Source organism: Pinus tabuliformis, chromosome 9 (assembly GCF_031772625.1).
Source record: "Pinus tabuliformis cultivar Carrire ecotype Pingquan chromosome 9, CPIR1, whole genome shotgun sequence".
Taxonomy (NCBI): Eukaryota; Viridiplantae; Streptophyta; class Pinopsida; order Pinales; family Pinaceae; genus Pinus; species Pinus tabuliformis.
The window spans coordinates 2,000,911,349-2,000,983,437 of NC_142307.1; positions in this window are offsets into that span (position 1 = coordinate 2,000,911,349).

The window sequence follows — 72,089 nt, forward strand, 5'->3', positions numbered from 1 at the left end:
TGTCCAAAGCTACTTTATGAGAATAGAGGTCTTGAGTTCAAGTCTTTCTTTTTGTTGAGCTAATTAGATTAAGTTTGGAAAGGGGGCAGATTTTTTTTTTTTAAATATAACATTATCATTCATTTCTGCACATTCCCACACTTATTTGGCATCTTCAACAACTTTTCTTCAAAAAGCCATAACTTCTTCATCTAGAAGTTGTTTTTAGAGCCATTTTTTTTTAATCAGCCTAATTTTTCGAGATCTTTCCATTGGGACACTTAGTTTCAACATATATAGCTTGAGTTTCTATTAAAATGGAAAGTCCATGCCAAGTTATTCTTGACAACACCAACTACTTCAAATGGTGTTCCTACATTGTGGATTTACTTAGAAGTAAAGGTCTTTACAGAATAGACTCAAGCCAAGAAACCAAACCAAAAGATGAAGATAAGGTAGCCAAATGGGAAAATAGGCAAGATCAAGCACGTGGGTTGATAGTGATGTCTATTTCTCCAGACCTTAGATTCCATATCGCAGAACTTGATACTCCTAATGAAGCAATGAAACAGATCACTAAAGTTTTTGGAATTAAAAATGAACTTAGAGCCCATCAACTTGAAAAGAGTTTCTTGCATTGGACCCCAATAATTTTTCTTCCATTGAAGATTTTTTGTCCAAGTTCAAGACCCTTAGACTTCCCTTGGAATGTGTTAAGGTTAAGAAAGAAGATGGTAACCTTATCTATTCAATTCTTACTAAGTTGGGACCAGCCTACTCTGTGTTTGTTTCCACCTTCCATTCTACAAGAGAAGCCTTCATTTCTCAAGGACAGGACTACAAGTCCCCTTCCTTTGATGCCTTTTGTGATTCTTTAATAAGAGAAAAAGAAAAACTCTTACACCTTGGTCTTCTTAATCTTGGAAACTCTTCTAAGAAAGCCTTAGCCACCCAAAATCAACCAAATTCAAAGAATCCTAAGAACTTGTATCCTAAAAAGAATGGTCCTAAACCAAACAAGGGTCCTAAGCCATTTCAATCTCAAAATGAAAAATCATTTCAAAAAAATGATAAGGCAAATAAAAACAAAGGGAATATGACTGATAGACATTGCCACTTTTGTAATAGAGACGACCACTTAGAATCCAAATGCTTTAAGAATATGGAAGCCTTGGAAGCAACAATGAAGAAGCATAACATCCATTTGGAGCACTCAACAACTTCAACTTCATCTTCAAGAATAACACTTTCTGCATGTGGTTGTCAAGCATCTCGGTCTAGATATGCACTAAATGTATCTTCTTCTTCTCATTATCATGAGTGGCTCATTGATTCTAGAGCTTCTTATCACATGCCAAAAACAAGGCCATGTTTTCTTCTTTAAATGATTGTAACACCTGTTGTGTCCACAACCACCACCCTATTAAAAAATGCTCTGGTAGCAAATTTGAATGAGTCCCATAGAAGTTTGATCTTTCACTTCTCTGAATGATCTATTTTTATCTCAAGGGTTTTAACTCTGTGCCGAGTCAAAGTTTCGATTCTTAATGGTCATGATCCCCCTTTAATAAATCTCTGTTGCATGATTCATTCACAACCTAGTCTAGCCCTTCATTCATATCCTTCATCAAGACTCTTTCAATCCTCGTAAACGATCATGGTGCCCTATGCCCACACATATAATCGCCCCACTTTTCACCCCTCAAAAGCTTCCATCACATCTTTATTCCCATTATAACTCTTCTCGCTTTGTAAAACATCCTTAATTTACCCTTTCAAGCTTTTTCATTCTTTACACACTTCACTATGCTTTCCTTATCGCAATATCACAATTTCCGCACTTACACTACGCATTCCCCTCTTGCATCCGATATGCGATGACTTTCTAGACTCCAAATACAATTAATCACATCCATATATATATCAGGTCCAATGTTACATCACTTATCGCAATCAGCGGAGTCCATAGCATATACATAAAGCACAATGTGATATGGCAGACCTGCTGATGTTATTAATCACAACACATATATTTTCCGGTCTGCTCCCCAATCGCAAATCGCAATCGGCAGAACCAAAGGCCCATACACAAGGCGTACCGTGATATGGCAGACCCGCTGGTATTATTAAGCGCATCATATATATTTTTGGATCTGGTGCCTATCGCTAATCCCAATTGGTTGTTGGCGAAAGTGAAGCCCATGCAATATGTAAAGGGGCGATGAGCGGACCTGTCGATAATTATATGCCCGAGTGCATAATTTTTTAAGTCCGGCCCTATGGCCCAGTGTTTTCCTGTGTATTCGATAAAATGCTGTGGTCGTGGTTTTCAATGGAAAATCTCATATGGAGGACCCGCCGGCATTATTGATCAGAACACACATATATATATATATATATATATATATATATATATATATATATATATATATATGTTAGGTTTGGCCTATCACAAAGCGCAATCAGTAGATCCCAAAGCTTAAAAATAAGGCGTGATGTGATTAGCGGACCCGATAGGGTATGGGTTCCCATCTATAATATTTCAAGTCCAGATTTCGGATCCGATTATGTGTTATGCAATGATTTTCAATGTAAATTGGATTTATGCTTGCAGGAATTAATCAATGCATGACTTTAAAAATAGGGGCCGATTCTTTCACACTTGTTCCTTTTGACGTTATAAATGTTTAATGAATGCAAGATTTGTGTTTTTTTAAGAATTTCTATCATATTTGCATAAGTATAGTTGATGTTGGTTATCTCTGTAGGTGAGGACCGAGAGAAGCCAAGCGAGGTCAAAGAACGGATGCATAAGCATCAAGTATGGCTCTAGATAAAAGATGCATGAGCGGATCTGAAAAGTTTATATATGCAGATATGTTTTATTTAAAGATTTGGCTTTAGGCGTTGGTGGTCATGTTTCCATGTGATACTTGTGTGTTCCGAAGGTTATGCGGTCTCGGGCCTTATCATGAAGAAATGACACGCATACCTCCTCCTTTCAATCGACATCTATTCATTTCCCTAGGAAATGAAATGTTCCAGTAGATGTGGCCTTTACGTGTCAGAAGTTACACTAACTGTTTGACAATTGTATATTCTATTTTTTAAATTGAAAAGAGAAGGGAGGTGAAAGGTTAAGAGAAGACGGAGGGTCAATTCCTTTGGGATAAATATTACCTTTGGAGATGAAGGGAGGACTTTTTTTGGGCAGAACAACTTTTGATTTATTGTGCTAATAAAGAGAATTGTTTGGGTCTAAAAGGAGCCTTTTGTTTCAGATCTATTTTCTTCCTCTTTTATATGTTTGGAATCAGGATGTTGTTGCTGGCATAATATAAATGTGTTTTGTTTTGTGCATATTGATAAGCTACAGCTTATGATTAGCCTTGGTCATTTGAATATAATTCTTTATCATAGTAAACTCATGAGCAGTCCCTGATTTTTGAAACTATTTTAAACATCAGTTGTAATTTTATTTGTAGGAACATGAATGTGAATTTCTGTGTGAGCAATTAGATTGCAATAACGATTTAATATAGCCTAGTTCAATTGTGAGCCAATAATTGATTTATTTGGACTTGGAATCTTTATATGATGTTTGATCTCTTTTGTTATGCTCGTACAGGATATATTAGGATATTTAGGACTAACTTAAGTAGTGAGAAGTAGTGTAGATAGGATTTGATACATATAGGTTAGCTATTTCTTTTGTTGGTTTAATTGAAGGCTTCCTCTAGGAATCAATCTCTCAACACCTTTAACAGTTTACGGGATCCTTTAAAACCCGTTGGAGCTAGCCACCCCAAACGAAAGCATATCTAATTGGGGTCTGTGATCGGGTTATTTCCCCTTGTTGGTATAGTGAAAATTCGCTATTTCAACAAATTTGTGCTAGAAGGAGGGCCTGAACCGCCGTCCACATCTTTTCATGATCTCATCTATAAATGTCGCGCATGGGTTCGAAAAGATTAATGCATGGATCGTAAAGTTCTAAAAGACCCCTCCTCCCATTTGAAAAAGCCTCATTCCAAAGAAGCAGAGGAAGGAGATCTAAGTCTCGTGTTTGGGTCACCCAAGGAAGAGAGACTGTGGGAGTACCATGTTGCTCAAGAGCAACCAGTCAGAATACTTACTCATGCTTACACTCGTTCCCTATCATAGCTCCCTATATTTCAATCCTTACCCCCCACAGCTAAAGGAAAGCCAAGGATCTATCACATAAATGAAGAGACATCTGCAACCCCCTCTCTTGAAGATATTGTGCTAGAGTCTTTGCAAAGTATCGACTCTCCTTGGGAAGAAATTTCAAAAGATCCCCCTTCTGCAGGAAATCCCTGGCCTGATTTGGAAAATCCTAACAAAGAGCACCCGAGGGAAACCTTCAACCAGAACCTCCATATCCATAATATGGCTAACATTCCTCCTCCAGGTGGGAATTCACCTCTACTGCCTCCTCTGGGTGGGAATCAACCCCCACCTCCAGGAGCACTCCCTCCCTGGCTTGCACAGGATGCCATAACGGTACTTGGGAAACAACATCCCTTACCCAAGAACGCAGAAAGAGTATTGCCTAAATTTGACCCTGAGTGGGGAGACACTATTGATAACCATATTCACTCTTTCTTCATAGATGTGCGCATGTTGGGAGTAGCTGATGAGGATGTGGTATGTCGTTTGTTCCCTTTTACCCTGATTGGTGCAACTTCCACATGGTACTTTAGCTTGAGAATATGATCGATCACCTCATGGGGTGCCTTTTAGCAGGCCTTCTTAGACAAGTTTGGTGATGACAAAACACCTGCGGTCTTAGTTTTATAACTATCCATTTAAAAATGGAAGCCAAAGAATAGGTCAAGGATTTTAACATCTGGTTCAAAATTTTGTTCAATAGAATCCTGACTAACACCAAACCTACTGATGAAGTGCTCATGGAATTCTACATCATTGCTCTCCCTGTCCCTACTGCGATGTGGGTCAAGAGAAGTAATGCACAAACCTTACAAGGTGTTATCGATGAGGTAATAAAAGTCGAGAATGAAATGATCAGTCTCACAACATGTGATCATACGACCGAAGGAAAGAAAGCCTCTTAGTCATCCAAGAAGAATAATGGGAGTGATAACAAAGCGGCTGAGGGAAAAGAAAGGGACACCATAGATGTGGAAGGTTTGCATCGGATCATTAAGAAACTAACAAACACAGTCATCGATATGAAAGGAATTCTGGAGAGAGTACTAGTGGGAATGGAGGAGATTATAACAACATAAAACTTGTCAAACCTTTCTATCGTAAGAAGACAGAAGGTGGTCATGGTCAACTTGCGTTTCCTACTCCACCTAATGAAGGGAATCTAAATATGGAAGAGCTGGCTCTTATTGGATCGCTCCTTAACAAAGAAGAACCTATAGTGGAGCTGGAGCTAGAACAAGAAAATGAGGAAGAATACCAAGTAGAAGAGCCCTTGGACGAAGAATCTCAAGTCAATGTACTCTGGTATTTCTATACAAATGAGAATGATGAAGACAAAGAAGATAGTATGGTAGAAATCCACACTAATGAAATCCGAACTTGAAGTAAAGGGCCACTTGCAGGCGTGATGAAGCCTGTAGACCATACAAAGAAAGATATTCGCCCTTTGAAGGCATCCACTCTCAAAGTTCTTGTTGAAAAGGGCAGACCTAGTGGTGAGTCCAAGAATACTCCAGTTGCAAACTCTCCAGAGAAAGAGAATACATCTCCGACTGCAACGAAGTCGACTCAAAATGGAAAACTCCCACCTAAGAACGGAAAAACTGGTATGTTTACTCTTCGCTACCCTGTTTATAACACTGATTACAACATTGTGGATGATCTTAAGAAATCTAGGGCTAATATAACATACTTTGATTTGCTAAAATTAACGTAGAAAAGAGATCTGCTCTTGAAAGCTATGAATAAGCAGAATTGAAAAACTCTCACCATCCCGAGTAGCCAAACCAAGAAGTCGGTGTCCAGACCTGTTAGTACCCCCGGTATGGCCCAAATACCATCAGCAATGGAAGCCACTCTGTCTAAAATGAACTGAAACCCCCAAGATTTCAGTGCGGCCATGATAGGAAGGAAATCAAACTCCATGACTCCACCTTTCCTTATCACATCTGAAATCTTCAACATGAACGTACACAATTTCTTGGTAGATTCCAGTGCCTCGTCCACTGTTATTACTTACGTTGTTGCTAAAAGACTTCATGCGATACTCGAGAAAACTGGAACTCGAATTATGCAATTGGATAGAATGAATGTGAAGGTAATTGGGGAATTGAAAGATGTGTTGATTCATATGGCTACCAAACCACAGTACTCACAAGTCATTGACATAGTGGTAGTCGACATAGTTGAGGCTTATGGAATGCTGCTTAGTAGGGGCTGGTCAGCAAAACTATATTTCTCAACTGATTGGTACCATCTCTTGCTGCCTCAGAAGGGGAAGGGTGATATGCTGAGAGTTGATCGAGAAAGATACATGAAGTATGTGCTGATGGAATTAAATGGCCCCAATGAACCTGTAATGTTTAACAACTATATACTTGGTAATTATAGTTTCAATGTTTGTGCCACGGAAACCTGTTTTGGAGAATTCCATGCAGAAACAATTGAAGGAACTGTAATAAACACACAGTTGGAAGCTCTCCCCGGTAGTATAACTGATGAATCACCCTGTAATATAGTAGATGATAGAACTAATTTCGTAGGAAGAAATTCAATTGATGTAACATTAGACTCTATATTTTGGACACTCTATTTTGATGGCTCTAACTGCCTTGAAGGTGTAGGTGCTGGGAGCATTCTCATTGACCCGCAAGGGAACCAACATCTGATGGATAGCTAGTTGGAGTTCATGTGCACCAACAACACAGCGGAATATGAAGGCTTGCTGTAGGGCCTGAAAAAGGCCATTGATATGAAGGTAAAATTGTGGACCAGGTAAGGAAGAGGATACACTACAATTCACCACATCTGGTAAGATACCAACGTGAGGTATGGAAATTAATTGATAGTTTTGATTCTTTTAATATCACATACATACCTCGAGGGAAAAACCAAGATGCTGATCTGATGGCTGGTATGGCTGCAAAACTTTTGCCTAATTTTAGATTAAAGAAGAACAAATGTTATGTTGAATCGATTTTCAGACCTTCCATGCCTGATAACATCTCAAACTGGCAGGTGTTCGAAGATGATGAGAAAATCCTTGAGTTCTTGCACTGCGAGAAGACATTCAAGAATGCAGTCATTGATAAAAAAGAGCATGACAGGCTTATGAACGCGAGGGAAGATGAGGAAAAGGATCAATCCAATATAATTCCCAAGTCAATTGTCAAGATGGAGCACTTGTATGACTTGCATGATAAATTCAAGAAGCCGACTAATTGCAAAATGTATAGCTCATCCATGAAGTATGAATTGGTCAACCTTGGAACCAAAGAAGACACCAAAACGGTTAATTTGGGCTTGGGGTGCTCTCCACAAGAAAAGGCTACATTTGTTAAGCTATTCAGGATGTCTTTGCATGGGCATATGGAAACTTAAAAACCTTTGATGCGAATGTTATGTAGCATGTATTTCCTTTGGAAAAGGAGGCTAAGCCCTACCAACAAAATCTTCGTAAGATGAATTCAAGCCTAGAACCGTTGGTGAAGAAAGAATTGAACAAAATGATGGATGCTAAAATCATCTTTCTGGTCAAACACACTAGTTTGGTAGCCAATCTTATGCCAGTAAGAAAGAAAAATGGAGACATCAGGTTGTGTATTGATTTCAGAAACCTGAACAAAGCATCGCAAAACGATAACTATCATGTCCCCTCTATGGAACACATTCTTCAGTGCGTTTCTGGGTCTGAAATTGTGTCCCTATTAGATGGGTTTTTAGGATATAATCAAGTGTTGGTATCTAATGAAGATTAGCTTAAGACAACCTTCAACACTAAATGGGGCACTTACACATATCACAAAATGCCATTTGGACTTATTAATGCGGGAGCCACATTTCAGAGAGCTATGGACATAGCTTTCCGAGTGTTGATTAACAGATCAATAGTGGTTTACATGGATGACATCACTATGTATTCATATCACAAAATGGATCATATTTATCACCTGAAATAGATTTTCAAAAGATGCTGAAGATACAGAATATCGTTGAATCCCAAGAAGAGTGTCTTGGTAGTTACAAAAGGGAAACTATTGTGTCATATCCTCTCTAAATAAGAGATTGTTATTGATCTTGAAATAATAGAGACCATCATGAGAATACAACCCCCTACAAATAAAAGGGCAATGAAATGTTTCTTTGGGAAGATCAATTTTGTTACGAAATTTGTCTCAGGTTTCACAGAAATAGTGCGTCCCATGCAGCTAATGATGAAGAAAGACGTTGTGTATAAGTGGAGCGATGAAGCTAAGAAATAATTTCAGCGAATTAAGGAGGCCATCGCGGAAGCTCCTTCATTGGTCAATCCCAATCTCAACAAGGAATTCTTCTTATACACGTTTGCTTCTAATGTTTCATATGCTGCAATCCTCACTCAAAAAAATGATGTCTACAATGAGGTCCCTATTTCTTATATGAGCTCTAATCTTTAGGGAGTAGAACTGAACTAGCCAGACATGGAGAAATAAGTATTTGTGGTTTTTAACGTCGTAAAACACTTCCGCCATTATTTATTAAAGGCTAGGACTAAAGTAATCGTTCCCCATCCTACTGTAAGAACCCTCTTCGTGCAGAAAGAAATGGGTGAACGGAGAGGGAATTGGATAACCGCACTTCAAGAATTTGACGTCAAGATTAAGCTGGCAAAGATAGTTCGAGGGCAGGGATTGTGCAGGCTAGCAACAGAAGCCTTGGCGGATAAAGAAGGGGCATCCGAAGAACTAGAAGCGTAGAGAATGCAAAATGAACAAGTAGAACTCAGGGAGGAGCCCCTATGGATTAATGAGATGATGATGTATGAGCGCGAAACGTTGGAAGCCCTTTTGGATCCTGAGTCGTGGTATTACGACATACGCTTTTATCTCACACAGGGGTCATGTCCTGAACACTTGGATGCACCACAACGGAGAGAACTCAGATTGAAATCTAATCAGTATCACTTGGCAAATGACACATTATACAGAAAAAATTATGATGGAATCTGGCTGAGATGTTTGGAAAAGGATGATGCTGATCATGTATTGAAAGAAATGAACGACGGCCCAGCAGGTGGTCACTATGGCAGAGAGACCATTGCTAAAAAAATATTAGGAGCTGGATATTATTGGCCCACAGTGTTCAAAGTATCACATGCCTACGCTTGGAAATGCAAGGTATGTCAAACTGCCGTAGGACAAGAAAGAAAGCCAGCCATTCCCCTCAGGCCCGTTATGATTTATCGCCCATTCATAGGTGATATCACTCTGAACTCTTCACAAAAACATAAGAATATACTCACAACGATCGACTATTTCACTAGATGGAACGAAGCCATCCCGCTTCGGAAGGTAAACACAGACAAGGTAATATCATTTATTGAGAAATTCATTATCAACAGGTTTGGCATCCGTGACGCTCTCATATTTGACAATGCTTCTTACTTTTCATCATTGAAATTGACTGAATTTTCTATTGATAAATCAATTCACATAAGGTATGCATCAAACTATTATCCCCAGGGAAATGGAGTTGTAGAGTCCTCAAATAAAAACCTCATCCACATTATTCGTAAATCTGTCGCTGACAACTAGAGGAATTGGCACAACACCCTAACAAATGCCCTTTGGGCCAATAGGGTCACCCCAAAAGTAGCATTGGGAAACTCCCCATACTTCCTCATCTACGGACAGGAAGCCATCCTGCCTCCCAATGTTACTCTTCCCTCTTTACAGCTCTCCCAAGCCTCAAGAGGGACCCCTTCAGCCTTACTTCAAGAAAGGATCAACCAACTGGTGAGGTTGGAGGAATTGAGAGATAGAGCCAGAAATAAATTTAGAAATCACCAAATGATTGTAAAGAGGTGGTTTGACCGTCATCTGGCAGGAGATAAGGATTACCAAGTAGGAGAGCTAGTCTTGAAATGGGACAGGCTAAATGAGCCACAAGGTAAACACACAAAATTCCAACACTTATGGCTGGGCCCGTTCCAAATTGAGGAGAAAATTGGTCAGGGGACTTACAAATTGAAAACCTTATAGGGAGAAACTGAAAAACTCCCTGTTAATGGCCAACATCTTAAGAGATACTTCTAGTAAGCACCACATGGTGGTTACCTCCTGAATAGGTTAGGATTCATTTTATTTTGCTGTTAGCTTAGTTACATTTTCATCCTGTCCTTTCCTGTTTTACGCAAAGTTTATTTTCCTTTTGAATTTCAGTTCTTTTAAGCCAACGAATTTCAGTCCTCCACTCTCATTTTCACTTCTATTGTTATCACTAGAATCTATAGTTCATGTATATGTTAATTGTCCATAAGTTTTTATAAAGTCTTGAGATCTTGTAAATAGGTTTGTTAGCTTATGTCAATTTCAAAATTTGAAATTCAAGAGTTATGGATGAAATTCGTGTAAAGGCAAGGGTATTAGTCATCCTCCATCATTGTTAGTTATGTCATGTCATGTCATTGGTACTTGCGCAGTTTCGCAGCGCGGGTATGATTGGTCAGTTCTGCTGCGAAATAATGTTTGCGTGTTTTCGTAGCGCCCCGTTTGTCAGCGATTTCGTAGCGCATTCCCTTAAATTTGAACTGCCCGCGCTACGAAATCGGGGTTTCAGGCTTTTGTGCAGCGTTTTTCCCTGAATGTCTAATCCGAGAAGTAGTGAGTCACGAATCCGGTCATGATTGTTTCTTCACACCATTTCTATGTCATGATTAGCCATTACTTTGCCATCAGGTCCGAAGTCATAGAGTTAGGTGTCAGTTTGGAGGACGTTATAGAAGATGGTCATTCCATAATGTGTTCTTCATAACATATGAATGTTTTTGCTCTATGAAAAGCTTGAGCTTTATTCTAAACAGACTACTGCAAGCGAGCCTGATCTCTACAGCTAAAAAGTGTTTTATTGCTGCAAACCACCGTCATTCCCTTGTGTAGAATTGCGCAAAGAAGCATGGAAAGAAAGGAGCACCGTTCGGGTAAATGTGTGAGAACAGAGCCGGAGGGATTAGATGTAACCCTCGGGAATGAGGAGGTAGCCAAGGCGTTTAGAAGTGCTGGTTGTTGGCGGTTTTGTGAAAAACTAAAGGGTGGACATGCAGAAGTGACCAAGGCATTTGCATTGAACTTCACTGGGCTCAATTCGAAGGTGGCCATGTTGGAGTTTCCGGTATCCCCTGAAGTCATCTCTACTGTCACAGAAATCCCGAGGGGTGGCCAAGAGTGGTTCAAGAATTTCAAGTTTGACATGGGTCCGTGTAAGGAGTTCTTAAAGGCACCATTTGTAGACAAAGATCTCACTAAAGCTGTCCCAAGGAGCTATCTAAAGGAGAATTATGCTATGCTATTGACATGTATCCAGAAGTACTTGACATGTGAAGGTCGGTACAACAAAGTCTACTCATACCATTTCAAGCTGCTGCTACACTTCACTGGTAAGAGCTCAATAGACATACCTTTTTACTTATTCAGGAGTATTAGTAAGATGTGTGATAAGATTCAGTTGAAGAAGGAAGCTTATGAAACATCTCTTTTTCATCATGGTCTGGTTAAATTACTGGTGTTGGATAGCTTACATAAAGTTGGTAAGGACTGGGATTCGTTTGTGTTCATGGCCGGTTTCCCTAGTAAAACGGGCCTCACTCCATTACCTGTAAGAGAAAGAGAAGATAGGAGTGAGGAAACTACTTTGGCTGAGATTAGAAAGGAAATAACAGACCATAAGAAGCCCAAAGCTAAAACAAAGAAGCCAGAGAGGTCTGTAACAGTCAAAGAAACACCTGAGGCATCAATGAAGAAAACTCCTAAGTCAGCAGTTAAAGAAACACCTCAATCATCAAAACAGAAGACTCACAAAGGAAAAGATGAAATTAAGTCTAGTGAAGTTGAAAGGGTTTCAAGGGTGAGAACTAGAGGCCAGCTAAGCAAAGAAAAAAGAAAGTCAGCCCCTGTGGAAGAGAGTCCTGTTTCTAAGGGTAGTTTAAATGACTTGTTGGAAGCCATTGAATTAGAACAAGAGCATCCAATTCAAATTGAACCACTTGAAATTGAGCAAGATCAATTGGTATCACCAATGCATATTGATCTAACACAATCTTCACCTGAAAGTTCTAAGAAGTCAAAGGCTTCTAAAAAGTTAAAGTTTGAAGAACCAGGTGAAGAGTATGCCTTTAAACCTCGCAGGCCAATGACTAGAAGGCAAATGAAAGAAATAGAAAAGGCTCAAAAAGAGAAAGTACTTTCAGAGATGCCTAGGACAGATGCACTTGAAATTTTCTCTGAAATAGCCCAAGCAGCTAAAAACAAGAACAAGGACAATAAGGTGGTTATTAGTCAAAGTGGAAATGTGATTGCCATTAAGAAACAAGCTGGAACGAGTAAGGAAATACCTCAGGTTCAAAATGTTTTTAAAGAAAAGGCAGTAAGATACACAAGCTATAAGAAAGCTGTAATGAAAGGTAAAACAAGCTTGATCAGTCAAGCTAGTTCAGTATCAGATGCTTATGTATGGACAGTGCCTGCTCTGAAGCAGGCAAAGGTTATGAAACAAATGAATGCAGGTCTAAAAGCCGAGAACAAGAAGTTGAAGGAAGAAGTCATCAGCCTGAAAGAGAAGCTAGACAAGCTAGCTAAATGATTCAAAGAGGAATGTGTTTTTTCAAATTTTGATATATTTTGGGGCCACCGTCTTTTTAAAAGCTTTTTGAGACTTTTTGATGTCTTCACACCTGTATAGAATGACTGAAGAAATCACAGACTTGAGTTATTGTTGTTTCAAGGTTCATGTATTTAATTTTGATGACCTACAGCAGTTTCGTAGCGCGCTACGAAACTGCTGTAGATGACTGGTTATGTTGAAAACTTGAGTTGGAATGCTGAGGTCAGCAAATATTTAAAGAGATGATTTAATGCTAGCATGGAGGTTATGGGAGAATCAGTCAGATAGTTAAAAAGGAGGCCAGGTGTAAATATTCGAAGTAAAGGTAAAGTTTTGTCTTTTGTTGAAAGTCACTTTATCTCCGAATTTTTAGGGTTTTGATAGAGCTGCTGAGGTGTTAAGTGATACACTTGTCTAGTTATGGGATAGCCAGATCATGAGTTTTCTTCAGTCACACGGGACTATCCAAGGATTAAATGGCTTGAAGATGGATCATTAATATATGAACACCGATGGGAGGCAGCAACCGAGAATATAGGCTTCATTTTCTTATCGGTTGTTGAATCATCTATGCATCAGGTATCCGGAGCTGTTCATACATTGAATCTGCTTTCAGTTTGGGTGTGGTTATTATTGTAATGCTACAGGTGGCAAGCTCCAAGAATGCAGCAAAGTATACGAGGAGAAAGACTTAAAGTGCCAATATGATGGAATCCTCTGTTTTCGTAGCACCATATCTCTTGTAATCAATCAGTTTGTTTATGATATAGTTAAGGTCATTAATGTCAGAATTCCGAGCTCCCTTCATGCTTGTTGAGGAGTCTCGTGCAGTAGTGTTTTGATAAGCTATATATAGGAATAACTTTTATGTAAAAAAGGTTGGATACTTAATAGAAAAACAGTGTTGTTTTGGGCCATTGTAAGACCTTTTTTGACAGTAATAGTAAAACAGAGTTATTCTCTTCTCAAGATTCTCGAAGGATTGTCATGATCAAATGTAGTGATGATGTGTGGTACTTTATGTTATTTTATGGTTTTGTTGTATGCAATCACTCAGAATTCATAAATATATGCTCTGACTTCCTGTGTATACAGCAAGCTATGTTTTGGTGAAATATGTTTGACATGTAATGCTAAGAGCCTTGATTTCTATGAGGTCACTGTGTTTTTCCTTGTTTACTTGATATTATAGACTCCATAGCCCAATGAGAGCCAGTTTGATGTGTTTCCAACCAGTTATGCTTTCATAAGTAAATAAAGAGTTAGCCATCTAGTGTTTGAAGGATTTTGTCAAGAGTTGTGAGAGAGCCCTCTCTGATTAGGAAGGCTAATTCCTAATCTAAAGTATGGTCTGAAACAGTTACATGAGACCTTGCTTGGTTGCAGTCCCTAGTACTGGTTTTGTGATAACATCTATAACTCTCTTCAAATTGCCCTCATTCATCACCTTTAGCTTTGGCCTCCCTCGTTAACCTGCTTATGATTCTGCCAGTTGTAAATTCATTGTTGCATTTCAAATAAAACAAACTTTCAATGAGCCTACAAGAACTTGAAAATCAGCTGTGGAATTCAAATCGAAGCCACTCATTAGCATCTGTTGGGAACTAGGTAAGATTTGTTAATAACTTGGATACCTAGCGCATGTGGGGGAATCTTTATAAAACGAAAAGTGTGTAACCACAGTTGGACTGGCATGGCGAAATGCTGCATTTAAAAAAAAATCCCACTTAGACCTAGCCTATACTTGCCTGTAAAGTTTGCAGTTATTCTCCATTGGTCCCATCCACCACACTAAGTTTTCCAATACCTGTCATCTACAGGTAAACCTCCTTTCATGGGCTAAGCTCACTGTCATATACCCTGTGGAAAATCCAACTGTGCTCTAGTCCTTGTGCCTGAAACTAGGACTTATTTAAAAGAAAATGAAATGTCGAGTCCTTGTGCCAATCTGGAAGGACATGTTGTTTGGGAAGCTGGTTAGAGTAGGGATTGTTGCTGGACTCAGAGTACTGGATGACACAACAAACCCAAACTTGCTTAAGTGGTTTAAAAATATGGCATGATCCATGATTGCGCCCCATTCAATCACACGAAAGTATAGCACTAAAATTCTCACATAAAGTACAGATAACACATCTACATCAAGATTGATGAGAAATAAAGAGCTGAGGTACACACCTAAACAGGTATTGGCAGACCGGTGATGGCCCTGAAAGGATTTTGTAAGTAGAAAAAAGGTAAAGGAAGGGCAATAAATCCCCACAATACGACCATTGGAGAATGTCTGTCAAAACCTTATCAGTAAGTTGAAGCTATTTGTCTTTATCCCACATGAAGCAATTACTGTTGAAGTGGAAACCATACCTGTCCATCTATACAATTTGCATTTCAAGTTTATCTTAACACCTTGATGTTCTATTGATCCAAGTTTTATTTAGAAACAAATATAACTGGTTCACCCAGCGATTCGCCATTTGTTGTGGCCACAACCACCACCCTATTAAAACATGCTGTGGTAGAAAATTTGAATGGGTCCCCTAGAAGTTTGATCTTTCACTTTTCAGAATGATCTGTTTTTATCTCAAGGGTTTTAACTCTGTGCTGAGTCAAAGTTTCGATTCTTAATGGTCATGACCCCCTTTTAATAAATCTCTGTTGCATGATTCATTCACAACCTAGTCTAGCCCTTCATTCATATCCTTCATTGGGACTCTTTCAATCCTCGTAAACGATCATGGTGCCCTATGCCCACACATATAATCACCCCACTTTTCACCCCTCAAAACCTTCCATCGCATCTTAATTCCCATTATAAATCTTCTCTCTTTGCAAAACATCCTTAATTTACCCTTTCGCGCTTTTTCAATCTTTACACACTTCCCTATGCTTGCCTTATCACAATATCACAATTTCCGCAATTACACTACACATTCCCCTCTTGCATCTGATATGCGACGAATTTCCAGACTCCAAATACAATTAATCGCATCCATATATATATCGGGTCCGTCGTTACATTGCTTATCGCAATCAGCGGAGTCCATGGCATATACATAAAGCACGATGCGATATGGCAGACCCACCGATGTTATTAACCGCAACACATATATTTTCAGGTCCACTCCCTAATCGCAAATCACAATCGGTGGAACCCAAGGCCCATACACAAGGTGTTTCATGATATGGCAGACCCACTAGTATTATTAAGTGCATCATATATATTTTCAGGTCCGAAGCCTATCGCTAATCACAATCAGCAGTCAGCAAAAGTGAAGTCCATCGATATGTGAAGAGGCGATGAGTGAACCTGGCGATAATTATATGTCCGGGTGCATAATTTTTGAAGTCTGGCCCGATGGCCCGGTCGTGGGTTTTCCCATGTTTTCCTGTGTATTTGATAAAATTATATGGTCACAGTTTTCAATGGAAAATCCCATATGGTAGACCTACCAGTATTATTGATCATAACATATATATATATATGTCGGGTCCGGCCTATTGAAAAGCACAATTGGTAGAGCCCAAAGCTTAAAAATAAGGCACGATGCGATTAGCGGTCCTAATAGGGTATGGGTTCCCGTCTATAATATTTCAAGTCCGGATTTTGGATCTGGTTATGTGTTATGTGACGATTTTCAATGTAAATTGGATTTACGCTTGCGGGACTTAATCAATGCATGAAATAAAAAACAGGGGCTGATTCTTTCACACTTGTTCCTTTTGACGTTATAAATGTTTAATGAAGGCAAGATTTGTGTTTTTTTAAGTATTTCTATCATACTTGCATAAGTATAGCTGATGTTGGTTATCTCCGCAGGCGAGGACCGAGAGAAGGCAAGCGAGGTCAAAGAATGGATGCATAAGCATCAAGTATGGCTCCAGATAAAAGATGCATGAGCGGATCCGATGAGTTTATATATGCGGATATGTTTTATTTAAAGATTTGGCTTTAGGCGTTGGCGGTCATGTTTCCATGTGTTACCTGTGTGTTCCGAAGGTTATGCGGTCTCGGGCCTTATCATGAAGAAATGACATGCATACCTCCTCCTTTCAATCGGCATCTATTCATTTCCCCAGGAAATGAAACGCTCTAGCAGATGTGGCCTTTACATGTCAACAGTTACACCGACTGTTTAATGATTATATATTCTAATTTGTAAATTGAAAAGAGAAGGGAGGTGAAAGGTTAAGAGAAGACAGTGGGTCAGTTCCTTTGGCATAAATATTACCTCCGGAGATGAAGGGATGACCATTTTTGGGTAGAACAACTTTTGATTTATTGTGCTAATAAAGAGAACTGTTTGGGTCTAAAAGGAGCCTTTTGTTTCAGATCTATTTTCTTCCTCTTTTATATGTTTGGAATCAGGATGTTGTTGCTAGCATAATATAAATGTGTTTTGTTTTTTGCATATTGATAACGATACAACTTATGATTAGCCTTGGTCATTTGAATATAATTCTTTATCATAGTTATCTCATGAGCAGTCCTTGATTTTTGAAACTCTTTTAAACATCAGTTGCAAGTTTATTTGTAGGAATAGAAATGTGCATTCCTATGTGAGCAATTAGATTGCAATAATGATTTAATACAGCCTAGTTCAATTGTGAGCCAGTAATTGATTCATTTGGACTTGGAATCTTTATATGATATTTGATCTCTTTTGTTATGCTCCTACATGATAGATTAGAATAGTTAGGACTAACTTAAGTAGTGAGAAGTAGTGTAGATAGGATTTGATACATATATGTTAGCTGTTTCTTTTGTTGGTATAATTGAAGGCTTCCTCCAGGAAGCAATCTCTCAACACCTTTAATAGTTTACGGTATCCTTCAAAACCCGTTGGAGCTAGCCACCCGAAACGAAATCATATCTAATTGGGGTCTGTGATTGGGTTAATTCCCCTTGTTGGTATAGCGAAAATTCGCTATGTCAATAACACCAAAAATATATATGTTGGTGATGATAGATCTCTTAGTGTTGTAGGGACTAGAACTGTTCATATAGACAATGGTCAATTCAATGATGTATTATGTTTTCCAACCTTATCCTGCAACCTTCTATCTTTATATCAGATAACTCATTTAGGTGAAGGTAAAATCGTTGAATTTTCACCTCACGATGTTGTATTTAAGGACCTAGGAGATCCTAGACATATTTTAGCTACTGGCATTGCTGATGATTCTACAAGGTTGTATAAGTTTAACAAATTTGGGTCATCAAATATTCCCTCGTTATTTGTTGCTCATAATGATGAAGTCAGCAAACTTTGGCATGAGCGATTTGGTCACTTAAACTATCGCTCCCTTCAAAATATATGTAAATAAAATGTGGTGATAGGTATTCCAGTGGTATCTTGCGGAGATGGTGTTTGTTCTGGATGTGTACTCGGAAAACATCATCAGGATAGTTGTGAATATGTGCCTCTTGGCATGCCTCAGCCCCTTTACAACTTGTGCATAGTGATTTATGTGGTCCACTTCCAGTTGTTTCATTCTCTGGCTACAAGTATTTCTTAACTTTCATTGATGATTTCTCTAGATGCACTTGGGTATACTTCTTAAAACTCGAGAGTGAAGTATTTAACATGTTCTTGGCCTTTAAGGCCTTTGTTGAAAAACAATCTGGACATCAAATTCTTAAGCTAAGATCTGATAATGGCAGAGAATATGTTAACAACAAATTCATCAACTTTTGCACTAAGAATGGAATTCAAATGCAACATACTGTTCCATATACTCCACAACAAAATGGTGTAGCTAAAAGGAAGAATCGCACCTTAAAGGAAATGGCTAATTGTATGATTCAATCTAAAGGACTTAGTATTAATTTTTGGGCAGAAGCAGTTAACTGTGCAAATTACATAATAAATTGCACCCCTACTAAGGTTTTAAAGAATATCAATCTAGAAGAAGCATGGAGCTCAATTAAACCAGATGTACGTCACTTTCATGTTTCTGGAAGTGAACCATGGGCCCATATTCTAGATGAGAAACATAAAGCTTTAGAACCTAAGAGTGAAAATGTATTTTTGTTGGATATTCTGAAGACATCAATGGATACAGACTTATTCCACTTAAGTCCAAAAATATTATCATTAGAAGAGATGCAAAGTTTGCTGAAAATATATCGGCCTACAAGCCTATTTCGGTGGATGTGCCACCTCTCTCTTTCCCTTCTACTTCTGAAAATATTTCTTTTTCAGATGATGACAGCGAGGATGACAATCCTCCCCCACCTTCTCAGGATCCTCCTTCAGCTCCTCAGCTTCCAAAATGGGTCCGTGCTACTCGGGATGCATCAGGTTCTCTTGCCGGTGATCCTACAGATCAACGATGTACACGTTCTCAGTTTGATAGAGCCTCTTCTTTACTAGCTCAAGCTTCAGCTAATTATGATCCTGACACCTTTGCAGAAGCTTCAGGCCATCCAGATTGGGATGCAACTATGGATGAAGAATATCGTTCATTATTGGAAAATGATATATGGGATCTTGTTCCCCTTCCAAAGGGACGAAAACTTGTTAGATGCAAATGGTTTTACAGAACCAAGTATGGACCAGATGGAAAAGTTGATAAACATAAAGCTTGTCTTGCTGCTAAGGGTTTTTCACAAGTTGAAGGAATTGACTATACTGAAACCTTCTCCCGTGTTTCCAAAATGAACTCTATCCACCTTGTTCTTTCCCTTGCTACCTCTTTCAAATGGGAATTCCATTAGATGGATGTTAAATTTTCCTTCTTACATGGGAACTTGCATGAAGAAATCTATGTGGAACAACCTACTAGCTTTATACAAACAGACTCCAACCTGGTATATCAGCTTAAGAAATCCCTTTATGGTCTCAAGCAAGCCCCTTAGGCTTGGTATGCCAAAATGGATAGATTTCTTTTAGAAACTGGATTTTCTAGGTGTCATTATGACAATATTGTCTACACGAAGGAAGTTGGCAAGTCCCTTATCATTCTTGTTCTTTACGTTGACGATCTTATCCTTGCTGGTAGTGATCCCAACCTTATAAGCCATGTGAAGTGTATCCTTAAAAAGAAGTTTGAAATGATAGACTTAGGACACTTGCATTATTTTCTTGGTCTTCAAGTCTTGCAATCCAAGGAAGGTATTTCCCTTTCCCAATCCAAGTATGCATGTGATCTTCTACACCATTTTCACATGGAAGACTATAAGACAACCCCTTCTCCCTTTCAGTCTGGAGCCAAACTTTCAGTCAATTGTACTTCCCATGAAGTTGATGTTACCTTATACCGTCAACTTGTAGGAAAACGTTTGTATCTGACCCATACTCGTCCTGACCTTTCCTTTGTTGTTGGCCTTATTGCTCGGTTTATGCAAAACCCACGTGAAAGTCATTGGAAAGAAGCTAAAATAATACTTCATTATGTTTGAGGTACAATTTAGATTGGGATTCATTACAGTGCAAACGTATCTCCTCTATTGGATGGTTTCACTGATTCTGATTGGGCTAGTGACCTTGATGATCGGAAATCTACTGCAGTTTATGTGTTCAATCTTGGTTTAGGACCTATTACATGGGCTTGCAAGAAATAAAGTGTCATTTCTCTTTCTTTAGCAGAAGCAGAGTATCGTGGTGTCATAGAAGCTAGTAAGGAAGCCCTGTGGCTTCTTCAGATCTTGTTAGAGTTTGGCTTTCAGCAGCAACATCCGACTACAATTTGGTGTGATAATCAAAGTGCCATTCAACTATGCAGAGATCCAGTCCAACATCAGCGCAGCAAACACATTGAATTGCACATGGAGTTCATAAGAAAGCTCATTCACAACCATGTTCTTGAAGTGCACTATTGTTCAACAGATGATCAAGTTGCAGACATCTTTACAAAGGCTCTCACAGAGGCGAAGTTTACTAAACTTCTATTTATGGTTGGAGTTCAGGAAGTTGTCACTAAGGGGGGATAGGCTCTAATGCCTCCTTCCTATTCCTATTGTGTCATATTTGTACATCCTTCAATCTTATCCCAAGTTGTTCTTAAGGGGGGATGTTAGGATATTCCGACACATAGGAAATAGTTAAGTATAACTTGGTCTAGTGTAGAGTTTGGTAAAGTGTGTTTCTTTACTATGTACTTTTGTAACTTACAATCTAACGGTCATGATATGTAGTGATCTGATGGTTCATTCTCTCCTTGGTATTATCGACACTTGATCCATGGCTTAACGCCCGATTGGTCCATGATCTCTATTTAAAGAGCATGGAGGGTCATTTGTAGGGTAACCATTCATGAGAGAAGCTTATGTAAATTTTCATTCTTTTATTAATAAATTGCCTGAAGTGGTCGCGTTGGCTCAGGCCATGGATTGTTTCCCTCTTTGAGGGTTTTAACCACATCAACAATATTGGTGTATTGATCTGTGATCTATTTGTGAGCGCTGTCCTTTGGTGTTCTGTCTGAGGAACTGATCTGAAAATCACTTGAGAGTGATCTCAGTTAATTAATTAATGAAGGTATTACAGACTCATGTGCTGGTGTGTGTTTATGTTACCTTAGGCAATGAATTAATAAGATTTAAAAATACACAGACACTGGAAAACAGTAAGAGAAACACAGCAAGCAAAACAGAACACAACAAAATTTAATAAGGAGTTCACCCAATCCTCCTGGGTTACGTCTCCGGTCCAACTTTCAGTGGTGGCCTTCTTTTATTGTGTCTTTAAGCAAAGTTTTTACTGTGAGGAGCTCAATTTGAGTCTCCTGGAACATATGATGCTTAGTAGGGTGGTTATTGGATTCCCCAAGCCACTAGAGTGCACAAACTCTTCCTTACCAAGTCTCGACCTCGACTAGTCTTAATGGGATGAGTCCAATTTGTTACTCAGTTCCCCGACAGATATCCTCACAGGGATTGCTGGAACCTCTCAAGCCTAGTTCTGTCTGCTCGATGCTGCCTTAGCTTCACAGCTCAGCTCGACTCTTTTTTCTCTGCTTCGCTTTTTGTTTTCTCTGTCTCACTGTCTCTTCTCCTCTCACTGTCCTCTATTCTTTGTCTGTTCATGGCTTAAAGCCAATCCATCCCTTGACTGTTCGCTTCCTCTTCCACCTCTTCAGATCACCTGCTGCTATCTGCTTGGAATTCCCTGCCTCTGTGTCATCGCCACTATGTAATGTCTCACAGGGAGGCGACCACTTGTCCCCTCACAAACTGAGCGCCAGCTCTTCCTCGATGACTTGTTATTTTGGTTACTCTGTGAAATGATTCATCTGCCAGGTCAATGGTAAAATTGGACTTCAATCGTTTATGCGCCATGGCTCATTCTTCCATCAAATCTGATCTCCCATCGGGTGCGATCTCCATCGTTAGATATGGGACTCCAGATCCTACGGTTATCGCTCTTATCGCATGGTTGACTTGTTCAGACGTTAGCCTGCGATGAGAGAAGTTTTCTCTCTCATCTTCCAGACACGTGCCATCCAATGTATGGAATCACTCGTTCTCTTGACAAACCTGCTTACCACCTAAAATGCCTCCGATATTCTGCTGGTTTTGGAGCGCGAGACCTGCCTTCGGTTTTAGCACTTTTCCCATGGTTTCTTGGCTTCCTTGCGACCGTGCGCTTGGGGCTTTTCCTTCTTGAGGGGTTTTTCCCAGCGATGCATGGACTCTGTTTTCTGATCTGGATTTCCCAATTACCATTTTGTGCCACTGCGCGGTCTCCATGGGCCTCGGTCAGCATGCTTTGACTGAGGTCCTTGTCGTTCCGTGCTAGCTACAAACTGCCACTGTCCAGAGGTCTTTCTTGATAGCCCATTGTTCACAAGTTTTTGAAGTCTATCATGATTTGATATAGTTATAGAACTCTGATAATTTTCATGGATCCAATTTGGATCACAACCTTCCCACTGAAAAAGCTTTTGGACCACCAAAAGTTGGTTTTCAAGCATCGACTAAGTGAGGGTACAATTGTCTCACTTGTCCAATCTCTATCCATTTTGCACTGCTTGGCTTTGAACCCTTGAGGCCAACTTTGAGGTACTCAACATCTCCCCTGCGCGTCGTCCTCAACTTCCTATCCAAAACTGTGTCTTCCTACAATTCATTAAGATATTCATGTAACAAGTCATCAATGGAAGGTAATTGAATATGTTCTTCAGGATCCTCAATTAACGAAGGTTCAAATAGTCTCAAGCTATCTACATTTACAACTGAGTAGATGTGCATGTAAGCTAGTAAATCAAGGCGAAAATCATTCTCACCAATTTTATCAAGTATCTTGAAAGGTCCATACCTGATAGGCTTTATCTTTTTACCTTCACCTTGAATCCTGTCCTTGTTGATATATAGCCAGACTTGGTCACCAACTTGGAAACTATGCTCCATCCAATGCTTATCATGCCTTGCCTTGTATTTGGCCTGGCTCTTTTCTAGCTGTTCCTATACTGCCTGGTGGATCTCTTGGATTTGTTCGATGAACCTAGTTTCCCTATCCACATCGCTGTGTCCCTCAACTGTTGTATCCTTACCAAAGACAAAATCCAAAGGAGACCTTGGTGTGAAACCAAAACAGGTCTCAAAAGGAGATCTTTATGTAGAATAATGTTTGGCTCAATTGTAAGCATGCTACACATAACACAAATGTTCATCCCAAAGCTTAGGATGCTTGCTGCAATATCCTCTGAGAAACTAGATCACCATCTTGTTGACTACTACGGTCTGGCCATCGGTTTGTGGACAAAAAGCTGTGCTTTTCTTCAGTTTGGTGTCCATCAGTTCCCACAAACTTGACCAAAACTTTCCCACAAATTAGGTGTCTCGATCAGATATAATGGAAGTGGGTAATCCAAAATGAACCCATACATGTTGAAAGAACAGTTTTGTAGTTTGTTCAGCTGTAATTTGTTTATTACAATGTATCAAAATACACATTTTGCTGAACCTATCCACAATAACATACAAATAATCATGACCTTTCCTAGATTTAGGCAATCCTCCAACAAAATCCATGGAAACACTTTCTTGAGGATGAGAAGGAACTGGTAATGGAGTGTACAAGTCTAGTTTTCTATTGCTAGACTTTCTTTTAGCACACATACTACACCCTCTTACATATCTAGAAACTGTCTCATTCATTTTGGGCCAATAACAAAATCTTTACAACTGTGAAACTGTTTTACTTACCCAAAAGTGACCTGATATTAGAGAAGTGTGTGCTTCTCGAATTATCTTTACTCTTTTAGTTTGTGGAATGCATAGCTTCCCACAATGATATAAGAGTCGGTCCTTTACATGATAATCCAATTCTTCTACTCGTTTGCCTTGACTTAAAGTTGCATATACATCTTTAAAGTCTATATCTTGAGCATATTGTTCAATGTAGCTCTCATATAACACAGAATTATGCTTAAGTATAGTAGATGCATTTATAATGGGTCTAGATAACATATCTGCAACTTTATTGTGTATGCCCTTTTTATATATGATGACTAGATGAAACCGTTGTAGAAAACCCATCCATCTATAGTGTCTTGATTGCTGCAACTTAGTTTGGGAGTGTAGATATTGAAGTGGTTGATGATCAGTATGTATAACTGTCTCTTTGCCCATTAAGTAATGTTTCCACTTTTTCACACTCTGTACTAATGCATACAATTCTTTATCATATGTACGATAGTTAACTACTGCAAAATTAAATGTCTCAGAATGATAACATATGGGTTTACCGTGTTATGTCAACACTGCTCCCATGGCATAGTCACTGGCATCCATTTGGATCTCAAAGGGTCTTTAAATATCAGACAGTTCTAGTACTGGTGTTGTACTAATCTTTTCTTTCAAGGTGTCGAAAGCTTTCTGTTGTTTGCCTCCCCACTGAAACACCTTGTTCAATCTTGTTATAGCATGTAAGGGAGCTACAATTAAGGAAAGTTAGAAATGAACTTTCTCCAATATTGTGCTGCTCCTAAGAAGCTCCTAACTTCTGTAGCATATTTGGCTTTAGGTCAGTTTATAATGACTGCCACCTTAGAGGGATCTATCTTCAATTCACCACCCCCTACTATATGTCCCAAATAATTCAAAGATGTTTTACCAAATTCACATTTTGAGAGTTTAACATAAAGTTTTTCTCTTTTCAAAACATCTAGTGTCTGCTTAACATGCTTTAAATGTTCTTCCCATGTTTTGCTAAATATCATAATGTCATCTAGATATACAATAACAAAATCATCAAGAAAATGTCTGAGTACATCATTCATTATTCTCATGAAAGTAGCATGAGCATTAGTTAAGCCAAAAGGCATAACCAGCCACTCATACAATCCCTGCTTTGTTTTGAAAGCAGTCTTCCATGCATCTTGTTCTGCAACTCTGACCTAATGATATCCACTATGCAAGTCTAACTTGGAAAAATAAACAACTTCTTTCAATTGATCTAATAGATCATCTATGTGAGGAAGGGGATAACGATTTTTTATTGTTATCTTATTCAGTGCTTGGTAATCAATGCACATTCACCACAAGCCATCTTTCTTTCTCACCAAAACAATTGGTGACCCACATGGTGATGTGCTAGGTCTGATGAACCCTTTCTCGAGCAACTCCTGCACCTGCTTCCTGATTTCTGCATTCTCTAAAGCGGGCAACCTGTACATTCCAATGTTAGGCAATGGAGCATCTTGCTACAAATTAATTACATGCACTATTTCCTTTTTGGGTGGCAAACCTTTAGGTTCTTGAAACAATATATCATACTCTGAAACAACTCTTTCTAAATCAGCTTGTTGTTTAGCATCACAACCCTCAAATACATTGGTTTTATCAGGTTTCTTTTCCTTTACAACAATCAGTAAAAATTGTTTGCATGAATTTATCATTCGTTTCATCTGCCCTGAGTTTATGAGAGTATAATTATTCTTGAGCTTATGAGCTCTTACAAAGTATTCGATTCCATCTTTAATGAGTAGATACTTGTTCTCAACTCTATAGAAAATAGCTTTTCTGTCATACAAGTAAGGGCTTCCTAAAACAATTCCACATATATCCAAAGGAATTATGTCTAACTCAACCTCATCTACAAATGCTGACCCAAAAGAAGACTTTGGTTTGCATTGTCTAGTCACTTGTAGTTGTGCTTTATCATTTAACCATCCTAATGGGCATGGTTTCTTGTGAGGTGTAGTCAATAATCCCAATTTCTTTACAATTGCTTCATAAATTAAATTTACTTGTGAGCCACTATCAAACAAAGTATCAATCTTTTGATGTTTGGAAATAACTCGAATATGGAAAAGCTCATGTCTTTTTCTCTCATTTTCTTCATCAATATTAGATTTTGCAGAATTACTAGTAGATGCTTCAGAATTCTTACCTTTTGTACCTGTGGCTACAATGGTTGTTTCATCTCCTGAGTCTGACCCCAAATCTTTCTGAATAGTTGTAGCAGTCTTCTTCTTCTTGCCCTCAAACTTCTTAGGTCTCAGCTCCGGATGCAGAATCCAATAGTGCTCATCATCATGCCCATCCTTCTTACAGTGAGTCCATGAAGACTTGCTCTTCTGTGCAGTATTGGCCTTCCTTGCTTTCCATTTATATTTTATTTTCTCCTTATTCTTGCTTGCAATGGGTTGGGATGATCCCCCAACTTCTGGGTTTCCATTCTTTCCTCTAGCTTCTAGATGCATAGCTTGAACAGATACCTCATCTATACTAGTGGGATTAAACATGAGGATAGTGTGCCTCATGTAGCTGTGTAGACTACCAATGTACTTCAACAGAGTCTCAGGTGAGTCTAATGAAATTCCTAGAATCAATGCTCTCTTCCTAAATTCTTGGGTGTAACCTTGTACACTTTTCCCTTTCAACTGACGAAGAGTTTGCCAGCTCATCGTGGCTTGTTGCATTTAGGCCAGTGGATAGAACTGCTTTTTGATTGCAGAAACAAATTCACTCTATCTCTTCATGTTAGCTTGGGTCCTACCTTCCCACCAAACCAAGGTAGTGCCTCCAAGGCGTAGGCTTGCCAGCTGAATCTTGCTCCTGTCTGAATCAATACTCTGCACTTTGCAATAAACATCAATTTGTTTAATCCAATTGTCCAGCTTTTCTGCATTCAACTCTCCATCATATATTGGTAAATCAAATTTAACATCTAGTTTAATCAAAGATGTCTTCTTTTTATGTTCAAGGCTATTAGGAGGTGTGAGAAAGCTTTCCTCTTTCCCTTTGCCTTTTGAGTGGTCATGGAGGAAAGACTCTTCTTCTCTTTTATCTTGTTTAGAGCCTGATGAGTCTTCATCTTTATGTTTTCTAAAATCCTTATACATTTCCTCTACCATGGACCTTATGGCTAGGAAACTATCTATAAATTGAGGGTCTGGCCCCATAGAACCTTCCTCTGACATTGTCTTCCGAGGATAGACTCTCCCAATTTCAGGATTAGTTTCGATCAACTCTCCTTTTCCTAATCTGAGCTTTGATCTAGTTAGCATTCAATAGCTAAATCCAGCACAAGCTTGTCTAACCTTAAAAACCTATAGCTCTGATACCACTTGATCTGAAAATCACTTGAGAGTGATCTCGGTTAATTAATTAATGAAGGTATTACAGACTCAGGTGCTGGTGTGTGTCTATGTTACCTTAGGCAATGGATTGATAAGATTGAAAAATACACAGACATTGGAAAATAGTAAGAGAAACATAGAAAGCAAAACATAAAACAACAAAATTTAATAAGGAGTTCACCAATCCTCCTGGGTTACGTCTCTGGTCTAGCTTTCAGTGGTGGCCTTCTTTTATTGTGTCTTTAAGCAGAGTTTTTACAATGAGGAGCTCAATTTGAGTCTCCTGAAATAGATGATGCTTAGTAGGGTGGTTCTTGGATTCCCCAAGCCACTAGAGTGCACAGACTCTTCCTTACCAAGTCTCAACCTCGACTGGTCTTAATGGGATGAGTCAAATTTGGTACTCAATTCCTCAAAAAATATCCTCACAGGGATTGCTTGAACCTCTCAAGCCTGGTTCTATCTGCTCGATGCTGCCTTAGCTCTATAGGTTAGCTCGGCTCTCTATTCTCTGCTTCGCTTTTTGTTTTCTCTGTCTCACTATCTCTTCTCCTCTCACTGTCCTCTGTTCTCTGTCTGTTCATGGCTTAAAGCCAATCCATCCCTTGACTGTTTTCTTCCTCTTCTGCCTCTTCAAATTGCTTGCTGCTATCCGCTTGGAATTCCCTGCCTCTGCATCATCGCCACTGTGTAACGTCTCACAGGGAGGTGGCCACTTGTCCTCTCACAAACTGAGTGCCAGCTCTTCCTCAATGGTTCGTTATTTCGGTTACTCTGTGAAATGATTCATCCGCCAGGTCAGCGGTCAAATCAGACTTCAATCCTTTATGCACCGTGGCTCATTCTTCCGTCAAATCTAGTCTCCCATCAGGTGCAATCTCCACCATTATATCTGGGGCCTCCAGATCCTACGGTTATCGCTCTTATCACGCGGTTGACTTGTTCAGATGTTATCCCGCGATGAGAGTGGTTTTCTCTCTCATCCACTGGAAACGTGTCATCTAATGTATGGAATCGCTCGTTCTCTTGACAAACCCGCTTACCGCCTAAAACGCCTCCAATATTCCGCAGGTTTTGGAGCGCGGGACCTGCCTTCGGTTTTAGCGCTTTTCCCATGGTTTCTTGGCTTCCTTATGACCGTGTGGTGGTGCACATAGTAGATAATCATTTTGTAGACATCATACACTTCCTTACTATAGGAACAACTCTAGAAGGGTACAGCAGCGAACAAAATAAGGAATTGGTGGTGCGCACGACATATTTTTCTCTTATTGTAGGTCACTTGTATAAGATGTGAGCATATGAGATATTGCAACGTTATGTGCCTAAGTTTGAATGAAGCAACATCCTAGTCGAAGCTCATGGAGGGGTTGCAGGAGGACATTATGTAGGAAATACAACAGTGCAAAATATTTTACGTGCTGGGTTGTGGTGGCTGACATTGAATAAGGATTCCAAAGCGTATTGTAGGGTGTGCGATGCATGTCAGAGGATGGGTAGGCCATCACAGAGGGATGAGCTTCCTTTGAATCCGCAAGTGTCATTGTAGCCATTTCAAAAATGGGCAATTGATTTTCTAGGACTGATTCAGCCTCTAGGAAATAAGACAGGTGCGCAGTATATCATCATCGCAACTGAGTATTTGACTAGATGGGCAGAGGTGCAACCTGTGAAGGATTGTACATGGGAGACAATAGTGAAGTTCCTATTTGAATATGTGCTGACTAGGTTTGGTTGCCTGAAGATTTTGATGAGTGATCGCGGTACACACTTTCTTAATGAAATGATCAACGCACTAACAAAAGAATTTAAAGTTTATCATCAAAAGAGCACACCATATCACCCTTAGGCTAATGGGATGGTGGAAGAGTTTAATAATATATTGGAGAATGCGGCTAACAAAGGTTTGAAATGCACAAAGGAATGATTTGGATGTGCACGTACCAGTGGCGTTATAGGCTTACAGAACTACTTGTGACAATCTAACTGGACAAACACCTTTTCGACTGGTCTATGGCATAGAAGCTGTGATGTCGATGGAGTACATCGTCCCTAGTCTATAGATAGTAGTGTTCACAGGAAGATAGATTCTTGGCTGGATTCCATCAACAAGTTCAGAAGGAGCGTGGAAAGGCATGACATGATCAACACATCAAACTGCGCCCCTTCAAGGTAAATGATTTAGTTTTATTATATGACAACAACTTTGATAAATTTCCAGGAAAATTTCAAATGCATTGGCTGGGGCCATATGTGATCAAGGAGATTACCGATGGTGGAGTAGTTCATCTTGTGAAATTGAATGGAGATCCCCTTCTTGGAAAGTTAAATGGTAGCCGATTGAAGCCATACACCAACGATCTAACCAAATGAATATATGGTGGTAACACAGTCTTAGCACTCTAAGCAGGAGGCGTGGGACTATAAACTACATTGCCCGGGTTGTAGAGCTGCATGATGAGGGGACCATGTGAGATAGATGAGTTTCATAGTGTCAGTAGATGCACGAAGGGAGTTGTGTTATAGGAAAAAAGACCGCGTAGCCTAACCAGAAAGTGACCGTTACCATCACTGTTCATGATTTGATAGTGAGAAAATGGCTAAGAGGAGCAGGGGGCAACATTTAAGGCTGAATTTAAGAGCGAGATCTTTGAAAATTTGTTGCCAATCTAGCATTTATGAGCAGATTTTGGGGGGAATGGTTGGATTTGAATTCAAATTTGCCCATAAATTACAGATGGCTGTCTAGCGGGAAACACTTTGCATTCTGAGATTTTCTGAGTTGTGCCTTCTGTTGCACATGAACTGTAAGTTATTTGAGGACTTGGTGGCTATTTCTATGTTTCACAGGTTACCTGAGGAGACCCAACAACTCATTAACAACTTCATGTCTACACCCATGGAAATCACAAGTGTCGGGGGGTCTATTGCCTCTAAGGGAGCTACCCCTGAGGTTGTGAGTATGGAGATTCCTACATCGGTACCGAATTCGCCTAGACTGAAGCCTATGTCGACAAGAGAGGTTCCCAGGATGAAGAAGGATAAACAAGGGAAGACGCTACTGGTGCGCGAGTCATCAAGGAAACATCAGATAAAAGAAAAGCCAACCGTGTAGGAGAAAGGAAAAGTGGTAGATCCAGAGGCCGACAAGGGTGCAAAGGATATTGATATTGAGGGGGTAGACCTGATTTTGAAGCTTCCAGAGTACATCGCTCTGCGCCAGGGCAAGATGGAGGTCCTGAAGGACCTAAATGAGGGAAAGTTTCTCCTTAACACACCCCTACTGCCAGAAAATATAACATTTAAAGGTTCATGCTTGGCGTGCGTCCCACATTTGAAACTTGAAGATTAGGACTTGGGGGACACTGAGTGATTCCCCCACCTAGACACTGATAGTTTTATGAAGCGCGTGTTCTACGAGGAGTGTGGTGTCATCGCGTTGGAGCCGGTGAAGTGGATTTGTGGGGCGGAAAAGGAAGGATTGTTGAATCTGCTATGGGTGCCGCATTACCACAGCTTCCTGATAAATTTGATTGTTATCAAATAGTTGTTATGCTTGGTGCACGATGGGTGCCTGTGGTTGGAAGAGTTGATACCAATCACAGATATGCTGATCCATCATATCAACTTGCTACCACATTCAGGACTGAATTCGGCCAAGGCATTTGGCAAAAAGATGGGCGAGCGCGACCTCGCCGAGAGGATGAAGGACAAGTTCAAACTTGTTAAGAAAGAGTATGGATATTCCATCTCTAGCATTACCGACCCCGCAGTGAAGGTGGCCACCCAAATTTTGGCTGGAAAGATAATGCGAAAGTGCCGCGCGAATGAGGTGCTGACACCCGTGGTTTCATTAGCTGCTCATTGCGTGGAGGGCGTACAATTCAACTGGGTGCGCTATCTATGCAACGAATTCCTTGTGAACTACCAGGAAGCATAGGACCAGAGCAAGATGTTTCATTATTCATGGCTTTTACTATCAATTGTGCTGGTCGCATGGAAGTTGCTGGAGGACAGCCAATTTCCTCCTATTGAAACAGATTTGCCAGAAGCGGCAAAATTCACATCGTTGTGGGCTACCAAGGATACTGAGCGGGTCTAGGAGAGCAAAGTGTTTTGGGTATTGATGGAAATGAGCATTAATATGGCCATCAATCGGAAGCCACGGTTGTCACCAACCGTCTTTGAGCAGTTTTCTGGGTACATGGATTTCAAAGCGGACTTCCATTGTATTTCCATTTGGGCACGAAAGGATCTAGAACAGAAGTGGTATGATTTACCATATCTAGCAACAGATGATGCCATTACAGTAGTCCCCGAGCGGTGTGGTGGGTTCCAGTATTGTAGCAATAATGCTACAACTCCTGGAGCTTCCTATCTCTAATTTTATCAACCCGGTAGTTCGTACAAACTTGGAAGCGACGGTGCTGTATGCACAAGTACTAGCTCTTGTCGCAGCTGTCACTTGGTCAGCTGGCACAAGTCCGCTAGGGCTCAAGCCAACTTCTATATGTTCTCAGAAGAAGCTTTATGAGTGATGGGCGAAAGCTATCTCGAAGAAAGCTAACCTACTTTGCAAAAAGGAAACTGAAAGCCAACAAAGCATGAAAACCCTAGTAAACCCTAATTTGACTAGCTAGACCCTTACAATGCAAAACTGTGAATGAAACTACTACCAATAATGCCATTACTTGCAGTGAACTGAAATACATGCATCTAAGCTACTTGCATATGAAAAGAAATGTTTTTGTATTTTTTTTCGTTAAGTGGTTGGATTTATTGTGATGATGCTTTTGATTAGGGTTTGGTTGTGCAGGAGTGATTTGAATGGAAGGAAAGCATGGGCAAGGTCAGGATGGCTAGGGGGGGTCCCTGAGGGTCTCTAGCATCAGTCCACAGAAGTCTACCACATTCGGATGCTCAGCAACCAAGTTTGCAGGCTTCTACAGGAAGTCTGCAGGGGATCCTACAGGAAACTCAGGGATTCTACAGGAAGTCTGTGCAATTCTACAGGATGTTTGACCGTGGAAGTTTTGGGAGATGGTGAAGTGTTGGAGTGGTGTGGGAGGATAGGTGAGATGGAGATGGAACTGGTGATGGCTTAGGAGTAGAGAAATCAGATGGAGAAAGAGTGCATGCAGTGGGTTGATGGCTGGAAGGATGGGATTAACAAAAGGTCAAAAAGATGAAGCTACGTGGCAGTGGATGAATTGGAGGGTAAACGAGCTGGACAGAGGCCGAGTAGGTGGCTTGAGTAGAGGTTAAGAAGAAGAAGAAGGAAGTGGAATGATATGGAGCAGTGTGAATGAAACAAATGACTTATGTCTTGCACCAAAAACGAGAATTCATTAACCTATGATAACTGTGCCATTAAACCTATGAACAGCAATGGAAAACCGAGAAAAGAAACTCGTGCATGGAAGTGGAATGTAGAAGTATGGTTCAATATCAAAAGTGCATGGATGGATCTTTAACGAAAATGACTATGTTGCAGCTTGCATGGAAGTGAGAAGAACTGCGTTTCTTTTTGGTGGTTGATATGGACTGCACCCCAATCCCTAAGCAGAGATGGCAGTGAGCTCTAACAACCTTTTTCTGGAGCTCCAATGAATTATGTCTATCCTCTTCTAACCTAAGCAACTGGAAGCAAATTCACCATAAACTAATCCTATTCAATCTCATGAAAAAGACTAAATTAGCAGACTGTAAATTCGAATTGCATATCAAAGTAAAGAAACGAAGTGCTGGAACGAAATGCAAATAACATTACAACACCGAGGAGATCTATTGCTCTCAGGTTGGGCCCTAACCTGAGAGCTATAGCTCCCTTAGAAACTCAGAATGAGATCAAAATCTGCCTGCCTTTATTCATAACCAAAAATCAGATGTCATGCCAAAACTGGCTTACAAAAGGAACAAACACCGAGCTGTAGCTCGTACTTCCAAATTACAAGAGTAATGCAAAAGTTCAAAAAGCTCTTATCCAAGGCTACGGCCTCAGTATTTATGAAAAATGATAATCCAACAGGTTTCCTTGATTTGTGGAGCTCGGCTGTCCAACTGAAGGTTAAACTGCTGATCCTGTAGAATAGTTATAACTGCTGTTCCTGTAGAACAGTTGGCTGCCTCTAAGCTCGGTGGGGAGATTGGTTGGAGCTCGGAGCTATGGTGGGAATCACGAGGAAGGTCCCCAAGACTGTGGACATCCTCTCCTAAAAACCAGCAGTGCCACCTTATTGTCTCCTTGTCTCCTTTCTCGTGGTCTTTTGCTCCCTTTTAATGCCAAAAACCTGAAATCATCATGTATTAGTCACGTAGATAGAATTCCTACCCTTCTTCCTACAAACAACACGAATAAACCAAGAAATGAATGCATAAGCAATAAAAAATGAATGGTTTGAGCAAAGCAAGTAGGCCAAATGAGCCCAAATTGTACCAAAAATTTGGGCTCATCATCACCCCCCAGCTAAACTATTTGCTCATCCTTGAGCAACTTTGCTCTGGCTCCTCGTCTTTGGGCAAGAACTAGAGCCCGGAGCATGCTTTTCCTTTCCTGTTTTTGGCGGCCCTGCCTTTTCTGCCCCTAGTGGTGACGAAGGTGGTGCTTCTTCCTTTCCTGGTTTTGGCGGCCCTGCCTTTGCTGCCCCTGGTGGTGACGAAGGTGGTGCTTCTTCCCCCTTTTCCATTCCTTTGAGCCGGGCTTCGGAAGGCGATTGGCCTATTTTTCGTGTCCAGGAAGTTATTTTTGGGCTTCCCTTCTCGGGGGTGGCTGATGTTTTAGAGGGGGTTCTTGCACTGGGTGAAGTAGGGACATCCCCCAAAATGGTTTGGCTGCTGGGTGGAGGCTGTGGCTTGCCCGTGGTTATCCTCTTGCTTCTCCTAGCTTCAGATGGTAGAGGGGTCTCCCTCTCTCTCTTCTCCTTCGGTTTTGGAGGTGTACTGAGGGCGGCCAGCGCCGCTGCTGCCTCCTTTTCGAGAATACCAGCCTTCTCTTTCTTGCGTCTTGCCCTCTCAGAGCTCCTTGTAGAGGGCCCCTCCTTTTCAGATTTCTGACTTCCTGTAGAAGACCCTGCTTTGCCCACTTCCGGGCCTCCTGTAGAAGATTCTTTCTTTCCCGATTTTGGGCTTCCTGTAGAAGACCCGGCTTTAGCCACTCCCGGGCTTCCTGTAGAAACCCCTGCTTTGGTAATCTTCGGGCTTCCCGTAGAAGGTCCTTTCTCTGTCTTCAGGCTTCCTGTAGGAGCCTGTTTCTCGATGATTTTCTGGCTTCCTGTAGAAGCCTTTGTCTTTGTTTTCAGGCTTCCTGTAGAAGCCTTTGTCTCTGTTTTTGGGCTTCCTGTAGAAGCCAGTTTCTCAATGATTTTCGGGCTTTCTGTAGAAGCCTTTGTCTTTGCTTTTGGGCTTCCTGTAGAAGCCTGCTTCTCAATGATCTTCGGGCTTCCTGTAGAAGCCTTTGTTTTTGTTTTCGGGCTTCCTGTAGAAGCCTGTTTCTGCTTCCCTGTAGACACAGGTGTCTCCACCTCTGCTTGCTTGCCTGCCTGAGTTTTGCTTTTTGCTTTGGTTGCAGGTGCTGTTGAGGTACTTGGGCTGACGTGGACCACCTCTGCTTTGTCCATTCTGCTCTTCATCCTCTTTTCTCTTGCTGACAAGATAGGTGTGCCACCTTTTTCTTTGTCCTCCTTTTCCTCATGCTTCTTCCTTTGTTCTTTCTTCTGTACTGTGGTCGGGGTCTTCTGGCCTTCTTCTCTCTGTCCCTCGGCCATTGCTTCTTGTTCCTCACTGCTGGAGGAACCCATTTCTTCGATCAACATTTTAATGTCCCCATCTTTTGTCAAATTCCGGAAGGGTTCCCATGAGAGGGGAACCTTATATGAGTGCAGTGCATCCTCCACAAGAAGCTTGATCAACCCATGGTGGGCTATCTGATCTGGTATGCCCTCTTTCAGCTTTGTGGCACACTCCATTAGAGACTGCAGTAGGTAATAAGGGATGCTCAGTTTTTGTTCTACAGGAAGATCAATTCGGTGCCTCAATTCAGTGAGCAGCCGAAAGTGATATGCATACACGATGCTAAAACGGCCTTCACAAGTGATATATTTCATGATTTGCAAACTGACTTCATTCCATGGTGGCAACAGGCTCGTTCTTCGCACCCCATTTTTGTCCTCCGAGAATTCTTCCTCAGGTGGAAAGAATTCTTTCTTTGCCTGCTGGCTCAGCTTTCTTTCTTCCTTATCCCACGACAAACCCATAGGAAGTTCTGTGATCCGGCTGATATGTTGCGGGGTGAGCTTGAGGCTTAGACCTCTGAAGTTCACTGTGGCCAGTGTCTGGGATTTAGGCTTCAGAGCCTGCAAGAATTCTTCGGCCACTTCATCATCGTAACCCTGCAACTTATCACAAAAAGACATCCATTGTGCTCTGGTGAAGAGCTCTACCACTGCCGGGTTTTCCCTTAATTTGGTTGAATCAGTGGGTTCCCATCTTATAAACCCACCCAGCATGATGAACACGGTTGTTTTAATTAAAGGTGGCAAATGCGAAAGAGATTTGGTCTATTAAGACAGAGCATGCACATAATCCACAAAATTCAACACAGTCTACTTATACTGACATCCTGTAGAACGACAACATAGGCACAGCAAACAACAATTTCACCAATATCTTTATGACCAGACTGTGGACGATGGTCTTGCCACTCTTACTAACCAGTTGCATGAAGAGTTCAGGGTTACCTCTTTAATTGGCCACCTTTTTTCGTGAGGCACCCGCTTCCCTGTAGAAGACTGCGTTCCTGTAGAGACTGCGTTCCTGTAGAGACTGCGTTCCTGTAGAAACTGTGTTCCTGTAGGAGCAGTGCGCAATTTTTGGGGAGGACTGTAGTTGGCCCGTGCTCGAGGTGTGCTTCACCGGCGTTCTGGTAGCCAACAGCTCGGCGTATCAAAGTGCAGAGGAGATCAGAATAGCCACCCGAGTTTGAAGTGGTGGTTGATAAATGCATGCGCATGATCTAGCCGATTAGATTTTGAATCGGCACAATCCGTGGCGCGGGGGGTGAGCTGTCCCCGCCGGACCGTTGGGCGACGTCATCCATCATTCGCCTGCGTATTCACTTGTTGCCGCATCCATTCCCACAGATCTGCCACCGCCTTTTCCTGTTAAACTCTTGCTTCCGACGGGAGTGTTCTCACGTGCGTGCCACTCATTCTCTTTGTCGTGGCCGCCACCCAAACATCCAATTACACCATAACTAGCCGACGTGGCCAGTCGACTGGCCATACGGCCGCTCAACCATTCACTTTTACGCCATGCAAACAATTCAAAGTAAAATTCATGCGATTTGATGGAAGGAAGGGTCGAGACACTTACCTGCATGGCTGCACACGATTTTTCCAGTCTTTGGACGATGGTGAGTGGATCTACCTGCTGCATGCGAACTTACACAGACCCGGAGGCTCGTGGTTACAGGCTGCCGACGATGGAGTGGATGCTTGGATTGCATGCGCCCGCGTTTCATTGCAGATGGCGGTGCTGTGAATGGTATCCACTCTAGCAGGTTGAACTGTTACAGGATTCCCGCGAGGTGTCTCGTAACAGTTCTTCCTCCTTGGGTGCATGCTACACGACGGAGGATCTGGCCTTTCAATCACGTTCCCGGAGCTTCTGATGCCTGTGGTATGAGATCTCAGCATTTGTTTATCTTCAAAAATGGCTTTTCCCGTGAGAACTCATTGATCTTCTTTGTTGGTGCAGGGAACTTGGTTGCATGTCGACAAGGATGGTGGAGCAAGGTAACAGCAATGTGCAAGGGTGCCAACAGAGGCTTGCATGCGTCCAAACCAATCCGTAGTCGCTAAATCTCCTTTTAAGATGAATTCTGGGCCATCCCAAACTTCTACAGGAAGTTTCCTGTAGAACACAGAGCTTCCTGTAGAAAGTTCGGGCTTCCTGTAGAAAGTCTGCACTTTCCTGTAGAAAATCCGCGTCTTCCTGTAGAAAGACTGCATCTTCCTGTAGAAAGACTGCATCTTCCTGTAGAGGACTCAAACCATGATAAAATTGCACATACCTTGAAAAAACATGGGTACCCTTGGAGGAGGTGCTGGTGAGGTCTCTTGACAGCATGATAAGGACCCTTGGCTTTGAGTTGAAGGGCTTCCTCTCCTCCATAGAACATCTGCAACCTGCATGCAATTTTACCATATTTTGCTTATTGTTTTTTTTTTTTTTTTTTGAAAGATAACAGGGGCGCCTCAAAGAGGTTTTCACCCGTGCCATCTGCCCTGAGTGCCTCAGAGAGGTTTTCACTCAAGGATCTTTTTCAAACCTTTTCTCTTTTTTTTTTTTTGAAAGACAATAGGGGCGCCTCAATGAGGTTTTCACCCCTACCACCTGCCTTGGGCACCTCAGAGAGGTTTTCACCCAAGGATCTTTATTATTTTTTCCTTTTTTTTTTTTTTTTATATATATACCTCAGGGTATGCTAGAAGCAGAGGCAGAACCCCTCTCTAGGACCAATACAGATTTCTCCATAGTTTTGATGAACTCTTGTCTTGAGAGAGGTCTCCTGTAGATCTTCAATCGATGCCCGTTGACAAGCATGGGAATGGCTTCCTCATTAATGGTTCGAATGAGGACAGATCCATTGTCATGGCATTTTTCCACTGCATATGGTCCTAGCCATCTGGTTCTCAGCTTCCCCTTGAAATCTTTGTATCTGGAGTCATACAACAAAGCCCAATCTCCCAGCTGAAATTACTTGTCATGGAGATGTTGGTCATGCCACACCTTTCTCTGAAGTTGAACCACTTCTGAGTGAAGGAGGGCCTGCATTCGGTGCTCATCCAGGCCATTCAGTTGCAGTAGCCTTTCTTGTTGCGCATGGCTGAGATCTAGGTCCAGCTGAGCTGCCATCCTTAAAGTGTTGTATTCAAACTCAATGGACAGCAAAGCTTTCTTCCCATAGACCAGCTCATACGGTGTGAAGCCGGTGGTGGTCTTCCAAGTGGTGTTGTAAGCCCATGTGGCTTCAACCAAGCGATCTGCCCAGTCCTTTCTGCTACTGCTCACCACCTTAGTCAAGATCCCTTCTAATGCTCTATTGGTGACTTCCACCTGCCCATTTGCTTGAGGGTGATAAGGGGTGGAAGTCCTATGCTTGATCTTGTGATGAGCTAGTAGATCTTCAACCAGGTTGGAGGTGAAATGGCTCCCTTGATCGGTGACCAGCTCTCTTGGATAGCCAAACTTATAGAAGATGTTTTCTCTTAGGAACTCGGCCACCTTTTCTTCTGTTGCTGCTTTGATTGCTTTGGTCTCTGCCCACTTTGTCAAATAGTCAGTACACACAATGATGTAAGTCCTTTGCCTCGAAGAGGGGTTGATTGGGCCCACAAAGTCCATGCCCCACTTCTCAAATGGCTCAAGAGTCACTTGAGGTTGGAGAGGCATCTCATCCCTTTGGGTCGGTTTCCCCATTCTTTGGCATTGGTCACACTGACTAACATATCTTCTAACATCTTGATGAAGTGTGGGCCAATAGTAGCCTGCCTGCAGGATTTTGAAGGCAGTTATCTTTGCTGCAAAATGTCCTCCACAAGGCCCATCATGACAAGTGAGGAGGATATCAAAGACTTCATCCTCCCTTACACAACGCCTTAAGATCTGATCGGGGCCAAGCTTGAACAGATTGCCCCCGATCCAAGTAAATGAGGCACTTTTTCTGATGATTCTGCTCTTCTCTCTGGAAGATAGGTGTGGCGGGAACTGTGCTGAAACAAGATAGTTTGCTATATCAGCAAACCATGGAGAGAGTACTGAAATAGCAAACAGATGTTCATCGGGCATCTGGTCATCCACTGTTCCATCCTCATCTGCAGACAAATCCAATCTAGATAAAAAGTCAGCAACAACATTTTCTCTACCTGGTTTGTCAACAATGGTCAAATCAAACTGCTGCAATAAAAGTAACCATCTAATAATACGAGAATTCACATCTGGTTTATTCATTAAATATCTAATTGCAGCATGGTCAGTATGTACAAAGGTCTGGTAACCAGTAATATAATGTCGGAACTTGTTCAGTGCATGGACCACAGCCAAGAATTCTTTCTCGGTTACAGTGTAATTCAGCTCAGCTTTGGACAAGTTTTTGCTAACAAAGTAAATGGCATATGGAAGCTTTTGCTCAACTTGTCCTAAAGCTGCACCTATGGCTTTGTTCGAGGCATCAGTGTGGATGTGGAAAGGTAGGGCCCAGTTTGGACCTCTCAGGATTGGGGCTGACACCAACTTGTCCTTCAATTCATTTAAAGCCCTCTGACAATCGTCAGTCCAATTAAACTCCACATCTTTTGCCAACAGGCCAAACAATGGCGAGGCTAGCTTGCTGAAATCTTTAATGAATCTCCGGTAGTATCCTGCTAATCCCAAGAAACTCCGGACATCCCTTACCTTTTGAGGAGGTGGAACCCTCTTGATGAGAGCAATTTTGTTAGGATCCACTTGCAACCCTTGGCAAGAAATGGTATGGCCTAGCACGGTCCCTTCAGTCATTAGGAATTCACATTTTTCAGGACTAAGGGACAAGTTCATCTCGGTGCATTTGGTTAGGACTTTTCCCAGGTTGGACAATGCTTCCTGGAAGTTGGCCCCATAAGGAGTAAAGTCATCCATATAGATTTCTACTGCATCATGGACTAGCTCCGAGAAGATGCTCAAGACAGCTCTCTGGAAGGTAGCAGCAGCATTGCATAGCCCAAAGGGAAGGACTCGATAGGCAAAGGTACCCCAAGGACAAGTGAAGGTGGTCTTATCTTGGTCTTCCGGGCTGATTTGGATTTGGTTGTACCCGCTAAACCCATCCAGGAAAGAGAAGAACTTCTTTCTTGCCAGTCCATCCAACACTTGATCTATGAAAGGTAGAGGGAAATGGTCCTTCTTGGTAGCTTTGTTTAGTTCTCGGTAGTCCACACAGATTCTCCATTTCCCATTTTTCTTGGGAACCAACACTAGAGGGGACACCCATTCACTATCTGAGATGGGGTAGATGAACCCGGCATCCAACAGTTTTTGCAATTCTTCCTTGACAATGTCCTTAAGGGCTGGATTCATTCTCCTCTGAGGTTGCCTAACCGGTTTACAATCCTCTTTGATGTATATATGATGGGTACAGACCGAAGGATGGACTCCTTTCATTTCCTTATAGCTCCAAGCAAAAGCATCTAGGTGGTTGGCCAACAGACTACACAGCTCTTTTTCCTGGGAAGGAGATAGGGAGGAGCTGATCTTCAATGCTTTCTCAGGGCCGAACTCCACATTCTTGACTCTGGGAGTAACAGGGTTGGTTGTACAAAGATCCACTAAGGTGCTGGCTTGGGCATCCTCCACCAATTTCTCTAAGGGTAGTGCACTGGAAGATGGATTCTGGATCAAGGTCTCGATCAAGTCATCCTCGGTTGGGGGGTCTCTTCTAGTGGTATCTAAGGTGCACAGAGGTGCTGAGTACACCTCGTCTTCTTCTCCTTCTTCCAACCAGAGTGGTAAGTCATGCTCTAAGGAGGGTTGGGCAGGAGGGTATAGGACTAACTGCTTGGACATGGGACCATTTTTGATGGTCATGTTTCCTGCACGACAACTTATGTAAGCATCTGCAGTAGCTAACCAAGGCCTTCCCAAAATGAGAGGATATCCAGTAAGCTTGGCCTTTGGTTGCAGAACCAGGAAGTCTGCAGGGTATTCCCAAGAGTCAATAGAGACCAAGACATCCTCCACAATCCCTTCGGGAGTCACGGTGGAGCGATCTGATAATTGCAGTACTGTCGAGGTCTTCCTCAAGGAACCCTGAAGATTAAGTTTAAGCATGGTATCCCTGGTCATCACATTAATGGCAGCCCCCAGATCAATCAAGGTGTGAGGTATAATGGTGCCATTTTTGTGAACATCTACTACAGGACTTCCAGGATCTAGGTACTTTGGGCAGATGACTTGTCCTAACATAAGGTCAGACAGTTGTCCTATGACATTGATAGTTGAAGCATCTTTCTTCCGTCTGCCTGGGTGTTTGAAACACTTCTCCTTAACCAGTTTGTTGTATATTGGCACATCCTTGATGGCTTGGAGAACTGGTATTTTTACACACAACTGCTTGAGCTCACCCAGAAGCTCTTCCTCCTCTAGGTTGGGTTGTGTGGTGGCTGTTAGTCTCTCAGGAAAGGGTGGAATAACCTTCAGTTCACTTTCCTGTTTATCTTCCTCATCCTCTGGGGGAGGAGGTTGGCGATCTGGTAGAGTCTTTCCAGATCGAATATTGATCTCCTGGATCTCCACAGCATAGGTAGGGCATGAGGTTTCCCCAGTGTATACCTGCTGGGCCTGTCTATTGTTGGGGTTCGGGTTCGGTTGAGCAGGCATTTGAGGTTGCCTTGGAGGAGCAGGAGGTAATGGCTGAGGTTGAACTGGTGGTGGAGGCAAGATGGCAGGAGGAGTGTTGTATTGGGGCCTCCACCCCGACTGAGGTGCATTCCATTGAGGCTGTGGCTGGGCATGTGAGTGATATGAATGAGAAGTAGGTTGAGTGGGGTACTGAGGTGGATAAGACCATGGAGGAGGCATGGACCATGAAGGATGAGCAGGGGGACCCCAGGAAGGCATAGGAGTCGATTGGTTGGGGCTGTAATAAGCTTGAGATGCCCCTTGCATCCCCTGCTGATAAGGTCTAGATCCTTGTGGCCTCCTTTGGTTGAGGTAATAGAGAGGTTCAGTGGGAGCTTCTGTCCCTTGGTACATGGCTTTAAACCTAGGTAAGGTTGGACACTAATTTGTGGGATGGTCCTCCTCACAAACGAAACACACTTCAACCGAATGCAATGGACATTCGTTCTTAGGGTGTCTCCTTGTGCACCTAGGGCAGAAGACAGCCAAGGCTCTCTCAGCTTCTTCTTTCTTTTGTTGAATCCTGAATGTGTCAAGCTGCATGGCAATGGTCTGTCTCACCTCACTCTTAAGATCTTCTAATTGATTTGCAAGCTCATGTTTGGAGAAAGGGACACTAGTTGAGGGGTGGTTTCCTCTACCTCGTTTCCGAGCTGCCCTGGAGTGGTTTCTAAACACAGTCTTGATGTCCTCATAAGGCAGTTGGTAAATATCCCCCCCAGCTAAAATGTGAAGGGTATCTAAGAGGTCTTCAGGGACTCCTCGGAGCAGGACCAACTTGAGGGATTCAGGGTCAAGTGTGCACCTGGCCCGCTTATAGCTTAGTTGGAACCTCTCCTCATAATCCTCTAAGGACTCATCATTTCCCATGGTCATCCGAAAGATTTCCCCCTTTGTTTCCTTGGACCTACAGTAATCCCGGTACTTGGTATTGAAAGCTTGCTGCATCTGAGCCCAAGTGGTGATACTATTCCCAGGTAAGCCCATGAACCAGTGTAATGCTGCATCCTTAAGAGTGGAAGGGAAAAGTTTCAGCTTTTGCTCATCTTCAGTGTAGTCATAGGTTCTACAAAGGACAACAAACTCAAACAGGAAGGTATCCGGATCTTCAGTAGTCAGCCCATGGAAGTGAGGTAAGGCAGAGGGGCTAATGTTCTTCATTTTCATCTCTCCATTGGTCTCTCGGATGGGGAAGGCACCTTCTATTCTCTCATCTTCTCTTCTATTGTCAGCCATAGCTTCAGATGGAGTGGTCTCTAACTCTTCTTCTACTATAGGATCTTTGTATATCTCAGGATGTTCACCTATAGTTTCTTCTGGGTCACTGTCACCAAAGAAGAGAGAAGGGTGACTCAGTGATGTGGTGGGGGTGTTTGGTAGGAATTTGCCTGATCTATCTCGGTTCCTACGAGGCATGAAATGGAAAAGACTTTCTTTTTCTTTTGATTGTTTTTTCTTTGCTTTTCTTTTGGTACCTGCAAAACTGAGACAGATTGATCTACAACTAACTATGAAAGATGCAGAATTAAACTGAAAGCAGGAAAGAACTAATCTACTTTGCTCAAATGAAATTGTAAGAATGGAAATGCTAGTCTACGCTTGCAGAAAGGAAATGCTAATCTATGAAAGCAGGAAATGCTAATCTATGAAAGCAGGAAATGTCTATACTACTCTTGCAGAATGGAAATGAAGTAAACTACTTAGCAGAAGGCAAGAGTAAGAAAGTAGAAGAAAAGCAACAATTACTAATACTCTGACGCTTCCCCGGCAACGGCGCAAAAAAGATGGTGGGTTCCAGTATTGTAGCAATAATGCTACAACTCCTGGAGCTTCCTATCTCTAATTTTATCAACCCGGTAGTTCGTACAAACTTGGAAGCGACGGTGCTGTATGCACAAGTACTAGCTCTTGTCGCAGCTGTCACTTGGTCAGCTGGCACAAGTCCGCTAGGGCTCAAGCCAACTTCTATATGTTCTCAGAAGAAGCTTTATGAGTGATGGACGAAAGCTATCTCGAAGAAAGCTAACCTACTTTGCAAAAAGGAAACTGAAAGCCAACAAAGCATGAAAACCCTAGTAAACCCTAATTTGACTAGCTAGACCCTTACAATGCAAAACTGTGAATGAAACTACTACCAATAATGCCATTACTTGCAGTGAACTGAAATACATGCATCTAAGCTACTTGCATCTGAAAAGAAATGTTTTTGTATTTTTTTTCGTTAAGTGGTTGGATTTATTGTGATGATGCTTTTGATTAGGGTTTGGTTGTGCAGGAGTGATTTGAATGGAAGGAAAGCATGGGCAAGGTCAGGATGGCTAGGGGGGGTCCCTGAGGGTCTCTAGCATCAGTCCACAGAAGTCTACCACATTCGGATGCTCAGCAACCGAGTTTGCAGGCTTCTACAGGAAGTCTGTGCAATTCTACAGGATGTTTGACCGTGGAAGTTTTGGGAGATGGTGAAGTGTTGGAGTGGTGTGGGAGGATAGGTGAGATGGAGATGGAACTGGTGATGGCTCAGGAGCAGAGAAGTCAGATGGAGAAAGAGTGCATGCAGTGGGTTGATGGCTGGAAGGATGGGATTAACAAAAGGTCAAAAAGATGAAGCTACGTGGCAGTGGATGAATTGGAGGGTAAACGAGCTGGACAGAGGCCGAGTAGGTGGCTTGAGGAGAGGTTAAGAAGAAGAAGAAGGAAGTGGAATGATATGGAGCAGTGTAAATGAAACAAATGACTTATGTCTTGCACCAAAAACGAGAATTCATTAACCTATGATAACTGTGCCATTAAACCTATGAACAGCAATGGAAAACCGAGAAAAGAAACTCTTGCATGGAAGTGGAATGTAGAAGTATGGTTCAATATCAAAAGTGCATGGATGGATCTTTAACGAAAATGACTATGTTGCAGCTTGCATGGAAGTGAGAAGAACTGCGTTTCTTTTTGGTGGTTGATATGGACTGCACCCCAATCCCTAAGCAGAGATGGTAGTGAGCTCTAACAAACTTTTTCTGGAGCTCCAATGAATTATGTCTATCCACTTCTAACCTAAGCAACTGAAAGCAAATTCACCATAAACTAATCCTATTCAATCTCATGAAAAAGACTAAATTAGCAGACTGTAAATTCGAATTGCATATCAAAGTAAAGAAACGAAGTGCTGGAACGAAATGCAAATAACATTACAACACTGAGGAGATCTATTGCTCTCAGGTTGGGCCCTAACCTGAGAGCTATAGCTCCCTTAGAAACTCAGAATGAGATCAAAATCTGCCTGCCTTTATTCATAACCAAAAATCAGATGTCATGCCAAAACTGGCTTACAAAAGGAACAAACACCGAGTTGTAGCTCGTACTTCCAAATTACAAGAGTAATGCAAAAGTTCAAAAAGCTCCTATCCAAGGCTACGGCCTCAGTATTTATGCAAAATGATAATCCAACAGGTTTCCTTGATTTGTGGAGCTCGGCTGTCCAACTGAAGGTTAAACTGCTGATCCTGTAGAACAATTATAACTGCTGTTCCTGTAGAACAGTTGGCTGCCTCTAAGCTCGGTGGGGAGATTGGTTGGAGCTCGGAGCTATGGTGGGAATCACGAGGAAGGTCCCCAAGACTGTGGACATCCTCTCCTAAAAACCAGCAGTGCCACCTCATTGTCTCCTTGTCTCCTTTCTCGTGGTCTTTTGCTCCCTTTTAATGCCAAAAACCTGAAATCATCATGTATTAGTCACGTAGATAGAATGCCTACCCTTCTTCCTACAAACAACACGAATAAACCAAGAAATGAATGCATAAGCAATAAAAAATGAATGGTTTGAGCAAAGCAAGTAGGCCAAATGAGCCCAAATTGTACCAAAAATTGGGGCTCATCACGGTGTCCAACAAACTAGTGCACAACATCAGATTTGTCCATTGGGATTAGTAAGTCCGCGGAAAAGCACAAAAAAGAAGCGTCCTTATTGAAATTTCAGCAGTTGGCTGAAAAGAGAAAGAAGGAGACTGAGGAGAAGGCACGTGTAGAAGTGGAGCATGCTACCAAGGAACAAGCAGAGTAGGAAGAGCAAGGCTCTAATAGGAGCTAGAAATCCTCTTCACCACAGACAGAGGAAGAGGAGAAATCAGAACAGGTTGGTGGAGATCTGGAAAGCACTCCCTTCTAGGTAAAGTGGAATAGGGAGCAGGAGAAGGAAGGGCCACGCAAAAAGACCAAGGCCAGTAGGTCTTCACTAGACTCGATCACCTTGATAGAGGGTGACTTGGATGACATTCGGGAAAAGGTAGGGGACATGATAGCGGAACTACTGCAGCAGTTTGAGAAACAACAAAAGCAGGCACTCAGTGCCATTCAGATGGTTTGTGTGAGCTGTAGATACAAACAACCAGACTACAGGTAGGAGCGGGGCAGAGCAACGCGGCATCAACTAGTTTGGCATCGGGGACCACTCAAGCCATAAAGTTGGTTCGATCCTTAGATCTCCGGGTAGTCGCGCTACTGGATGGAGCTTTGAACACGGAGGCAGAAGTTGACAAGGCTACTGTCAGTGCACTGAGGAATGCTGGCCTCAACTTGGCAGCACTCCCTAGTGAATTCCTTCACACACTTAAAGTAGGTGTGATTAAAGAGCTTAAGGCTTGAGAGTAGCGCGCGCTGAGCATGATCAGTGAGCAGAAAATCAACAACGAATAGATATTATTTGAGAAGACACTCATGCTAGAAGCCTAGAATAAGGTTCAAGAGAAGAATGAGCACACAATAGTGGTAAAAGCTAAAGCATGTAGAACCATTCCAGAACTGCATATCCCAGAAGAAGCATCCGTGGAGGCCAAAATTAGGAAATTGGCTACAGGTGTGTGCAACGCGAAGACCAAGATGGCCAAGGTTCACTTTGAGATAAACCTGAAAATTATAGAGATTGAGTTGAGGGCATATCCTTCAACTCCACCAGAGGTCAAAGAACAGCGTGGAGCTACTGTGAAAGATGGAGTCGATGCAGTAGATGCTGCGGTGGTGGAATGCACTACGCTCTTCGAGTAGTCTATGGAGCCAATCACGAGTCTGCAAGAATATACTAACCTACATAGGTTGAACATAGAGGCCCAAGAACTGCAACAACAGTATGACGAAGCACAGGTGACAATGCACACCGTCGCTGTCACACAGAGATTGGCAAAGCTACAGGAGGCAAAGCAACTGCAAGACAAGGTGGAAGTAGCACAATGGAAAGAGGAAGTACTCAAGGCAAGATTGGGGCCTTAGTTGGAGGAGGCCTATGTGATCTCACCACCATTGGGGAGAAGCTAGCCGTCCTGTAGAGAACACAGTAGAAGATCCAAGAAGATAGCATAGGACTAGTAACCGAGCAGCTGGTGGAGTTGGTCAAGCAGGAAGCTACACAGTGCACAACTGAAGTTGTAGTGGTGTAAGTGGAGCTGGGAGGTCTTTTCAATAAGATCTTCATGCCAGCAGTGTGATTCAAGGGTGAGTCATGATATTTGTGTTGGGGGCTTGTTGGGACAAGGTCCCCTAAGGTAAATTTTGGGAAAAAGCCCAAGTTTTGGGGCAGAAAGCCCAAGTTTTTATATATAAAGAGTAAAGTCTCTACAAGATGTGGTTGCAGAGCACGTAGATGTAAAATGTCATAAAGGGTCTTTACCCTTCTTTTATGCAAGTTGTGTCGACTTGTATAGACCTACCCATGGTTCGCAGACCATGGGATTGTATAAAAAGGAGAGTCTTAGAGAGTCTAAGGCAGTTCGGTAAAGTGAAGAGAAGTTCATATTTGATGTAATGGGTTAGTAGAAGTGACAAGCAAAGAGTCTTAGAGTAGAAGAGAAGCTCTGGAGCTGTGTGCACAGAGGCCTAGAATAGAGTCCACAACTGAGTGTGCGGACCCTTGCAACTGAGTGCACAAGGTAGTTTTGAGTCTATAAGAAAATCTAAAGTATCAATAAAGAGACTATTATGGAAATATCTATGTTTTATCCATTTACTTCTATTATGAATGAATGTGTTTATGGTATGATGAATATTGGGATTATGATTTAATACTGTAATTATGTGCGATTCTGCATGGTTTACATTGTTAAATTAATACAAGTAATAATATCTATTTACGCGAAGAATATCTTAATGCATGCTAAAGATATCAGACACTTAAGCCGATCTAGGTAATAACAGAATTAGGAGTGATTACAGTGGTGCGTAAGAGTGGTTGATTTTCCCGTTTAGGGTTCGCGAAAGACAGTCGTAGACCTTCGCGAAGCTCTAGAGGCTGGTAAGAGGGAGTTATATTGATAAGCCTCAAAGGCTTATCGATCTGTGCAAAGGAAGATAAAGGGTATAAAATGACATCATAACCATCTCTGGGTGTAGAAACTTGGTTCCAGCATCCCCGCATTCTGTTTCGGGTGAGACTTCAGTCCACGCTCTGCAGATTGATGCTGAAAGGGCTTGCAGTGTAGGGGTTCGTTTGGAAAACTTAACTTTGAACCTAGGTCAGGACCCCCTAAACCAACAAAAAAAGAGCATAAAATATGAATCCCAATCTCATACTCAGTTTTTCAGACATGAAGAAATATAAAACAAAGCAAAAAAAATAAAAAGGGAATTACAGCACAAGAATTTTTGTAAATGCTCATGAAGATTTTTTTCATTAAGATCTGCTAAAAAATACACAAGAGTTCTATATCTCAAATAAACACCAACCTTTTCTTCTTCTACATAGTTTTCTTATATATACAATAATAACTAAACAAGTCTGTCTCTAAAATTAATTACAGTAATCCAAAAATAACAATACATATCTCTTAGATACATGCATATGAAACTTTCCAAGCTTATCTGCATATAAAGATCATGTTTTTGCTGGAGTCATTGCTAGAGATAAGGATCAACAAGTCGAATTTGATGAGGTGGCATCTAAGTAAACAACTGTCTATGAGCTTTTTCCTCGCGAAATCTTGAAAATTAGGGTCCAATGATCCCTTCTAAAATCCACAATCGTGATAGCTGTTAGAAACCCAAGAGAGGTTTTTCTAAATGGGTCGGTTGTGAACAAAAACTTCTTTCAGTTTTGAAAAATTCATTCTCATTTGTTTGGAAAATGTGCTCAAAATTACTATTATGTATAGGAACAAACAGAGTTTTAACTGACCATTTTTTACAGAAATGCGCTGCTACTCCCTTTGTCAGTGCATTTTCCTTTCTTTTTTTCAAACACACAATAACGCTGACACTCCCATTTTCAGTGCATTTTTAAATTTACTGAAATCACAAAAGTGTTGATAGTCCCATTATCAACATTGTTTCAAGTTTACTACAAATATTTCACTGACACTATAATTGTCAGCATTAAAAAATTCAAATTTAAATAAATGTGATAACATAAACTAAATTTCATAGTCTCTATTTTACCTCCCTGCCATAAGAAATTTCTTATGATGAATTTGATTTTCTTTTGGATTCCAGCAAGAGCATGAATAACTATGAATTGACATAAAGGGAGGGAAGATAAGACAAATTTAATCAGAGTTATTCTCCCAGCCAAATTGAGCCATTGCATTCCCCAATTTTGCATTTTCTTCTTCATTTTGTTTACTGTAGCATACTAGATTTCAACCTTCATGAGATTGTTAAGCCTAAATGCTTGAAGTGAGAGCAATTTGAATTGAAGGGGATACCAAAAATTTGTGAGGTACATTGAGAGTTCTAATTGGGGATTTCCATCCAAATATAATAATCTTTCCATTATTTAGGAGACCTCCCTAGTCCTCTAGAAATTGATTAAAAATAACTATAAATCTTCTTGCAACAATGTTAGAAGCTCCACCCATGAACAAGGTATCATCGACAAATTGAGAGTGATTCATACTCTTAACTCCTCTGTTGAATTGGATCCCAGTGATAAGTCCACACTGCTTACTGTGCTCTAATTTCCCACTTAGTGATTCAACCATTATAATATAGAGAAAGGGAGAAATAGGGAAACCTTTCCTGAGTTCTTTGGAGTTTTGAAACAAATTCCTAGGTCTTCCATTAATTAATGGGGTTATCCAAGGCCCTTGGATACAAGCTTTTATAATTTCTTGAAGTCAGAGGCATAACCAATTTTTTGGAGGACAATTGTGAGGAAGGGATGGATAACTCTATCAAAGGCATTGGCCATATCGAGCTTCAAAATCAAACCTTTCTCTTTTCTAGAAAGAATATAATGGATAGCTTCTTGGATCCACAAAATATTGTCAACTATTTGTCTATTTATAACAAATCCTCCTTGATTTTCACAAATCAAGAGACGGAGGAGGATTTTAAGCTTGTTTTCTAAGATCTTAGATATGATCTTGTAAGATGAATTGCACAGGGATATTGGTCTAAATCAATGGAAAGAAGAGGGTTTGGTTTCCTTAGGAATAAGGGACAAGAAGGTAGAGTTGGTAGTGCCTCCAAATTTTCTCTTTCAAGAGACCCAATGAATCATATTTAAGAGATCTCTTTTGATAAGATCCCAGAACGAGCAATAGAAGGAAATAGAAAACTCATCAGGCCCTAGAGCTTTATCAGGGTGAAGGTTCCATATTGCAGATTGAATTTCCTCTTCTTCTACATGTTTAGTTAGGGCAGCATTAACCTCATCCGAGAGTAAGCTTGGGATATGTCTAATGAAGTCTTCATAATTAGTGTTCCCTTCTCCAACAATAAGAAATCTTTTGAAATGGTGATGCTCTTCTTCTTTAATTTCTTCTTTCCCTTTGATTTGATAATTCCCTTTGCCTATGATTGTATCAATGTGATTCTTAACACTTCGCATTTTTGTAAGTTTGTGAAAGAAGGTTGTATTCTTGTCACCAACCTGAATCCATAAATTCCTGGATTTTAATATCTAGGTTTCCTCCTTTCTTCTATTGGTTTTGTAGATCTCCCAATATATCTCTTTTTCTTTTAGTCTCATTTCTTTGTAACCTATCCAACTTCCACACTTCCCCGGACTTGATCTAATTCTGATTGAAGCTCATGTTTATTTTGTTTTGGCTCTTTATAGTGGGATATGGCCCACTCTTTTAATTCGATCTTGACCTTCTTTAGCTTGGTTTCCCAAATGAAGCTTGGAGAACTGTTGATGGTTAGATTCCATGAAGAGTTCACCAACTTCTTGACCTCTTTGATAGAAGACCATAGAGGATTATATTGAAAAGGAAGTGGCCTCAAGTTTTTAATTTCCCCAAATTTGAGAGAGATGGGCTTATGATCAGAAGTTGTTGAAGGGATAATTTTTTAGATCACAAGAATATTTCCAGAAATGAGGTTGACATGGATTGAAAACTTGTCCAATCTTTCTTTAATGTTGTTTGGACATTTCTTCTAATGCTCTAGGTAAATTTTCCATTATTAGGGATGATATCCATTAGATTTTGGACTTCAATTATACTCTCGAGCTTGTCTCTGAAAGGATATGGTTGCAAGTTGCCTCCATGCTTTTCTTCTACGTTAAATATCAAATTAAAATCACCTCCAATTATTATTTTTCTATTGGTTTATGTGTCTAGTTGATCAGCTAAAGATTTCCAGCATTGGTCCTTTTATCTGAAATGATAGGGGGCATAAAGATTAAAGATGATGATTTGAGCTCCTGTGATTTTGTTTCTAATTTATGTTTTGATCCAGTGCTACTTGTTCAAACAAATTAGTTTTGAGGAGGAATGTTTCCACATTGTACAAATACCTCCAAAATCTCCTCTTGCATTTATTGATACTCCTTTGAATTTGTTTATTTTTTGGATTGTCTGATTCATTTCTTGTTCTAATTACTTGGTCTCCTGAATTAAAATAATGTTAGGTAATTCAGACCTCACAAGATCTATTGCTACATTTACTTTCGAGCGATGCTTGAGACCTCTACAATTCCAGGAGACCAGATTCATTATTTACTATGAGATGGGATTGAGGTTCCTTTTCATCTCACTGTATGATTTAATTTCTACTTATATCATGTACCTTTGTCAATATAGGTATCCATTGGTTTTTGAGTTCCCATGGCCATGTATTTTTATGTTGCTTCATCTCTTAGTTCCTTGTTTGATTTCCTTCCAGACTTTTTGTGATTCTCAGGAGGAGCAAGAGATTCTTTGGATTGATTTCTAGTTAGAATCCTTTCAAAGGAGGGAAGAATAGGGCTCGAATAAGGGCCAGGGGAGGCTGGATGGGGGAGAAGGGGAGGGATAAGGGATGAAGCAAGATGGGAGGATTGGGGGAGGCAATAGAGGATTCATGAATGAGAGGCACAACATCCTCGGAAGGAGGGGGAGGGTTGGGAGGAAGGGCTAGAGAGGCAAAAGGATTGGAATCAAAAGGCAGGGAAAGAGAAGAGGATGAGGGGGTGGGGGGGGGGGAGGGAGAAACCTAGGGAAGGGGTTCAGAAGAGGATGGAATAAAGGTATTTGAAGGTTTGTTTCTAGATTTTTTGCGTTTGACAATTTCCCATTGGGTTTCTTATGTTTCAACTATTTTGTCTGCTTCTCTTTTTAGACATCTATTTACAAAATGACCACATTCATTTGAAGGGGAGTTTCTCGTAGTCTAATTGTTGAATGTGAGCTCAATTTTTAACCTTGATCTTCACGACTTCTGGTAATCCTTTTCCCAGGTCCACCTCCACATAGATTCTGGCACAAACATGCATGTTTTATTTTGGCTCACTTCTGTCAATATATTTTCCAAAAGCATTGCCTATAGATTTTACAGAATTGTCTCCCCAAAAGTGAAGGGGTAGATGAGGGAGACAAACCCAAATCGATACCACATTAGGAATATCAAGCTCAGGATAAAAGTCAGGAGTCCATCTAATCAAATATAGCCCTTTGGTGTCCATGAATTAAGGTGCATTTCTGAAGATGAGGTCTTGATATTCACTAGATTCAAAGTAGAAATTGAAAGAACATCTTCCACAAAATCGAATGAAGATTTGGCCTTCAGTTTTGGTAGCCCAGTTCATTTACACCCATTTTTTCACAATTTTTGGAGAAGGCCAGAGGCCCGTGAACTGACCAACCATACCTCGATCAACCAGATAAATAGAATCTCTACTAAGTAGTCATGGAGGCATGTCTATTTATGGAATGTCACCCATTCTTTTGACGAACTTGAAGATTGAGGGTTCTCACAGCGAGCTCCAAGAGAGGTAACAAGGTTAGAAAATGCTAGAGAAACAACATCAGGAGGGACCACACCTACAGTGAGAGCACCCTCTAGGTTAGACTCTGGAGGGGACATCAGAGGAGGGAGGACAGGGGAAGCTTAGGTCGTAACGTCAAAGGGAGAGCGCAACGTGGTAGAGCATTTTATAAAATTATTTAAATATAAAATGGAGAGAAAATTTCACATCCATATCATAATAAATTTAATGAAAACTAATAATTAAACTAGCCTAGTTCCATATTAACTCTAGATATACCAAGTGCCTAGAGGGATAAAATCTCTTTTCACTCTAAAAGAGGTTTACACCAAATGTGTTCCCTCTCGGCGGTCAAGATGGAACTAGGTTGGTTTCTTAATTGGGATCAGATACTCTCCAACCTAGTATGGAGGATATGTTGTAATATCTTGTCGTCTAAGCATTTTGACTTCATGAAATTACATAAAATAACAAAATTAATAATTAAATAAAATCACGGTAAAATAGTCAATTTACCGTTGGCTATTTTTATGTTCTAGGTTTTGACAACCCATATATATATATATATATATATATATATATATATATATATATATATATATATATATATATATATATATATATATATCTATCAAGCTTACCAGCGACGAGAGGGATCAAATCTCTTGAGATGAAAACCTATTTTAGAGTTAAAAGAGGTTTGACCACTCTAGGCAAGATGAATCTACATTGGTATTTAAAAAAATAATCTTTTAGTGTTCACTACAAAATCATAAAGTTATTTTAGCATGATAATATTCTTATGAATGTTAGTGTTCCTATTGTTAAAATTATTTCCAATGGAATCATGTGATTTGTATTAGAATTTTTAACCTTAGTTTCATATATAAGACAACACACTACCACCACTTGTAATTTAATTTCTTACTTGTCACATTATTAATAAATAAAAAATATAAAAATTAATTAAATTATAAATTTATTTTAAATGATTTTTATTAGTATTCCTCAATGGGGGTGATAAGTGGTATATCTAGTGACTTGACATGGGCTTCACCGTCCACACATTTGTGATGTCAAGTGTTGGGCAACACAATTGCCATGATTCCCTTATATTCCTTAGTTTTAATGTTGTTTTCTTGTCTTTTTCTTATATTTATGATATATTAATTGGTACATAGGTTTTAGAAGGAATTAGTTTACCTTTATTATTTATCTCTTTAGATGTACTATTTTGATTACAAAAGCACTATTTATTCATGGTTGAATCTTTACTATGAAAAAGGATATGAGATATAGTAGGGGCAATTGACACTTGAGGCTATTTCCAAAGTTTTTAGGTAAATTGGGATAGCATGATGTTGTTTCAACCAACTATGACGGATTAAGCGAGGATGATTCTTATATGAGTAAATCTGTTAGGGAAAAAGATGATGATTTTCTTGTCTGGGCAATATTAATACTCTTTGTAACTAAAAACAAGCATCCTGAGAATCTTTAGATTCTGAGGACTCTGAGGATTTCTCTTTATCAAAATATTTACTATTTTTATCTTCCTTGATTGTAGTATAAAGACGAGGGCTTGTGCCCCAAAAGAGAGATTTTTATAAATTTTTCATCCATTTGATAGACTCGCTAAAAGCATTGACAATAATCATTGTTCATAATATAATCCAAGTTTTTACTGTTGAGAATTAATCCACAGTTCCAATATTTTCTATAAGTCAGTCTAACTCTGGTAGTTCAGGCCCACTCCTGGATGAGGTGTTGTCTTCATTTGTATTATTCAGTTTACATTTGATCTCTTTTCATCAATCATTTATTCGTTAGATTTATTGAAATATGTGTGCTTCCTTTGAGTAGAGATAATATTGATAGTCGTGGCATTGGTTTGCAAGTATTGTTCCTTCAAGAGTTGATTTGTAATTTCTATTGCTTTATTTCTATTTCCTAGAGATTATCTCTTAACTGTCGATATTTATATATTAGTTTTACTTTTTCTCTTGCTATCTCTTTTTTCCTATTCATTTGTATGGTTTTCCTACATTGTTCCTTTGATTTTGTAATTTCTTTCTCGTAAGTAGTAGAATAACATTCTATAGATTTTCTTGTTGTTTCCCGTTAAGAGTGATCATAATTCAATACTTCTGAATGGTTTCTAGAGAATACAATCTACCTAAAATACAGATCATTTGAATGCATGCCTCAGGTTAGGAATTGATTCTCTCATTCTAGTTAATTTTCTTCTTGTTAGAGAATTAGTTACTGTTAGTTTCAAAACCTTCTCTTGCATATACTTTGTAGAGAGCATCGAAATAACTAGATAAATCCTCGAGTCGATAACTTAATGTGTGGTAGTTACTTGATTCTTTGGAACAATCAATTGTCCCAACATTTTTTCACCATTTATGGGGAGGTTGTCAAAAGAGAGTGCTACTAAATTTAGTTGCATACTTGACTCCCTGAGGGTTGGATATTGAAGACGAAAGGTAAGAACCTTCGCATGCACCTTGGTAAAAAGAAACTTGTGGTGGTGTCTAGCATCTGTTGATAGATTCATGTTATTTAGTTTGTGTGACTAGGAAGAAAATTAAAGGTAGGAACTAGGTAGAAATAGATCAAAAAATCCACTTCAAAAAGTACCAAAAGCTAGGGTCAAGTTGACCTTGGATGAGTGACATTTTTAGATGAAATCATCTGAAGAGCATAATCTTAGGCCTCGATAGGCCCCCAAATTCTATTTGGGAAGGGATCTACTTTTATTGACCCTCTAGTAATATAATCTTTTGCTGCGGCTAAAGTTGAGATTCATGACAAAACTGTGGGATCTGAGTCGATATTTCAATACTTATCAATCGAGCATCTCAATCCTTCTAGAAAGAGTGAAGTGAAATACTGTAATTTAGAGGAAGGAAGAGGTGGAACGAGTGATCTACAACCTCAAACTCCTGAGAAAGAACCTCCTGCAATAGATATTGTGAAAGAAGGAATTGAAATTCCCGATTCAAGTAGTCTTGTAAGGCCTAGACAAGGTTTAGAGTCTCACCACCATACTATTTTTTTTTCTAGTAGTACCTCCTAATTTTGGGATTCTTGAGGGTTACTAGCATATTTTTAATTAAATGGAGGGGCAGGTATCCAGCACACAAACTTCAACCATAGAATACCCTATCGTAAATTCACAAGACAATGCACCCATGAAGGCTATTCCACTTCAAAATCTTCCAAAACTTCATGGAATGTCCTCTGAAGACCTAAATGCATTCTTATTTGAATTCAACGTTGTGGGTCATGGATATGACTACACCACTGACCCCCCAGAAACTAAATTTTTTTCCTTCCATCCTAAAGGGAGAAACACTACGCTAATTCATGGTATTAAGGGGCAATACTTTTAACTCATGGGATCATATGAAACAAACCTTCTTTACCAAATATCAAGATTATTTTTTATTCAAAGATATAATGAAAGAAATATTTAAAATGACATTTAAGGAATGTCAGGCCTTAGAAGAATATATGGAGAGGTTCCAATATAACTTGTAAATATTTCCATACACCACTCTACCTAAAGAAGTACTGAAAACTGCTTTAATTAGGGGAATGAAGGACGAATGTATAGAAACACTTAACCTAATGGGGCAGGGTTATATTTCCAAAGAAGAGTATGATGATATTGTGAAATTTTGTATTAGGTGTTCACTTGGGATCACAAGGACTAAGCTTTGAAATCGTGGTCCGCTCAAAAAAACTAGTACAACCACAGGCGGAGGAGTCACATGTGCATAAATTGGTAAAATATTACAAAATTTCAAAACTAATATATTAAGCACATTGACTACACAATTGGACATCTTACAGGTAAAGAAAAAGCAAGTTGAAGTAGAACATGCATTATCAATTTTCCACCCTCATTGTTGATGAAAGTATGGCCTTAAAGAATGGCCATTAGATACAGTTGAGATTTGTGATATTTGTACCAAAGAACACTTGACAAATCATTGTCCCTCTCTTCTAAGATTGAAGGTTTTATTTAATGAAGCTAAAGAAGAGTCGACACCTGTGTATTTTTGTGGCACATAGACAATAGTGGAAAAACCATCCTACAGGGACTGTTTAGGACCATTCCATGTTTTTTCTTGGACAATATATTCATATATAGTTTCTTGGACTAACTTGGCAGGGTCAATAACATTCCAATACCGCATGGAAACTTCGTCCATATCCCCCATCACCTTGGTCAAATCAACTATTTCCTGGACCTTCTTGGTTGAACCAACAATATTCTGCACCCCCATGGTAGAATTCACAAAGTAATTCATATCCTTCACAATGGTTAAACCAACCTACTAAGGGGTCAATGTGGTCCCAAAACTGGTAGTGCCCCTCTGGACCTATCAATCAATCATTGGGTATGCTTCCTCAATCACAACCATCAATACAACCTTTACAACCACCACTTTAGTTACCCCCAAATGCTCAACCTCCATTATGCCCTCAACTACCTAGATAACCCAATCCAAATCCCAACAATAGGCCTGTGCAAATTTTAGAAATCCTTGACACTTTTTGCTGTTGTCCTCGCTCCTTAGAATGCAATGAGCTCCGATTAAGATACGGGAAAACCATTTTTCCAGAGGACCCCCAAGGAATTTAGAGTAATCAAAAGATGAAAATTTAGCCAAAGAGAAACATTAGTGAGAAAAACCCCCTTCAACCGTGATTATCACTGAAAAAAATCACCTAGTAAACTGACTAAGAATCAAGAACCTAGTAAAATTACACATTCTTCTCCTCTGTTTCTAGAGAGATTGACCATAATAAGACCATCCACATATCCTGAATTTGATCTTGTAGGGGAAATACAACACTTGTGTATTAAAAATCCTCTTCTCCAAGCTATCAGAGACATACCTATTTACATTAAAAATATGAAAGATAGATTTGTCAAGAAACCTAGAAGAAAACCAAAAGACCCTCCTATAGTCCATGTCATTAGAAAACTTTTTAAACTTATCTTAGAAAGACATATACCCATTAACTATGATGATCCCAGAAATCCTGTGGTCACCATTCAGATTCAAGGTCTCAACTTTCCAAATACTCTAATGGACTTAGGAGTTTTTTAAAGCATCATAACACTTGAAACCTATGCCCTCCTTGGAATAAACGCATTAAAACCAACCACAACCATGATGGAGTTAGATGATACATATGTGATAACTCCATAAGGAACCCTGGATGATTTTATCATCTATGTGGATTCCTGGGAGTATTCAGTAGATTTTTTGGTTCTTAATCCTAAAAATAAGTTTGAAGGAGACCCTTTCATACTGGGAAAACCATGGTTCACCACTACTTATGTGTACATTGGGTGTCAGACTGGTAGCATGACTATTTCCAAAGGAAATTCCATTAAGAACCTTATTTTATCTTTTGTCAACCACAAAGGATATTGAATCCACATCTTAGGGACATAGTCAAGCAAGAAATCTAGAAACCTGATGTCAACTTTATATACCCTATATATAATAACCAGTGGGTTTCACCATTGGTTGTAGTCCCTAAAAAGAATGGAAAATGGAGGATTTGTGTAGATCATAGGGAACTAAACAAGGCTACACAGAATGACCATTTTCTTCTCCCATTTATAGGCCAAGTCCTTGATACACTTTTCGGGAAGAAATAATTATGCTCCTTGGATGGATTTAGTGGCTACAATCAGATCCAGATTGCTCTGGAGGATCAAGATGAAACTACGTTCACCTATCCATGAGGAACATTTGCATACAAGGTCTTACCATTTGGGATGTTCAATGCACCGACCACTTTTCAGAGAGAAATTATGAGTATATTTTCTTATTTATTTAATGATGGAATTGAGTTGCATATGGATGATTTTACTCCTTATGGTAACAAATTTGATGAAGCTTTGGATAATTTGGAAAAGTTTATTGTAATATGTATAGCTACTAGACTATGCCTCAGTATGAGAAATGTCATATGTTGATGACAGAAGGTGTAGTTCTGGGACACTTTATTTATGCTACAGTTATTCAAGTAGATCCAGTTAAAATCAAGGTAATCCTTAAACTCCCTATTCCTCATACACCAACAAAGGTATGTATCTTCCTTGGTTATGTTGGATACTATCATCGCTTCATAACACATTTTTAAAAAACTGTAGCCTTGTTGTATGCATTAATTGGACATGTGGAGTTCAAATGGACATATAAGTGTTATATTGATTTTGTAGAGTTGAAGGAGATTGTTTCAACAACATTTCCGCTATGGGGACTAGATTGGAGCCTGCGATTCCACATATCTTCAAATGCATCTGATAGGATGATAGGGGCAATTCTGGAATAAGAAGAGGATAAGAAACCTTATGCAATTTATTATATCAACAAAAGCTTAACACATGCAGAATTAAAATATATTGTGATAAAAAAAGGATTTCTGGTTATTGTCTACGTTATAAACAAATTCCAACATTCTATAATAAACTATCTAGTTTTATTGTATACAGATCATTCTGATATTCAATATTTAGCTAATAAAACTGTTACCAATGGTAGAGTAACTTGTTTCTAATTTTGTTACAGGAATTTGACATCACTATAAAGGATCGACTTGGAACATAGAACCATGTTGCATATTTCCTATCAAGAATTCCACCTTTAGCTAATTCCTCACTAGTGGAAGATCATTCCCAAATGAAAATTTGTTTTCAATGACTGTCTAAACACCATGGTATGTTGACATTGAAAACTATTTGGTGGTTGGAAATTTTCCATCACATCTGTCACCCCGAGGAAAGAAGCAGATTATTAAGATACATATTATATTCTCATGGATATATGGCTAGATCTTCCATACATGGGCAAATATCCAAGTTCGTAGCTGCATTAGAGAGGATGATATCTACGACATCCTCAGGGCCTACCACAATGAACCCTGTGGAGGTCATTTTTTCGACCATAGGACTAGGCATAAAATATTACAAATGTGCTACTTTTGGCCCACGATATTCAAAGGAACCAAGAAATATGGCTAGAGTTGTGATAGTTGTCAAAGAATAGGCGTTACAATTCAATCCAAAGAAATGCCTCTCTAGCCACAGATTGTATTGGAACCATTCAAGAGATGGGTGAGGGACATTGTAGGTCCCATCAATCTGCCTTCAAACCAAAAATCATACATTCTAGTGTGCACGAACAATGTAGCGAAATTGGTGGAGGCAGTAGCAGTCTTGAGAGTCGCATAAGATGTAATCATCAACTTTCTATTTGAACTGTTTTTTCGATATGGATTTCCTCGAGAACTTGTAACCAACGGAGGATCACAACTTATGATCCATAAAATCTCTGAAACCTTGCAAAAGTATCACATTAAGCACAAAATTACTTCACCCTTTCATCCATAAGCAAACGTTCAAGTGGAAAGAACAAATAAAGTGCTAGAAGGAATACTAACTAAGACAATATTTATAAGTCCTTGGGACTAGGTTTATAAACTCTCTAAATCCTTGTGGGCCTATTGAAAAACCTCGTACTATACTACTGAATTGTCACCTTATTAGATTGTTTTTGGTAAGGAGAGTATTTTTCTGATTGAATTTGAACTTAAGACTCTTAGAAATGCTCAAGAAGTTGGTTTGGATCTTTCAGAAGCACAAAAACAATGCCTTCACAACTCATTGAAATGGATGAAATGTGCTTTGTGGCTCTCCAACATACAACTATAATTAATAAAAAAATATCTACGTGGAATGATCATTTGATTAAAAAGAAGACCTTTAGAAAGGGGGATTGGGCGCTGTTATACGATTCCAAATTCTGGAAATTCCTAGGTAAGCTTCAAATGAGGTGGTTGGTTCCTTACAAAGTCAACAAAGTTTGTCATAATGGGATGGTCTGTATTAATACAATTGATGATTTTGACATTTCTTTTCTCGTTAATGGTCGTCGACTTCGCTTGTACCACCAACCACTTATAAAAAAGTCCTTCATGAAATCAATAATGATGCAAACTTATAGGTTGTAGTCGAGCATGGGATGTCCCCATGACCACAATCAACTAAATTTTCTTCGAAATACCTTATTTCCATGTACATAATGTAAATAGTCTTTATTTTCTTATGGTGTGTATATTTTTTGTATTTTGGGAAACATTGCGATCATTAAAAAAAGAAAAAGCAAAAAACGTTGTTGTTACAATGTTGTTGCAATTATTGTGCCTAAGTCATAATGTTGTTACTTCAGTTGTTGTTTCCATAGTCACAACATCGTTTTCACAATTGGTGTTTCCTTAGTCACAACATGATTTTCTTAGTTGTTGTTTCCTTAGTCACAACATCATTTTCACAGTTGATGTTTCCTTAGTCACAACATCATTTTCACAATTGTTATTTCCTTAGTCACAACATCTTTTTCACAGTTGTTGTTTCGTTAGTCACAACTATTGTTTCCTTAGACACGAATGCTATTTCCTTGTATGAAAGTATTACTTATGATTTTTTTACAAATATTTTTATTTTTCTAGGGATAAGGAACATTTTGAGACCCTTTTCAATATGATGGTTTGGTAACTAGTTTGTTTAATGTTTATCACATAAGAATTTACTTTAAAAAGGATAATTTCTTTTAAGATGATTTCTTTATATGGATTTTTGAATCTCTTAAAATACTTAATTCACTTATTTTGTAATAAATCCATAAAGTACTCATTATACATTCCTTCTACCACCACTTAAGGAGCCATTTTTCTACTCCAATTTTAAAACAATTCTATATTTCTTTTGAAGAAACTAATTTTCAGGAACATGATTAGCCAACTAAAGAGTAGTTGTCATAAAAAATTGTATGCCATCCCTATGGTGAAGTAAAATTATGAGTGCGGACACAAACAATTCCTCTAGCTCGATAATGGGTCTAACCACAACCGATACATTCTATGGAATATTTCCTTAGGTTAGAACTAATTAAGAGGGCCTACCTCTTAGTACGCTTATCCCGTTTGGTGATGACCTTGCTTGCTTGCTCTAGCTATCTCCCATTTCCTCCTTCAAACACTTGAAACAAGTAAAAAACAACAAACAACAACCACGATAATAGACAAATTGTAATTCAACCTACTTAACAAGTCAAGAAACATTAAGCCATAAACATGTGAGATGACACGTTATGTAGGAAATAAATCAATATTTACATATATATTGAATCAAGAAGAGATTACAACCATTGTCTCTACGTTATTGTTCTCCTCCGACAAAACCAGGTTCCCACACACTTCCATTTGCATTCCATGATGGCCTAAACAATGATAGTTTTAAGGCTCTTCCCTTTAGGTTTCACACTAAACAAAATTCACACATATCCTTTACACAACTAGAGAGCTACAACTATGAATAACTTGCTGTTTACTCCAAACTTAATTAGCACTAGCACACCGACATTAACACTAACTTGTGCTTGGGAAAAATGGAGGTTTATATAGCATGAATGGATGGGAGATGGTTCCTCTTATCATGGAAGAAGGTCTTATCTCTTGAGGTAGTTCCATCCTTATAGGGGAAAGGAGCCCAAAATGACATCCTCGACTTCATTGGGCTCAACCATTTACCAGAATTCCGTTACGAAGATTCTAGAGTTGGAATCTTCAGCTGCTTATTTAAAACACATTCCAAAAGAGGATCGTCATGAGTGAACAAAGATTAGTCACTCCGGTTGGCACTAGGGACAATGTTAATCCTTATATATCAGCACGAGGAGGACAAGGGTCATTAGCGTCAGTCTTGTAAACCAGGAAAAACAAAAGATTTTGGGGAAATGGTGCAAAAGGGAATTGTTCTGCTCATGAAGAGGGACACAATGGGAGTTTCTTCATGAAGGGAAAGCATGTAGGGTTCACTGTAGAGGTCATCTAGGATCAAGGAATGGGGAGTACAGGGACAGTGACAATATGCTTTGTAACAGATGCCCACTAAAGCGTGAAGGCCAAACTAGAATGAGGGATGAAATTCTTTATGAATCAGTGTGGGGAACCGGAGTCTGTCGTCGGAAAACATGCAAGCAAGTATAGATACATATACATAACTAAAAACTCTATCAAATGATACATGAATCGTGGTATGGACGTAGCCATCTGATAAAGAGGATCATATCGAAACCAAGGTATGGTCGTAGCCATCCAATAATGAGAAGGATCACATATGATAACTCATGGTATGGTCACAGTAATCCATCTAAAAGAGACTTGTATATCAACATAATCATGCCACATCACTTCGCAACTTGAACTTTTGTGATATGAGCCCAGGGTCTTGCACTCCAACACGACCTGATCAAAGTACAAATTCTATCGTGTGAATAGATGTGTTGATGTCGAAAATGCTAGAAAATCACTTGATTGCTAGCCAATGATGTGAACCGTTAACAAGCGCGAGATAAACCACCAATAATGACAATGGTCCTCAAGGTACTAGCAGCACAATCCATGGAATGTAAATAGAGGAACTGAAGTCGAACACCCATGAAATCACTTGATCGAAAGCCAATTATGTGAACTCATCGTTGAGTGCGAAGAACTTGCCATTAAGGCATGCAAGCTCTAAGGTACTGGAAGGGAGTCTCTTGGTAAACTTCCCAGATAATGAGCTGAAATCAATAGGAAACGACCATGTCGAATGAGGGCCATAATGTATCCCACATCATCGACATGAGATAAAGGGATGGAAAATTATTTTGGATGATACAGAGAATCAGAGGTAAGTGTAACTGTAGAAGGACAACTCTTGAACATATCAACAACACTACTAGAAGTTTGGAAGCTTTTGGATCCATACGATCAGTGGTCATGAGGACATGGCAAAGATCAAATGGAAGACAAAAATGAGCAGCCCAACCTAGGAAGGTCAATGATAAAAAGGAGGATGCTATGAAACCAGCTCAAGAAAAGATAGAAAAGATAGATCAATGCCTTAGAATTCAGCCTCTTCGAGGGGGCAACCTCCTTCACATTACATAAATGAACAATTCTTGGATGATTCAAATGACAAAACCTCCTTTCTATATATAGGATTCTAAGGAGTCACAATATAATCCAGCCGACCTAACAATAATAATATAAAGCCACAAAAATAACAATAGAGGGATTCTATGGGGCACAGTAATAACAATATGGGGGCAATAGGGGCACAACAATATTAATAAGGGTTATAAATACAATAGTAATGGGGAAATCACTAGTATTATAGGGACCCAACATGCCCATCTCCTTAAAAAAAGTATTGTCCTCAACGCTTGAGTAGTTCTGGATACTTCTGCATAAAATTCTCATCCTCCCCTGTGGAATCTTCAGCGGATAAGTTCTTCCACTTGATAAGATACTCTGAAATTGATCGATTTCGTAGCTGTCGAGTTCTTGTTTCTGTGACTGCTTCCGGTTCCAATATAATTTTTCCTTCCTCGTCAAGTTCTGGCAATATTGTTTGAATTGGGAGCTTGTTGCCTATAACCTTCTTTAAACATGAAACATGGAAAACTGGGTGCAATCGAGAAGCTACAGGAAGCTCCAACTTGTATGCCATAGTACCAATCTTTTGCAACACCTTGTACGGACCATAATACTTTGGTGATAATTTATTATCCTTCTTAGTTTGCTTGAGGGACATTTGCTTATATGGTTGTAGCCATAGGAATACCCAATCACCTACATCAAAACTTCTTTCACTGCGATGTTGATATGCCTGTTGTTTCATTCTATTCTATGCCAACACGAGGTTATCCTTTAGGAGTTCGAGGACTTGTTGTTGATGTTCGATGTGATGTTCCACTGCCTGAACCTTAGAATTTTCTCTTAAATATGATGTGATGGATGGTGGTTGATACCCATAAAGTGCCATAAATGGGGTCATTTTTGTTGCTGTATGGAAGGAAGTTTTATACCACCATTCAGCCAGAGGCAACCATTTGACCCATTATGTCTGTTTATCAGATACAAAGCAACGAAGATATCCTTCCAAACATTTGTTTACTATCTCAGTTTTCCCATCAGATTGAGGATGATAAGATGAGCTATGAGCTAACTGAGTACCAAGACAAGAAAATAATTCTGTCCAAAAATTTCCAGTGAAAATGGGATCTCTGTCACTTACAATAATCTTTGGGTTTCCATGTAGCTTTTGAATTGTTTCCATAAATGCAGTAGAAAATTGTACTGGCTTTAAATGGATGTGATAATGCACAAAAGTGTGCATACTTGGTAAGTCTGTCAACTACCACCATGATGACACTTTTTCCCTCAGACTTGGGTAAACCTGTGATAAAATCCATTGAAACCTCCCCCCAACGTTGGCTTGGAATAGATAAAGGTTGTAATAGACCCAGTGTCTTAATTGTTTCAACTTTATTTTGTTGGCAAACCAAACATTCTGCCACAAACTTTTGAATATCTGATTTAAGGCCATCCCAAAAAAAATTCCTTCTTAACCCTGTGGTAAGTTTTTAAAAATCCTGAGTGCCCTCCTAAGGGAGAAGTGTGCAATTCCATAAGAATATTTTGTTTTAGCTGGGAATTCTTACAGAGGTATAAGCGATCTTTGTACCATAACGAATCATTTTTCTAGCTAAATGTATCAGACGTACTGGAATTTTGTTGTAACTTTCGAATAAGTGCCCACACTTCTTCGTCATTCTTCCATTCCTCCTTTGCTTCGTTTATCCAATCTGGTTGGATAATAGAAATGGCGCACAACAATGCTTCCACATCCTCATCCTTTCTTGAGAGTGCATCTGCCACCACATTTTTCTTCCCTATTTTTTAGATGATATCAAAGTCATAACCCAACATCTTTGTGACCCACTTTTGTTGTTCTTCAGAGGATAATCTTTGTTCTAAAAAGTATTTAAGGCTATCATGATCCATTTTTACGTTGAAGTGTCTTCCCATTAGGTAGGGTCACCATTTCTTAAGTGCATGGAGTATTGCCAACATTTCCTTCTCATAAATAGCTTTGCTTAAAAACTTTCCCTTGATTGGACGACTTTCAAAAGCAATGGGTGTTTCATCTTGCATTAGAATAGCATGAATTCCATTTCCTAAAGCTTCACATTCCACAATAAAGGTTTTTTTTAAGTTCGGTGTAAGCTAAGACCGGTGCTTGGCACATTGCCTCTTTAAGATGTTCAAAGGCCTTTGTTGCTTTCGGAGTCCATGAAAATGCATATTTCTTCAATAATGTTGTTAGAGGTGCTGCTATTCTCCCATAATTCTTAACAAACTTGCGATAATACCCTGTCAACCCAAGAAATCCTCGCAGATGATTTATGGATGTGGGGATTTTCCATTCCTTACTGGCTTTAATTTTGCTAGGGTCTACCTTAACTCCTTCATGAGATACAATATGACCCAGATATTCCACCTCCTGGACTCCAAAGAAACATTTGGATCTTTTTGCATATAATTGTTTCTCCTCCAATAGTTGTAGCACCCTGTCAACATATTCAACATGATCCTTCCAAGACTTGTTGTAGATTAGTATATCATCAAAAACTACTAACACAAATTTTCTAAGGAATGGTTTGAAAATTGAATTCATCAAACCTTGAAATGTTGAAGGTGCATTGGTAAGGCCAAAAGGCATGACCAAAAATTCATAATGACCTTCATGAGTTCTAAATGCTGTGTTCGGAATGTCTTCAGATTTCATTCTGATTTGATGATATCCTGAATGAAGATCCAATTTGGTGAAGTAAATTGATCCATGCAATTCATCCAGTAATTCATCAATGACAGGAATGGGGAACTTATCTTTAATAGTGAGCTTGTTGAGCTCCCTATAATCCGGACACATGCGCCATGATCCATCCTTCTTGTGCACCAATACTACTGGAGCAGAGAAAGAACTTTGACTCGGTTGAATTATACCAGCCTCTAGCATTTCTGCAACCATACGTTCAATTTCACTCTTTTGGACATAGGGATATCTGTACGGCCTGATGTTTGGAGGAACACTTCTTGGAATAAAATGAATAACATGATCATGATCACGCATAGGTGGGAGACCTTTGGGAGTCTCAAATACCTTGGAATGACTGTCCAAGACTTTTTGGAGATCTGGAGAAATAGATTATTCCGATGTGGAAACATCTAGCGAATATAATTGTGCAATTACACCTCTTTGCTCCTTTTTTAGAGGCTTTGTCATACCATTAGAGCTGATTATCTTTCCTGGTTTCCCTGCAATACCCCTTAATTCAACTTCCTTTCCTTCCATAGAAAATTTGATGAAAAGTTCTTGAAAATTAAAAGCTATTGTACCCAAGGATTGTAGCCATTGGACTCCTAGTACAACATCAGCACCTCCCATTGGAATGGAAATCATTGGGCTAGTCAATACATATTCTCCCATGGATAGCTTGATATTATGGCACTTTCCAGAGCAATTTATTGTTCCTCCATTTGCAATCATCACTTGACACTCTGGTGCTGGATATAGGAAGCAATTCAATTCTTTTGCTACCTTACAATGAATAAAATTGTGGGTGCTTCCTGAATCAATCAACACTATTACCTTTTTCTTCCTGATTTGTCCTTCTATCTTGATGGTTTGAGGAGTGGTAATTCCCGCCAATGCATTACAAGATATGGTTGGATTTATTTGTTCTTCATCTAGGCTTTGTTCCTGGAGTATATCCTCTTCTTTTGACCTTTCTTGCTCCTTTTCTTCTTCCTCTTCACAATCTATGTAGAATAATTTCTTCTCAGCACACTTATGACCTTTAGTGTATTTGCTATCACAACTGTAACAAAGCCCTTTTGCTCTTTTTTCATCCAATTGTTGTGGTGTCAACCTTATAGGTTGTGGAAGACTATGGGCAACAACACTTCCGTCTTTATAGTTGTGAGTGGTATGCTTCCTGGTTGCCATAATTTTTCTTTCCATTTTTCTTGCTAACCTGAATTCCTTTTCTAATGAATTAGGTTCCCAAAGGCGAACATCATGTTGGATATTATCCTTTAAAGACCCTATGAACACATCAATCATATGATCCTCTGGAATATCTTTTACCCTTATGTTCAATTTTTGGAACTCCTCAATGTGCTCCATTATTGAACCCTTTTGTTTGAGACTTATCAATTGGCTAAAAATGTGTTGCTTTTTGTATCGTCATAATGTGCTATCAATTCTTCCGTAAAAATTTCCCAAGTGATAAATTTTTTACAAGAGCAAAGCCATTGATACCATAGAAACTGATTTGGTTCCAAATATAAAGTTGCCATACATACCTTTTGTGTGTTTTGCACATTATTGAGATCGAAGAATTGCTCCATCTGTAATATCCATGTGGCGGGATCCTTGCCATTAAACTTCCTCATATCGATTTTTGGAATATGGTGGGTCTTCAATCCAACATTAGAGTCTATGGAATCATGATTAACATTTATTTTGTTGTCATCATGAGTTTCCTTTACTACCCTTTCACCATTAGTGACCATTTCTTGTAGCAACTTATTCATATTTATCTTCAATTCGTCCATGTCTGTCTTCAAATCTATCTTCAAATCATCCATCTTAGCTTCTACACCTTTCTTTAAACCATCCATCTTAGCTTCTACATCTTTCTTTAAACCATCTATTTTAGATTCTGTTCCTTTTTGTGCAAGTGACCATTGTTGCACTTGGTCTCATAATTTTGATATATCATGTTGCATTTCTTCCTCTTCTTCATGGGTCATGCTAGAGCTTTCAGGTTTCCTACTAGGTGTTTGCATTTTCTTTCCTCGAGGCATCAATTACCAATAATAATTCTTTACTATGCCTTTTTAATTCCTTCAAACTAATTTTTCAAACCAATCTTATGCAAAAATTTAAAAAACAATACACACCTTTTTTCACTTTGTAGGAGCCTGATATTGAATCTGATGTATCTCTATAATTTCGGATCATCCAGTTCTGAATTTGTGATCTGAAGTATCCCTCTGTGTCCTCTTTCCAATGCCACAAGTCTGACCCAAACTGGATTCTCCAAGGAAGAGTTATGCGAAATCTCCCATAGTGACTTGATTATAGACTAGTTCAGTAGAGCGAACTTGTACGACGTGCCACGAGTCACTGTTTCGACATTTGGATCTGAAAAATGCATACAATAAACTGCAGTCTATCCTCTTTCTGTAAATTCTTACAAAATGTCAATCCAATCCCCAGAGAGAAAGTTATGACAATTTTCCCCAGGTCACCTGTTTGGAATGTAATTCAGGAGTCTTCAAAACTACCAACTTCCTCAGATCATATCTCCACAAATATAGCATGAAAAGCTCTGAAATTCGGACCCGAGGTTCAGTGTGATTTCTTCTCAAATGGGTTTTTTTTTTAAAATTATGAAACCTCGCAGAAAAAAAGTTATAGTGAAAATTCCACAATGACCTTTTTGGAGCAGCGAAACCCTAGAATCCAAAGCTCTGATACCAAATGTTATGAAACCAACTCAAGAAAAGATAGAAAATATAGATCAACGCCTAAGAATTCAGCCTCTTTGAGGGGGCAACCTCCTTTACATTACATAAATGAACAATTCTTGGATGATTCAAATGAAAAAACCTCCTTTCTATATATAGGAGTCTAAGGTAGTTCATGCGTGATGTGGATTTATTACGGGTCTTATCACGACGGAGCAGCGATGGCGATGGTTAGGGTTTCAAGCAGAGATCTGTTTGTTGCCGCAACAGTTCACAAGCTTGTCTCAAGAGCCGAAGGTGAATCGGGGACCGAGGAAACGGTGATTGCTGGTGGGAGGCCGCCTCTTCTGAAAGCACCTGCACATGAATGGTCGTTTTTACGGAGACAAATGGTCCAAACACACACAGATCTGCGCGGCTCTGTGTATAATATTCAGCAAGACGGGGTGAAAGCATTAACCGGGGTTCCCATTCCTGCGTGGAGATATGAGGAGGGTACCCACCCACGAAAGATTGAGGCTTCAATCTACAGCCCTGAGCAAAGAAGCCTGTTCGGCGTACGGCGTGTAGAGGCTAGGCGCTGTCCAACCCAGATCGCGCGGAGAATAGACAGGGGGGGACTGCATGATGCAGTTTCGTTCCTTTCTACAACATACGGGCCCAATCATTGCAGTTTTGGCTCAGATCCATGCGATCTAGTCCATATCCGAGCACAGAGTGATCCGAGGCACCAGATCGATCATGACGAAGCCTTTATCCGAGAACAGCTGGAGTCCAGGCGGCAAAACAGAGACATCAATCCTAGATCGGGCAGAGTTTATGCAGATCCAGGCAAGCAAAAGGAAAAGCGAACCAAAACGGAGCCAGATCTGGATTTTCGCCATCAGTTAAAGCAGGTAACTAATATTTGTTTTCAGATCTTGATTAAACCCCCTCAGGGGAAATCTCGATTAGTATGGGTTCATGCAGGAGATACCTCCATGCAGCTAAAACAACAAATATGGGCAGAAATGGGGTACCCAGTTCAGGCCCAGCATCTGGTCAGTGGAAGGCGGTCCCTCCAGGACTGTAGATCTCTGGAAAGTTATGAGATTGGGCCAGGATCAATCATTATTTTAAATCTCAGATTGAGAGGAGGGGCTCTGCCTCAGGGACAGCCAAGCTCCTCAGGGGGAGACAAGGGGAAAAAAGCTGCAGCCCAGCACCAACCAAAATCCTATAAAAACATTTTACAGGGCAGCAGAAATTCAGGGCCATCCCCAGATCAAGGAGGACACCTGCCCAGGCCATACATAGTAGATCAGTCAGAGCAAACCCCAGCTTTAAACTTAGATTCCTCAGGGCTCGATGATTTCGTCAAGTCCTATGAAACACGAGCTTTAATCTGCCGTTTCAACAGCTTTTGGCCTAAACCTATGGATCTTTTCCACTGGATCTTCACCAGCTGGACCATGGAGTGTGACATTCATTTATGTGCAAAGGGTTTTTTCATAGTGAGATTCACATCCAAGGAAGTCAGAGATACAGTTATCAGTACTGGGCCATGGTTTTGGGGAACAGCAGGGTTGTTTGTGACTCCATGGTTCCCAGATTTTGATCCAAATAAAATGACGGTAACCAGAATGCCAGTTTGGGTTAGACTACACAATCTTCCATTGCACTTTTGGGATGAACGGGTGCTGGAAGGCATTGGAAACAGCATAGGGAAATATATCAAAATAGACATGGACAGGATCGATGAAAGGATCTACACTTACGCACGTATCTGTGTGGAAGTAGACTTAAGTAAAGGACTGCCGGAAAATATAAGGTTGATCTACAAACAACAGAACTGGTTGCAGGTACTAGATTATGAAAACACCGCTTTCAGATGTAGGATCTGTAGGCAGACAGGTCACTTACAAAGCACATGTCCAGAAGCCAAGAATAAAAAGAAGCAGAAAGGGAAGCAGAGGAAAGGTTGGAACTTTTCTCCCCCAGATTCAGAGGATGAAGAATCAGAAGCAGCAGAGGAAGAACCTCCAGCAGAGAAAACTGAGGTAACCCAAGAAATGGAGAAACAGAAAGGAACCCCATCAGACAACAAGGCAGTGGAGACAAGCATGGATCTTAGTACGGGAGGCACCAAACGGCACCACCACTCAGATACTTCAGATTCAGACAAGGAACCTGGCCCGCAGAATACAGAGACACAGTTAGTCATTGCTTCGATCGAGCCCACACAAGGAGTGTGGCGCAAGGTCGAAAAGAAAAAGGGGAGAAAAACTTGAAGCGTGAGTTCTACTCACTGCCGGATTCCAGTTTTTGCTCCTTACATACTCTCTTTTCTCTTCTCTTTTCTTATTCTTTCTGCACGTTAGTCCTCTAACGTTGCGTGGGGTGCGAAAGCACTCGAGCCCTTGTGGCGGCATACGGAATGCTCAAATGCATCTGCTTGTGTAACTTTTCATTATCTTTTTAATAAAAAGTTACCGTTTTTTTCCTTGGAAAATAAAAATATATAGGAGTCTAAGGAGTCACAATATAATCCAGCCGACCTAACAATAATAATATAAAGCCACAAAAATAACAATAGAGGGATTCTATGGGGCACAGTAATAACAATATGGGGGCAATAGGGGCACAAAAATATTAATAAGGGCTATAACTACAATAGTAATGGGGTAATCACTAGTATTATAGGGACCCAACA